Source organism: Peromyscus eremicus, chromosome X, assembly GCF_949786415.1.
Source record: "Peromyscus eremicus chromosome X, PerEre_H2_v1, whole genome shotgun sequence".
NCBI classification, from domain to species: Eukaryota; Metazoa; Chordata; class Mammalia; order Rodentia; family Cricetidae; genus Peromyscus; species Peromyscus eremicus.
In genome coordinates this window covers 43,974,993-44,047,081 of record NC_081439.1, presented here as the reverse complement: position 1 = coordinate 44,047,081, position 72,089 = coordinate 43,974,993, and positions in this window count along the sequence as shown.

Genomic DNA, 72,089 nt, shown 5'->3' with positions numbered 1-72,089 from the left:
TTGGTCAATATGTTTGGAAGTTTGACCTCAGCCTCTTACTAGTTGGTCATGTATATAAATGAATTATTGATTTATAGTAGCAGTTTTCAAAATGCCATCTGTGACCCCTTTGAGGAGGGTAAAATTACCCTTTCACAGGGGTTGGCCAAGACCATCAGAAAACACAGATATTTATATTTTGATTCATAACAGTAGTAAAATTACAATTTTGAAGTAAGAATGAAAATAATTTTATGGTTTGGGGTCAACACAACATGAACTTTATTAAAGAGTTTGCAGCATTAGGAAGGTTGATATCCACTAGTTTATAGAGACCTTATCTCTGATGGCTATGAACAAGAGAAAATATGGTTTCCTAACCTTTTCTCTTTGCATAATTTGTCTGGTATATATAAAAATCAGTCATGAATTTCATGCTTACTAGCAAGTGGATATATGATGAGGTCTGTATAATATTCCTGTCTTCATGCTTGATTAAGTTGGTAAATAACTTGTAGTCAGTTCTTGTTTTGGACCAGCAACTCCAAAATAATGACATGAAGACTTCTTATTAAGTATGAAAGCTTGGCCTTAGCTTAAGCTTGTTCCTAATAAGCTCTTAAAATTTAAATTAACCCATTTCCGTTAATCTACATTCTGCCACATGGCGCATTGCCTCTGCTCAGTACCTTGCATCTCACACCCTTCCTATCTGGCTGGCAAATCTCCACCTCTCTGATTCTTTCCCCAAGTTCCTCTTGCTCCCCAGAAATCCTGCCTATCCTCTCCTGCCTGACTATTGGCTGTTCAGCTCTTTATTAAACCAATCAGTCAGTGTCTTGGCAAAGACATATCTTCACAGTATAGAAAAAGATTATCTCAAAACATTTTTAAATTTTTTTTGTCTACATAAAAAGAAAAGGTTTCAACTCTAGCACAGTAAAACTATATACAATGAGAACAATTATCAGGTAAAAAAAATACATTCACAGTGTCTAGTCCATTTGTATTAGGCAAATTTGGAGAAAGTACTCTATTATCTATCCTATCTTGGTGAGTCTACAGTTTTATACCTAAACCACTTTATATTATAACTTTATTACCAATTAAATAATAACATTTTAACCTTAAAACATTTTCTTAAGCGACTTAAGCTTTATGTCTCTCAACCTAATAAACTTTACATCTCTTTTGTAAGTTACTTTCTTAAAATTTGGTAACAAAGAAAAATATAAAACTATAAATATCTAGTTTTCAACCCCATGAGAGAACTGAAAAGGATAAAATATTATCTGAGTAAACAGGAAGCATAGAGCATACAACTTACAAACCTACAGAAATGACAGAGACAGCTGGCTGCCAGGACAGTCACCTGAGGTTCCTCTGCAATGTTGGGCGTCCATCTTTAGCCTACAGGCCCAGAATATCTGACAGACATTTCTGTGAAGCTTAAATTTTGAAGGACTTGCCTACCTTTTCTTGGCAAAGCTTGTCAGTCGACTTCTTTTGTGACCTGCTGTGCAATTTTGACAGCATATTTTCAACAGTTGAGGCAAGGACAGTTTCTTGCCCAGTGACTAGTGTTGCCACATTGAAAGCAAACTCCATATGGATGTTCTTTGATGCCCATCATCTCCTCTGAAGGAGATTGTTGTTTCCAGGAATATCTCACTGTCATGTAAAGCCTTATGTTATTAAATCATCTAAATGCCATATTCTGTAGATCTCTGAAGTTTTTGACGACCACTTGCCTATCTTAAAGATATCTGTTTGATCTTGAAAACATACCTAACATGACTAAAAGTTTGATTATTATAAATGACTAACTACTAACCTTCATTTCTTAATTATCCTAAATAGTTTGTAATAAAAGCTTTCAAGGACTAGAACTTTAAATTACATTTTAAATGAGCTGCATAGGTACAATACCAAAACAAGAGATGGCATATATATAGTATGTTATAATAAAAATAACCTTAAATTTGTATCAATATACAAAAATCTATACCAATATAAAATATTTGGGACTAGTACTTGCTTTTTAGTTTAAAAGTAGATTGAGTAGTCTATCCTGTAATTCCTATATCCTTCCTTTATTTTTTACTTTTTTTCACTAGATAAGAGTGAAAGAGGAAAGAAAAAGAGAGAGAGAGAGAGAGAGAGAGAGAGAGAGAGAGAGAGAGAAAGAAAGAAAGAAAGAAAGAAAGGAAGAAAGGAAGAAAGAAAAGAATCCCTTATTCCAACCTCCATTGTATAGTTTCTGCTCTGACCATGACCAATAACAACTTGCAACTAACACCTCCTAAACAATCACAAACATCTACAACCCATCAAACAACCAAAACTCACCCACCCCACCTCTTGAGAATTCAGGCACCATGTTCTTAAAATTACTTCCTCTTGTCTGAGGATGATGGCATCTTTAGGAGATGCTGAAAAAATTGGGATAATGGTCAAGTCCTGGGAGAGGTAGGTGCATGTGTGATGGGAAAATGCAGGGTTTATCTGAAGTCCTGGAGGAAGTAGTCTGTGAGGCTGGAGTGTAGGCAGATTTTTCTTTCCCTCTTGCCAGCTCCCAAATCATGACACAGAGACTTCTTATTAGTTATGAAAGCTCAGCCAATAGCTTAGGCTTATTGGTAACTAGCTCTTATAACTTAGATTAACCCATTTCTACTAATTTACTTTCTGCCTCATGGCTTTATTACCTCATCTTCATAGTGCCCATCCTGCTCACTCTGCATCTTATGGCATCTTTGCCTTCTTCTTCCCAGAATTCTCCCTGCCCCAAAAAGCCTGTGTAGCTATTGGCCATTCATCTTTTTATTAAAATAATCAGAGTGACACATATTCACAGTATACAAAAAGATTATTCCACAATGTTTCTCTACTTTTGTCTATTAAAATATAAAGGTTTTAACCCTGACATAATAAAACTATATACAATTAGAACAATTATAATGTGCTATCTAAACAGAAAGGAAAGGTATTAACTTTAACAAATGAAACTATATAAAAGATGAACAGTTGTCAAGTAAGAATTACATTTACAATGTCCAGCCTATTTGTATTTGGCAAATTTATAGTAAATACTCCATTATCTAGCCTCTCTTGATGAATCCAACAAAGTTTTGTACTAATTTATCTTCTATCATAACTATGAAAAACTATGATTTTCTAGTCTTCAACTCCATCAAAGAACCCAGAAGGATATATTACCTTAGAAAACAGGAAGTGCAGAACAAGCAACTTCCAAAATTAAAGGAAATGACAGAAACAGCTGGCTGCTTGGACAGTCACTCAAGTTTCCTTTGCAGTGTTAAGGCATCCATCTTGGGTCGCCAGGCCTAGGATATATGACAGACTTTTTTGTGAAGCAGGAATGTTTGAAGATATGACTTATGTGGTCTTGGCAAGTTTGGCAGTCACATTTCTTTGTGTACTGCTGGTCTAGTTTGGACAGCATTCTTTCAGCAGTCAATGTAATGACAGTTTTATGCCAAATGGCTAGCTTTTTCCACAAAGAAAACAAACTCCATATGGAGGTTTGATGCCCATCACCCTTTTCTGAAGTAGATTGGTACTGCCAGGAACAGGCATGTCTCTCTGTTATGAAAAGTTTTATGGTATTAAAACATTTTAAATGTCATATTCTGTAGGTCTTTGAAGTATTTAGAATCCATCTATCTATCTAAACTTTATCTCTGTATGACTTTGAAAACATACCTGACATGACTATAAGTTTGATAGTTACAGCTGACTAATAACCTATATTTATATTTATTATCCTAAAGAGCTTTCAAAGACTAAAATTTAACATTACATTTTAAAATGTGCTGCATAGAAACAATTCCTTAAACAATAATATATATAATAAAATAACATTAAATTTGTATCAATATAATAAATTCTATACCAATGTAAAATATTTGAGACTAGTGGTTATTTAAGAGTAGACTCAATAATCTACCCTTTTATCTCATTGTTTTTGTACTATATCACCCTTTTTTTTCCTTTAGAAAGACATCATTGAAATTAACTCCTTTATTTAGCATTTTTCTTGACCGTGACCAATAACAACTTGTAACCAGTCCCCAGAAGTGATGACAAATATCTATAACCCATCAAATCACCAAATGCCATCCATCTGACCTCTTGGGAATGTGGGTGTTGTGTTCTCTAGACTGTTTTCTGTTGTCTGGGGGGGGGTGTTCAGGAATCTTTAAGAGATCCTAATATAATTGGAATAGTCCAGTCTGGGGAGAGTTAGCCGTATTATTTGTTGTCCAGTCTCTGTGCAGTGGGAAAGTACAAGGCTTATCTGAAGTACTGGCTGGAGTAGTCTTTCTTAGTCAGCAGCCTTGATGCTGTTTCTGGAGGCAGAACTTTGAGAAAACTGCAACAGACTTACTTTGAGATGCTGGATCACTTGGACCACCCATTTTCATTGGAGCCAACAAGTTTTATCATGTCTCATCCAGTCTCACACCTGTTCTCTTGACAAGGGAACAGCATATACATCAGTGCTGTTCCTATGTTGAGGAATCAGGATATATGTGACCTGTCTTATAGTATTTCTTGTTTTTATTTTTTCCTTCATGTCTCTAACAAAGATTTTTAGAAAGTCTCTCACAGTCAAATCTTTTTTAAAATTTATTTATTTTTCTTTTTTTAAAATTTTTATAATTTAATTTAATTTTACATATCAGCCACGGATTCCCCTGTCCTCCCTCCTCCCACCCTCACAGTCAAAACTTATTTTCAAATTTTGAAGAAATTCACAGCTTTTCGTTTCCTGTAGAAACAAAGGCATAACATCTCCCCTAAAGCAACATATTTCCTGACTTCCATTCTGAAGTTAAGACATCCTTAAAATATATAGGATGGTTTAATTCAGAAGTTTCCATAACGAAATGTCTCTTAATAGCTGTTTTTCATTAACATTTAAAAATTTTAAGTTAATAAAGCACTATATAGGGTCAATATGCCCTGTGTTATGGTATTCTCCATCCTTATGTGACTTGTTCTTTTTATATTAGTTTACTTTCTCTTTAAAGACTTTTATTATTTTTAAAGTATTTTTTCTATGACTGTCTGTATCCATTTTATTTTCTTTATTTAGCATCTAAGCACATTTTCAAGCATATTGTACCTGCTCAGAGATTTTTCTCAGTCTCGACCTGTTTCTCTGCATGTTGTGGCTCTGGGAAAATGTTGCTAAAATATTGCAAATCCCTTCTGTGTGTCTTCAAGCTCCTTTTGTATCTCTGCTTGGCACATAGTGTTGTTGGGTGGCTCCGTCCTCCTTAGGTCCATCCAACTGGTTCTGGGCTATAGCTGCTGTTTGCCCTTTTGTAAGAGCCTAGTCTCATGCCTGCAGGCACTGGCCAGGAGCCACAGCTTTGGAAAGTTGGTAGGCTCACCCTGCAGCAGGCCTTTCTCCTGCTGAGGAGCACACCAGCTATTCAAATGTTTAGGTGTTTAGCAATGCTTCTTAAAGGAACCTTGCCTCTGCATACCTTGAGCACCCAGGCCTGCCTATCTGACTCTGCATCCAGAACCCCTACAAGCCTTTGCAGGCCCTATGCTTAAATATATGTGCCACAGGTTGGGCACCAAATGTAGACAGACTTTCTTTGAACCATCAGCTCCCAAATAATGATATGGAGACTTCTTATTAAGTATGAGAGCTTAGGCTCATTCTCAACTAGCTCTTAAAACTTAAATCAACCCATTTATATTTATCTACATTCTGCCATGTGGCTTCTTACCTCTGTTTAGTATCATGCATCCCACCTCCTCTGTGTCTGGCTGGCGAATCTCCACCTGTCTGATTCTTCCTCAAAGTTCCTCTCTCTTCCTGGAAGTCCCATCTATCCTCCCCTGCATAGTTATTGGCCATTCAGCTCTTTATTAAACCAATCACAAGGGGTTTTGGCATAAACACATCTTCACAGTGTGCAAAAAGATTATCCCACAGAAGCAACTGGCCCAGATAATATGATTTATGGAAATGAAAATTAAGTTTTCTTAATTAAAGTAATACTCATCCCTCCTATGTATTCAGTATGTCTTATCAAGTATCAGATTTCCAGGGGTTGTCTCTTGGATAAGTGGTTGACTAGCGCTGTTAAAATTTCAGTTCTCTACTCAAAGAGACCTTTTGGCTTTCTCTTAATGTAACTTCAATATTACTATAATGTCATTTTAAGTATAATACAAACATAAACTTTGTATTCTACACTGATATATACTTCCAATTGTATGAGGTTTACTAATAGTATTAGTGGACATTATTTGCACTTAATGTTTGCTAAAATTCAGGAGGATAGTTGCAGCTCAAAGCCTCAGAATTTCTTTCTTCATGGAGATACCAACTTTAAAAAGTAAGGAACAAAATTGGCTTTGTTAAAATTCCTAAAAATTTCAAGATGTCACAACAATCTAGTTGATCCAAAGCCAATGAATTCATGAATACATTATGGTGTTTTGCATATGATCAAAGAAAAACTCTTACTATTGGTCTGTCCCTTTGAATGAAAGGAAGCTATGGAACATGTCTTTACTGTTCTAGATTTTGGAAGGAAGTGTTTTGAGTATGTTTTTGATCCACTTAACATAGAATATAAAGAAAACTATAGTTGAGATCCCATATCAGAAGAACTGACAATGAAGATGAGCACCTCTGTCTATTATAACATGGTACATACTTCAGAACTCTAGAAAGGTTCCAGAGGGAACACAAGATCATGGCTTCGTGATAAGAAATGGGGATTTTTTTTTCTCAAGAGACATTTCCTATGCCACATGCCAAGGTATGGTACATTTTCAGAAATATTGAAGAAGTCTCCAGAAAGTATGTTTGAGGCAATTGTTGAAGGTCTTTTTTCTGAACAAAGCAAGTTCTTTGATAATGGGAGAGTGAGAGAGCTGTTTTGGTTTTAAGTGGTCATATTGCTACAAGAACAACAAAAATCGACAGCTACAAAGAAATAATAATGAACAAAATAAATCTATAGGCACTGACCCTATAATAATGTGAGATAGTGAGGAACAGGATAAATAAGCATTGAAAAATGTTAAAGATGATCATTGAGGTAAAACAGAAAATTTCAATGGGAAAAGCATAAAGTGACTATAAATTCATGGCATTTAATGGGTAATATAAAAATACAATAACCTAAATTTTAGACATAGATTAAAACAAATGATTCTACACATGGCTGAAATTGATAGTTTATAAGTTTGTTAATGTCCATTTACAACCACAAAAAGATAACTATAGAAGACAATCCTGTGAAATGTTATAACACATGCCAAGGCTTCCTTACTGAATGATCAGAAATATAATCTTGGACATGCATCTATTTTATATGCGTGTGAGTCACAGTTGTATACTTTTCTGAAAAAAAATCTCTTCTATCAAAATCTGTTCAGTGTACTCTTTCATTGCAGATGAGTTTACTACTATTGAATAAATGGATATTTATAGTGAAAATATTTCTTCAAAGATAAATATTGAAAATACAGGAGAATATAACAAAATATAAATCATAAATATATAAGTAAACATTATATAGAATGAGCAGCTTGTACTAATGTAGCCATGAATTTGAGTCAGCAGACACGTGGGTATATATCGAAGGGGTTGGAGAAAGGAAATGAAAAGGAGAAAATGATATAATTATATTTTAATTTCAAAAAATAAAAATAAATAAACATTTCATAAAATGAAAAACTTTTTCTCTATTACTTAATAGGGTGCCTTTAGGTCTATGTAGTTATAACACACTTTAAATGTACCTATTATCAAAGAGAAACTGAAAGTATTCCATTTGAATTTAAATAAACAAGTGTAACCACATACTGGACAGATAAAAGAATAAAGCCTGGAGATAGTGCTAATCACAAAAGAAAAGACCTAGAGTCTAAGGTGCTTTTACTGTGTTTTTCTAGGATAATTTTTGTGTAATATATTCTTGAATTGAGTTTTTCTTAAAATTGTATTTTCACATATAATATTTTAATTAGAGAAAAAGATAAGTCACAATAAAAGCTTTATATAAATCTTTTTCTTGCATTATCAATGTTTCTAAAACCTTGAGTTTTGTAACTAATATCTAGATTAAAATAGTAAGTATTCCATGGTCTTATTTAGTATATTTAATTAAAATATAATTATATTATTCCTCTCTTCCCTTTCCTCCTTCTAACCCTTTCCATTTTACTCCCCTTTCTCAAATTAATAGCCTTTTTCTTTTTATTGTTACATATATATGTGAATATATGTGAGTACACACACACACACACACACACACACACACACACACAATCTACTGATTCCATTTTCATTGCTTGAGTGTATATAATTTCAGGGCTAACCACTTTTAATTAGTGTCTCCCAGAAACACACTCCCTAACTGGTTATACAGACATCTCATTCAAAAACCTTATAAGTGAAGTTCCTTTTTTATGTATGTGTATGTGTACATGTGTATGTGTATGTGTATGTGTATGTCTGTATTTGTTTCTGCTTGTGTGTGTGTGTGTGTGTGTGTGTGTGTGTGTGTTTGTGTGTGTGTGTGTGATTATGGAGACCAAGAGACAACTTCTAGTGTCATCCACAGGAATGCTATTTATCTGCTTTGAGGTAAGTATCAGACCAGACAGTCTCATGTCTCTGTCTCCTCAACATAGGAATCACAAATATGTGCTACTACAGCCTTCTTTCTCACATAGGGTCTGGTGATTAAATTCATGTTATCAGGCTTGTGAGGCAAGTACTCTACAGACTGATGTACCTACCCAGACCCTAGGGATTTTCATGCATATATGATTCTGGTAGTAGTCAACCCTGGGATTTCACATATGCTAGGCAATCTCTTTGCCACTGAAGTAGATTATCAGCAATATAGTAATAAAATTTTTTAGAATTTTCAACCATATGTAAGGGTTGAGATAAAATATTCATTGTGCAGCATACTGTAGTTTGGCTTTTTGTGCTTTTGACCTTCATCAAAATTGACATGTACTGCTCTGTCCCATTTGTATTTGTGGGTATATATGTACATATATACATGTGTTTATTTACTTTTCAAAGTCTACCTTGTTAATTATTAATAATTCTTGTATATCCAGGAAGGAATGTAGTGAAAAACCACATGAATAATATTATGATAATTATAATTACTTTCAGGGTTATTCAATAATTTATGTTGAATCAGTTATAAATTTTAATGTTCATATTTGTTTGTAACATAAATAATTTTCTGAACTCATGTTTTACTTTTCATCAGTTTAAAAATAAGTAAATAATGGACTTCTACCGAATAGGGCTACTAATTTTAATTTTAACTAATTTCCAGTAATACATTATAGAGGAAAAACAAAGAATATTAGCATTGATTAGGGATTTGAGGGTGAGTATTTCCAAATTAGGCTGGGAATTACTAGTAAGGTTTTAATCACAATCATGATGAAGTGATGTGGTGTGTTGTGTCTAAGGACCCTGTATAATTAGTTGTGTCATCCTAATGGGCCACACACTGTTGAAAACTAAGCAAAAAGTTAATATTTTTGTTTTTATTAACAAATTTTTTTATTCATTTACATACCAAAGATCCCCCTCTTCCCTTCTCCAACCCCTCCAGCCTCCCCCTCCCAACTCATCCTCCATTCCCTCCTACAATAAGGTAAGGCCACCCATGGGGAGGTACATTTAGTAGAGGCGGGTCACCCCTCCCCCCCGCCCCAGCCTCAAGGCTATGTGAGGTGTCCCATCATAGAAGTGGGCTCCAAAAAGCCTGCTCACGCAACAGGGATGGATTCTGATCCTACTGCCAGGGAACCCTTTAAGCAGATCAAGCTACACAACTGTCTCACCATGCAGAGGGCCTAGTCCAGTCTCATACAGGCTCCACAACTGTTGATCTAAATTTATGAGTTCCCACTAGTTTGGTTTGGTTGTCTCTGTAGATTTCCCCATCATGATCTTGATGCCCCCTTGCTCATACAATCTCTCTTCCCTCTCTTCGACTGGACTCCCAGAGCTTGGCCTGGTGTTTGGCCTTAATTTTATCTCAGAAAGCTCACTGGATAGGCAGTCAGCCTCTTAGCACAAGGTTAAGGTCCTCACTTCACTTTAGTATTAGTGAAGAACAAAGCAAAACAGTATGAGTAGAATATTTGCTACTGATTACATTTTACTGCTAGACCATGGCTGGGCTGGTGAAGAGGCAGAAGGCTGAGAAGCATAGACGACACTATATGTTAATTTTCTTAACACCATGAAAATATTTACACTTCCTATCATTTTTTCATGATGAATGGAAGAAATAGTTTTAGAACTATGGAAATAGACAGTTTTGGAGATATCACTGAAATGAATTGTAGGCATTCGTGTATGGGATAAGTTATGCAAAATCCTTTGTAAACTGCATTTTGTCATTTCCTCACTAGGGTATTTTCTCATGTTGTTTTAATTCTTTCCTCTTATTTAAAAATAATAGCATTAGATATTTCTATAGTATTCTGATCTCTTTAGAAACTGACTTCTTTTTTTTCCAGAAAATGAGTTTCAATTGTGGTTATTATGCTAACATTGAAAGAAAAGCAGAACTTAGAATAGTTAACAAACACAACTGGTTTTCTACTTATTTCTATCTTTTTACATTTATTTGTTTACTGTGTGTGTTTGTGTGTTTGTGTGTGTTTGTGTTTGTGTGTGTGTGTATGCATTTGCATGACCCATTGTGTGCATATGGAAGTGGAATTGAGAAAACAACTTGTAGAAGTCAATTTTTTTTCCTTCCCCATATGAGTTCAAGCTTAGATCTTCACATGTACCTGCTGAGCCACCTTGCAAGCCCTATATTATCTTGTAAAAATCAAAGTTAATACAGTGCAGTTTTTCTATTACCATAAAGTTATGATTCAGGTTAAAATTATCAGTTATTTCTATTAACTTCAACATTTTTCATCAGATAATAATTTTATTATGGAGGTTATGTCTAGTTCCTTTTATTTCAATGATTTTCAGGGTCATATACAATGATATTAAATTACTATGTTGCTATGATATCATTAAAACTCTACTAATAACACTGTACTTATATTTAATTTTGTTTCATATATATACTAGAATATAACTGTGACTTTATATTTGGAAAAGTCACACTATTCTTAGAAGACAGGGCAAAGCTATATACAAATGAAAATATACACTGAAAGTTGCCATACATAAAATTTAAGAAATAATTTGTTTGGTTGAGAGGTAAAACAGAAAATCATTAATGATACAAGTTATTAACATTAAAATATTTGTGGATGTGTGACACAGTATGTTCATGAAGAGCTTGGCATAACACATTTGCAAATAAAACATTTCCGTGTGAATTTGAAAGAGTAGACTAGAAATTACTAAGCTGATAATATTTCAAATGAAGCATGTATCTTTCCATCTTCTTTTTCTGAAGATCTATTTTTTTTACTCTTCTTTTCTCTCCAAAATCTTTCAAGTTATTAAGCAGACTGCCTAAGGGAGAAACCCTATCCAGAAAAAGTGTAATATCTTATTTAAGAGTTTTAGAACTTGGCTATAGTTTCTCCTACCATTCCTAATAGATTCACTCTCTTTGTTTCCCTTTCTAAAGGGCACATTGTAAGGAAGCTTTTCTACAGGGAATTTACAGTATCCAGAGATGCCTGGCTCTTTTTTCCCTCAGGCTAGACACATTTTTTTTTTTTTCTGAAAGGAGCTTCTTTATCAGCATCTATTGTATTCCTTTTCCACTGTTATAAATCCTCGATATTTTCTTAAACTGGACAGATTATGCTAGAAATCTGCTTCCAATACAATAGTACTACAGTACTTGAATTTAGATGTGAGTTTTTGTTATTTTTTTTTTTCTCGTAATCTCTTTAACCTGATAGTTGCTTGGAGAGAGCTTGCTTTCTTTGTTCGCATTGTTCATTTCTTAAGCTTTAGAGATACATAAGGTGAGACAGTCTAGATAAAAGAAAATCTTAAAGGGTTATGAAATCCTCCTTCAGGTTAGAACAAACACCTTACCTTAAATGTCTCTGCTACTTTACATACTTAGGGTCTTTAAGGCATGAATACTTCTCTACGGTAGAAATTGGAACTGACTTGAAAACCCCACACATTTTAGTATATATTTAATATTTTCTGACAATGCATTGATAGTGTGTTTTAATTTCATGGCAGTTAATTACCCCTAGTTTCCTAATAAAATATTTCTAATTGCATATTCATTTCTGGTCAATATTAAGTGAGATTGGGTTTCAAGAAAGATGTGGGTAATTATACAATAATTTATTTTATGAATATTTTAAATGTATTTTTAGAGAATGATGTATTACATTTAAATTTTCAGGCATTCAAATTACCAGAGAAAATTATAGATAACACATTCTATTATTTATTTTTTGCTCTATAGTGCAGCATGGGCTCATTTTTCTATTGAGCATTTTTTTTTAAACTGTATTATGGCCTTGCTTAAACAAGATGTATTTCCCAATTAGTTTAATAATTCAGAATCACTTAATTTATTATTACATTGAAAAGATGAAAAATGTTGCTGAATAATATTTGGTAAACTACTGAATATATTATGCATACTCATTATAGTAATTTGATGCTGTTTTTGAAAAAAGGGTCTCACTCTGTACCGTTCATGGTTTTGAAGTTTCTACATGCTGACCTTCTGAGTGCAGTCCCCCTTCACAGCATCTTGTATGCACTACCATACTTAGTCCATTTTAATTATTTTGTAATGAAGTTCTGTATGGAAAATATTAGCCAATGTCAAATTGTCTTGCATCACTGTAAGTCCAAGAGCTTTAGTCCCTCCACTGAGCAACAAACAATCATTTTGCCCTTAGTATAAGGCATTGTTGAAGTTGTTATGTGAATGGATGGTAATAATGTGCTTTTTAGTTTGTGTAAGTTGGGTATTCTTTTTCTGGAATGCTTGAGGACCAGAGGTGTTGGCCACTTCAGATTCTTTCATATTTTGGAATATTTGAAATAGTTTGTGAGTCACAGTTGAAAGGGCTATGGAATGGGTTCATATCCCACCCCCAAGACTCTGAACAAATTGTGTTGTGTACTTGTTACTTAACTGAAGCCTGTCATAAGAGGTCAGTTGCAGAACTGTCCAAATAACAGTCTAAGAAGTTTCATATTTTATATTTCAGAGTTGTGAATTGTAGGTGTTCAAACTGTAATGCATAAATAACAGTGAAAGCATTTGTTGAAGCTTATAATCTTTTTTGAAAATCAGAATTGGTTCTCTACTAGTAATATTCATTGATACTTTTCATGACTACGAAGCTATAGGTGACTTGTATGCAAAACCAATTAAAAAATTATTAACAAGCACTGATGACCAAGAGTTACAAGATGATCTTTGACCTAAAGGGGTATATATATATATATATATATATATATATATATATATATATATATATATTGGAAACATTAGGTTATGCTAATGCAAAAAATATTATTTGCAAATGACTACATTTTATGAGCAAATAATAAACATGAGGCCTGAAAATATAATTTCACTAAAAGGATAGTTACAGAATTATGCTTCAGAATACAACATGAGCCAATTGTAGCCGGATTATATTGAGAAAGAGGAATAGAATTGCAGGAGCCAGAAGAGTTGAGGGCACCAGGCGAACATGGCCTACAAAATAAACTAAGAAAGGCTCATAGGGGCTCCAGAGACTGAAGCTGCAATCACAGAGCCCTGCATGAGTCTTTGCTAGATCCTCCACATATGTGTTATGGTTGTTAGCTTAGTATTTTTATGGGACTTCTAACAGTGGGAGTGGGGTTGTCTTTGACTTTTTTACCTGCTCTTGGGACCTTTTTCCTCCTACTGGGTTGCCTTTCCTAGCCTTGATATGAGGCTTTGTGCCTACTCTTATTATATCTTATTATGCTGAATTGAGTTGATATCCCTGAGAGGTTTGCTCCTTTTTGAAGGGAACCAGAGGAGGAGTGGATCTGGGGGAGAAGAAAGGTGGTGGGAATTTGGGATGAAGGGAGGGAAGGAAAATAGAGGATGGGATGTATTGTATGAGATAATAATAATAATAATAATAATAATAATAATAATAATAAAGAAATGCCATCAGGAACTATGATAGGAATATTGCTTTTTTTAAATCATTGAAAATTGTTTTAAAATATTTGCTAGGTAATATTAAACAAAACAAAGAAGAATATTGCAATTACATACAGAACTATATAACCTGTAGAAGCAACACAAATATTAAGAAAGCTTAAGTAGACTATACCTAAATGTTATGCAGTGTAATTATTTTGATTGCACACACATAGTCATGCAAATAAGTGTGTTGAATTGTTAAACTGTATCACATTGTTATGAACATACATTTGCATGTGTTTCTAAAGTGGTATCTCCTTTGTCTTTGGAGGATATAACTGGAGTTGCTCAATTATAAACTATGTAACTTTGAGGAACTAACAGAACTAGTAATAGCTGTATTTTTCTTCCCAGTATTATTATAAGAAGATATTAATTTTTATGCATCATTGCCAGCTCTTGTGATTACGATTTTTACTAAAGTCACCTTAGTGGTATGAAAAGATATGCCATTGTGGTTTTAATTTTTCCTTTTTCTATTCTCTAGTAATACTAAACACGTTTTTATGTACTTAATGACTATTTGTGTGTTTTGTTTTTGAAGACTGGTTCATATCCCTTGGCCATTTTAAATTGTAATTGCATCCTTGTTGAATTCTCAAAGTTCTTTTTTTCCTTTGCTTTTAAAGTTATCTTGGTTAGTTCTTTGACAATTTGATCCCATATGTTTCGTATTCACCCTCTGTCCTCTAACTCTTCCGACATCCTCCTCTCTGCCCTAGCTATACAACTTTTTTGTGATTTAAAAATGTTTTTAAACTCAAGACTATTTTGTGCTGCCCAAATATTTTTAGGTGTGTCATTTTCCATTACTAGAGTATGGTTTACTTACCAGGTGATACAGTGTTAAAGAAATAGAATTTCCCTCTTTCAAAAGATATCAATTGCTAAAAGCTCCCCAGCTAAAGGAGGTGGACTTTGTGTCCACCTTGATTTGGGACTTGATATGGATTGAAGTATTTACACAGGTTTTGTACATACTATTGTAACTCCTGTGAGTAAATACATGCAGCTACACTTGTCTGTCCAAAAGACACTGTTTTCTTAAAATGTTCTACAATCAAATGTTCTTACACTCTTTCTGCACCTTCTTCTTCAATTATCTCCGAGCTGGAAGCATGTGTTCATACATGTTCTTTTTAGGATTGAGCACTCTGCAGAATTTTACTGTCTGTTCTTTGAGCAGGTGTGAGTTACTTGTCTTAATCACAGTCTACTACAAATAGTAGCTTTTCAGGTGAAGGTTAGAGATGCATTGATTTATGGCATAACAATAAGCCATTAGGGGTGTATTTAGTATTGTGTCCATTTATTAGAATAATAGTAGTAGGTTCTCTCCTAGAGTCAGTTATCTGTTGTCCTAGTTAAGGTTGTTGTTGCTGTGAAGAAACACCATGGCCACAGCTACTCTTTCAAGAAAAATATAATTGAGGTGACTGTAGCATGAATCTTAAATGGTCTTATTAATAATAAAAAAAAAACCTGGAGCCAGGTATTGGGGTGAATGCTGGAAGATCAGAGAAGCAGAACAAGCCACAGCCACTTCACCTTGCCAATTCCTCAGCTAATCCTGTTTCCTCAGACTGGAAGCCTCTGAGTCCTCATCCAGAATGAATCTCAGCTGAACTGTGCTGCTCAAAAGCCTAAAAGCTTAACCAGCCAAAAGCTTCTAGTTCCTGGTCCTCACGCCTTATATGCCTTTCTGCTTTCTGCCGTCACTTCCTGGGATTAAAGGCATGAGTCACTATGACTGTCTGTTTCAAGTGTGGCCTTGAACTCACAGAGATCCAGATGGATTTCTGCTTTAGGAATGCTAGGATTAAAGGTATATATGCCACCATTTTCTGGCCTCTATGTCTATCTAGTGACTGTTCTGTTCTCTGACCCCAGATATGTTTATTAGGGTGCACAGTATTTTGCAGAACACAATATCACCACATTGACTCACAGTTTCAGAGGTTCAGTCCATTAACATCATGGTGGGGAGAATGATGAAAAGCAGGCAGACTTGGTACTAGAGAAAGAGCTGAGAGTCCTACAGGTTTTTTGTTTTGTTTTGTTTTGTCTTTTTTTTTTGAGACAGGGTTTCTCTGTGTAGCTTTGTGTCTTTCCTGGAACTCACTCTGTAGCCCAGGCTAGCCTTGAACTCACAGAGATCCACCTGCCTCTGCCTCCCAAGTGCTAGGCATGAGCTACTACCACCCAGCAAGTCCTACATGTTGTAGGCAACAGGAAGTCAACTGAGACACTGGGTGGTATCCTGAGTATAGAGAACCTCAAAGCCCAGCCCCACAGTGACATAATTTCTCCATCAAGACTATACCCACTCCAACAAAGCCACACCTCCTAATAGTGCCACTCCCTGTGAAATTATAGGAGCCAATTACATTCAAACTACCATATCTGTCTAACTGTAGATCTTGGCTCAATAATGATACCATGTATGGGTTTCATCTTGTGGACTGTGCCTTAAATTCCAAACTATCCAGTCCAGTATTATACCAGTGGACATGCTTTGCCACACCACAATAGTCATTATTGTAATTCACAGGGTTCACAGTTGGGTGAGACGAATGATGGGTTTTCTCTTCCAGTAGTATGTATAGCATCATCTAGCACTATGAAAGCTAACCAGTAAGGATTTACATCAGATCAGTACCAGCTTGGTTTCTCCAAGTTGTATGACTTAAGTATGTGGTGTCTTCAGCAATAGGATCTTACAATCAAGTTGTGGAGGGTAAACAAGAGCACTGATAATAGCTGTAAGTTGGGGGCATCTTGAGGACCTTATTTGTCAACAATTTGGAAGAAGTTATCCTTTCCTGGAACCCAGCTTATTTGTTAGCCTTTTCTGTGTAGTAAGGGGTATTGTTGGCCCATTTTATCATAACTCTATTTTAACTTTTTTATGTGTATGTATAAGCATAATTTAGGAAATTTCTATAGTAATAAGTTTTTACTTGAGTTCAATTCTTTTATATTATTTATCCCTCTAAGTTTTTCTTTTCTACCCCATCCTACCCTTCCTTGCCCTATATTATCCCTTCCTGTTCCCTCTTAGCCCCTTATATTAGTACATTGTGTCTCCCTTCCTGGAAAGCCCCTCCCAATGGCCTGTAGTAATTTTCTGACCTATGTAAGTATTTCAAATCTTCACACATTCTGGAAATACTTACGTGATATTATTTGTAAATAATCTTTCCTCATTAAATAAAGAGCTTTCCCTTTCAAATCTCTGCATATTTTGGAAATCATTTTGTGGTATTATTTGTATGCATTTTTCCTCATTAAGTGAGTTTCCTATTTCATTGTCTATAAAGAGTCTTTTGAACACAAGACACAATTTTAGTGGAGATAGGAACTGCTTTTAATTTATCTACTTTTAATCCCTTTTGTGTTCAGTTTATATTAATATACTGTCTAACCCAAGGCCATATGCTTTCTATTATTTCATCCCAAGAGTGTCATAGTTATAGCTTTTACATTTAAATTTGTGGTTTGTTTTGAGGTAAAGTTTATGCATGGTGTGAAAAAGCGTTTCTATTTCATTCCTTTATAAGTAGATACTTAATGTTTTCAACTTGATGCATATTTTATAGTCCAGTGAAAAGGACTGATGCTTTTTGATCTTTGATGTTCATAAGTATCACCTAGAGTTCATGTTTAAAGTGTAGATTATAGTATCGTAGAGGAACTTCAGAATCTACCGCTTTAGCAAGTCCCCAGGTGATGTTAGTAGTGGCCCCAGGACATTTTGAATAGCAAGGAAATAGACAATTGCTGAACAAGTAATTCTAAGTGCATTCTAAGTATTCATTTACTTTTATTCACCTCTGTGAAAATTGGCTTTCTTTGCTATTCCCTGTGTGGAGGAGATTGTAGCTTCTATGCTACTTCTAGGATCACATCTCATTAGGTGCATCCATAAACAAGAAAATTGCTAGGTGATATTACTAAGCTTGACTTTTTAGTTCCCATCACAGATCAGGCCACTGGCTGCATTAGTTCTATTTGTTGACCCATCAGCTATAGCTAGGGTTTTAAAAAGCTCAGTGGGTGGGTAGCTGCTCCTGGAGAAGAGGCTAGAGGCTTTCTACAATTTTACAGTTGCTCTGCTGTCTAATGTCAAATAAAATTTGATCATCTTTTACCTTAAATTGAAGATGTCTAAAGGGGAAGTAAATTAGTAAGCCTCAGAAATCCTACAAATGAGTATTACTGTGTAGTGTTGGGCTAAGGAGTAGGAAATTGATTTTTTTTTTATTACCCACTCCTTGTGTTTCAAGTTCAGCACTTCTAGATAATGCGTAGTTTTAGTAAGGGCTGATATTGGAACATAGACAGTCCCAGTACAAAGACCATGGAGCAGGCAGCCATTGGCAAGAACCTGAGTTTTTGTGGGTGCTTTCTCACTTAGAAACTGAGAAAATTAGGTGCCCAGTAAAGACATTTTAATTATTTGGTTTCTGGAACAAACTATAGGTGCTGAATTTATGTTAGTTTTCCTCCCTTTCTCAGCCTTTCTAGAGAAAGAGATTTTCTGCAATTTACATATAAATGACCAAGTATAATAGGGCCACTAAATTAAGAATAAAACAAGAGCCCTCTAATGGAAAAAGAACATGATTTTTCTAAAAAATTAAGGCTAAAGATGGTTATTCTTAACTGGTTAAGAATTTAATTGTGATATTTCCTAAAACTTCCATGAAAATAATGATTAATCAAAGTGCATTTAATATTTAATATGCAACAACAAAAACATATTAGTTCTTTAAAGGAGAAAGCATACTGCCCATTATGTCAAAATAATACAGTAAATGGTTTGGAATAAATACCAAGAATAATAGAATGATACAGTTGGCAAAATATCAAATAATGAACACTTTTTCTATCATGCTTCTTAAATTTGAGCTTCTGTTCCCTATCCAACCCCCCATTTTAGGCATTTGTTACATCAAAGTGTCACTTCCAGGTCCCAGTGTTTATATTAGTGTCCTATTTCTTCTTTATCCAAAAAATCATAAACTTAATGGCTTAAAATCAAATGTATTATATTGAAATCTGGATATATAAAGTCCAAAAGATATCTAAATTATATGAAGTTGAGAAGTCAGAGGCTGAGTCACTCCTGCAGAAAATAGGAGGAATCTGCTTGCTTTTCTTCTCCCATTTCAAGAGATTATCTATATTCTCTGAATTGTGGTTCCCATACTCCATCACCAAAGGCAGCCACTCCAAGCTTTATCATTGCTACTATTATTTATGTTTAGCTCAATTTTTCTCCTTTTGTGGATTTTCTGATTAGATTGCCCAACGTGGCAAATCAAAAATATTTCCCCAATTTTGAAATTAACAGATTTTTCAGCTTCAGTTTTTATATGCTACCTTATTTTTCATTTGCTTGGAATATTAACATTAATAAATTTTACAGATTAGAAACTGGGGTCAACATTTTCTTTAAGGGTAACATTGTTCTTCCTAATACACTGAGCACATTTTATACTAACCTAAATGTACCATGTTCAATTCTTCTTGTATAAAGAATTGTTATAAGAAGCTTAAATGATAACACCAACTGATGTGTCAATGTGGGTAGTAAAAATTTCACAACCCCCCCCCACAGGTGAAGAACTACAGACAATTAATGGCTGCTGAGAGAGGCAGAATCAATTTTCTCTAGGGATAAGCCTCTTGAAACGTTATTCAATTCCAAGTGATCAGTCCCAAATGCTTATACATAAGAGCAACACTAAATGGGCACAGACTGTTGTATTTGTGTGTGTGTGTGTGTGTGTGTGTGTGTGTGTGTGTGTGTGAGTGTGTGTGTGTGTGAGTGTGTGTGTTTGTGTGTGTGATGAGTGTATAATAATAATAATAATAATAATAATAATAATAATAATTGATAAGAGGTCAAGAAATTGACAGGGAGTTGGGGAAATGAGAATGTGGAGTGGGGAAAATAAAGGGTCAAATGATGTAAATATAGCATTCAAATATGAATCTCACAAAAATATTTTGATTTAAGAAAACAATGTTAACTTGGACAGTTATTATTTATTATTTATGCACTTATCTATTGAGCAGCTAATGTAGTTACAGTGGGGATGGTTGGCTTATGTAGAATCAAATGAAAATGAACTTGTGAGGAGGGGTCTAAAGTCAACTTTACTACCAAACTGTGCACTAAGTTAATGATAATTGATATTTGATTTTAATTTTTTAAGGATACATGAACATTTCTTTTCAACATAATATGATAGAAATATTTCATGTTCTTCCCTTAAGAATATCTCTCCATTTTAACATTTTAATTAATATTCCTTTTATTTTTGAAACTATAATTATATTATTTTGCCTTTTGCTTTCTTTCCTCCAAACCCTCCCATAAGCCCCTCCTTGCTCTCTTTGAAATTCAGGGCCTTTTTTTCCATTGATTGTTGTTTCATGCATCTATGTATATGTGTGTGTGCATATATATATTTCTAAATATAATCTACTTGGTCAGTGTAGTGTTACTTTTAAGTATGTTTTCCATGGCTGACTATTTGGCACCGGATAACCACGTAGCATGCTCTTTCCTAGGGAAGACTACTTCTCCTACTCTCTGCATTCCTTATTTGCCCATTGTTCTTTGTGTAGAGTTCAGGCCTCTTTGGCTCTCCCCTCTAAATATTATCATGTCCATTGTTATTGTACTTGTTCAGCTTTTGTTTGAACAATTTTGTTATAAGATACGATACACATAATAAAGATAAATAAAAATGGTGATGATTATCCAGATATCATAATTCATTATGCAGAATCATACATGCTCAATCCCATACAGAGGTATTAAAAGTAAAAAAAATGGACACGTATGTTCAATTAACTAATAAGAGTTACTGCTTAAGTCCATTAGTCTAGTAGTATGGTCTCAGATATTCTGCTAATGATCTCTAACAACTGTTTTTTGAAAAATAATCAATTTATTTACTTGAACAAATATTTAGCAATTTCTCTTTTCTATCACAATATATGAAGGCAATTTATAAGAATGCATTAATTATCCAAAGGCTAAAGTATTTCATTTCATATTCATGGTTTGAAACATTTTTAGTATTTCTAAAGATTATCCTCAAGAATATATTGATAGAAAGCTAAAGTTCTTCTATGGCCAGGTATTATTTTGGATTTATGAATGTTTGACATGATCTGGGTCCATAAGTCCAATACAAAATCATGGATGCTTCCAAATTTACCAGGGCTTCCTGGAGCCTCTGGGGCCCAGTATTGATAATATATGCTGATACTATACTCTACATTGATTTTTGTTTTCTTAACTTTATTCTATTAAACATTCAATAAATCATGTTGATGTGTTGAAGAGTTTTATAAAATTTCTCTTCAAGTTTGAATTTATCTAGAATTTTTATGTAGAAATTTTTATTAACTATACTCTAGAGAATCTTAATTTTTTTAAGTAATGTATTTGACTATTTTTCTTTTGTGTTATACTTCTCATTGATCTCAAAAATAGAACTAATCAAATACTAGACTCCCTTCTTCATTTTTATCCTCCTTTACATGCATTTGTTTTTTTTATCATTCTGTTACTTTCTATACTTGAAATTATGGAAAATATACTTAGTTTTGTCACCAGCTAAGCTTGCCTATCTTTTCTCTACTTTTCTGAGTCCAAGTTTCCTCTTTCCCATTTTAATCAAGTAGAGGGATAGTAGTTAGCTGAGGTTTGGTAAAACAGTTTCTTCTAATAAGAAAAAGAACAGTATAAAATATTAATAGATCTACCAGGCTTTGATACTAAAAGCATTTCTCAAGAGTCAAGGTTCAGTAATAAGGAATTATATATATTCCAAGTATTATAAGTTTATCTATACAACTTACATATGTAAGCAAAATAATTGACACATAATAATAAGCTTGTAAGTGTTCTTTGTTATGAATTTTTACACATGTATAAAAGAACGAAATATTATGTATCTCAGTTATATGAATATATTAATGAAAGTGAAATAACTGAATGGAGCCAAACAGGATGTGGTTGGTATTGAGATAATAAACAACTACCATTAATAAAGGTTTTAATTTCAAATCAAAGGCATAAATCTATCATTAGAGATAATAACAGATTTTTGTGATAAATACTTAATAACCAGTGACTTAACTTTTAAATTTTCAATATTTTTATTTAACAAAATTTAAATATTCTGGGCATTGAATGATTTTATTTCCTTATTAGAGGGCCCTTAGCTCCAAATTGTCAGGTATGAATACATAATCAGTAGTAACTGCAGAATCCAATAAAATAAAAAGAGGTCATTGTCAGGATAAGGAGGTTGCGGAGCATTAGAGAGCAGAATAACAGGCTACAAGTCATCTTGTAAGAGAAATGGGAAAATGGTGATCCTTAGGGAGATGGACAGAGTTGAAAACAGAAGGTAGCGTGAGGGTAAAGGCGAATGTGTCAGGCAGTTTTAAAGTATGGGTTGTATTGTATGATGAACAAAGAAGATTAAATGAAGAAAACATCCTCTTTATTTCAAACACTTATTTAACTTGATTTGTCTACCAATTTTCAGGGACAACATCAGCCAGTACACATTATTAAATGAAATTAAAAGAAAATAAATCTCAGAGTTAAGTAATGTCTTCACCCATGACGTATCAAAAAAGCCTGGACCCACAGTTCCACAGCTGCTTATAAAATAATCACTTACAGGCTTATTATTATTTACAAACTGTACGACCTATGGCAGGCCTCTTGCTAGCTAGCACTTATATCTTAAATTAACCCATTTCTATTAATCTATGTATTGCCACGTGACCATGGCTTTACCTGCATCCCATTACTTTCTGCTTCTTAGGCAGCCAGCTTGCATCTCTTCCACATCTGTATTTCTTCTTTCGAGTCTCTCTCCTTGGATTTCCACCTTGTCTCTGAGCTGCCTTGCTATAAACCAGAACAGCTTATTTATTAACCAATCAGAGCAACACATATTCACAGTGTACAGAAAGACACCCCACAGCACTTCCCCTTTTCTGTCTAATCAAAAAAGAAGGTTTTAACTTTAGCATAGTAAAATTACACATAATAGAAAAGTTATCAAGTAAGAATTACAGTTACAATATTTAGTCTATTTGTATTTGGCAAAATTAAAGAAAATATTCCATAATCTATCCTATATTTGTGAGTCTAAAGTTTTATATCTAATTTGTCTTTTACCATAACCAAGGAAAATTATAATTATAACAATCTAGTCTTCAATTACATCAAAGACCCCAGAAGGATATAATATTACCTAAGTAAACAGGAAGAACATTGTAAGCAACTTCCAAAAATCTAGAATGACAGAGACAGCTGGCTTCCTGGACAGTCACCCAAAGTTCTTCTGTAACATTGGGGCATCCATATTTAGCCTTTAGGCTTAGAGTTTCTCAGTTGCTTCTCCCTGTGTACTGCAGAATGTCCTGCTCCTTTGTGAAGCAGCAACCTGAAGGACCATCTCACCTTATTTTGGCAAAATTTAGTGGTCATTTTTCCATGGGTCCTGAATGTCTATTTGATACAACATTTTGTCAAGCAGTCCAAGCAAGAACAGTTTCTTGCCCAAATGGTTAACTTTTGCCATAAGGAAAGCAAATCCATATGGAGTTTCATCAATGCCCATCATCTTCTTTGAAGTAAATTGGTGTTGCCAGGAACAGACATGTTTCACTGTCCAGAAAGTCTAAGTTTTTAAAATATTTTAAATGCCACATTCTGTAGGTCATTGAAGTGTTTGAAGATTACCTACCTAATTGAAATTTATCTATGTATACTTAGAAAACTTAACTAACATGACTATAAGTGTGGTTATCATATATGAATAATTATTAATTTGTATTTTTAATTATACATTACAATTTCAATTGAGCTGCACAAACATACTATCTTAAACAAGAGTAGAAATATACATATAGAACAAAATTAACTTTAAATTTGTATCAATAAACTAAAATCCATAGCAATATATAAAACATTTTAAACAAGTTGTTGATCTTTAAAAGTAGATTCAATAATCTACCCTTTTATCCTATCATATCTATACTATCCCCTTTTCTTTTTTAGAATGAGAATGCATTTATAATCAACCCTCTTTAAATAAAAATAAACATTTATAAACAATATTTTGGGAATTGGCGTATACATTCTTGTACTACTTCATGCTGGTTGGGGGCACTGGTAATTTTATGGGGATCCTGAGAAAATTAAGAATTATAGTTAAATCTTGGCTATAGTCTGTGATGATGGGTTGTCTCAGCCAGTTGCTTTGAAGCTGATTTTGGGGTTGGATCATTGAGCCTTGGTATCATCAGAGACCTTTCAGGGAATCTTGGTTGATCAAACCATATTAGCCTGCAAGCAATCCACAGGTTCTCATCTTCTGTGGAAACAAAAGCAGAATCCACAGGTTCTCATCTTCTGTGGAAACAAAAGCATAACCTCTTTTCCAAAGCAACTTATACTTAGACACAAATTTTGAAGTCAGGATACCATTAAAATATACATATTGATTTAACTGAGTAACTCCTACATTTGAATGTCTCTCTGCAGTTAAAATCCCAAAGACAGTATAATCTAGACTCTCTGTGTGATTTCCATCTTTAAGTGTCTTACTTTTTAATATTACTTTTACTGTCTCTTTAAAGACTTTACTTTTTATAACTATCTATTTCTTTATATAACTGTCTATCCTCCTTTGCCTCTTTCTTCTAAGCCTACGTACAATTTTACATATAATGTAAACCATTTAGAAGTTTATTACATCTGAATCTGTCCTTTTGTGAATCTATTGCTTTAAACTGCAGCATGGCTAGGACTGAAATGGCAGCCTTGGCTGTTGGCTCCACCCACCTTAGCTTCCCAATATGGTGGAGGTACCCAGGAGAGTCACACTTCCCCAGCCAACTCTGGGGTCTATGCTACTACCAGGTAGCATGCAGCTGATCCATAAATCTTTTTTATTTTGTATGAATAAAGTCTAAATCCACCTGTAGTGTGCTGCACAGCTTGGAGACACATCTGTGCACTGAGGCAAGAATCTGCCATGCTGTGTTCAAGCCCGAATGCTGCAGTGTCTCTGTACTATGGCCACTTTTTTTGTACCGCAGCCCGCATGAGACATGACGTAGGAAGCTGTTTTGGCTCCGTTTTAAAATCTCTTATTAAGTTATCAGGTTTTAGGTGGAAACTTGAGCCAACACGTTGGGCAGCCAAATGTAATCAGAAGGTTCCTTTTTCTGGCCTGGCCCTGTGGTCTAGCAGCCACTTATAAAATAACCACTCAGAAGCTTAATATTATTTACAAACTATATGGCCTATGGTATGCATTATTCTCGCTAGCTCTTATATTTTAAATTAACCCATTTCTATTAATGTATGTATTGCCATGTGACCATGGCTTTACCCTCATCCCATTACTTGCTGCTCCTTGGGCATCTGGCTTGCATCTCCTCTGCTTCTGCCTTTCTTCTTTCCTGTCTCTCTCCTTTGATTTCCCACCTGACTGTAAGCTACCTTGCCCTAGGACAAAGAGCTTATTTATTAACCAATCAGAGCAACACATTTTCACAGCATACAGAAAGACATCCCACAGCAAGGATCTGCTTAAATTTTCTTAGAAATTAATCTGATATTTTTAAAAATACTTTATGATAACTTAATCTGATAATTTTCTTGGACACTAACATTGGTGCAAAATATTTTCTCCAACCCATTATAAGTAGTTTATTCAAAATAACTTTTTCCTCTAAAGGCTTACTACATTTGTTTATCTAGAAACCATTTGTCTCTGTTTCTTTACTACTTGTCACTCTTTTAATTCTGAGCAATCATTCCAGAAAGTATGCCCATTCTATGTAAAAGTTTAAGGGACAAAGAAAAGAGATGCCTACTGGAAACCAGAAACCACTAACTCTCTTTGGATACTATGTTGTCCTGTAACTTGTATTAAATAAGTCTAGGATGCTAACATGGATGGCATAAAAGATTGGAAACACTTTCTGGGTGCATGAAGAGATACTTAAATGTTAAAATGTAAATTTCACTATACTTTTCCTTAGTTTTTGTTCTTTCTGAACAAAAGAGTGATTTGGCATCTGTGTTTTTAAGTTTCTTAAATGTAGCACAAATTCTAAATGTGCCTGAGTGTATTTAGCCTAAAATACGCAAAAAACATTCCTTGATTAGTTGATTGGACTTTAATGGATTAGACAATTACAATGTTTTAATGATGGGTTGAAAATAACCCTGGTTACCATAACAATTAATTTGAAAGTCTGATGGAATTATAGTGAGGAAAGAAAAAAAAAACAATTGGCCAAGATTACATCACAAATCTTCATAGTTAAATAAGTTGAAAAAGATACACTGGAGATTTATGCACTTGGTGTAGACACTAATACGAAGCCATTCCTCAGGAACAATTTAAGACACCTCTAGTTTTCATGCCAAAGTTTCATGTGCATGGGTGTAGAGTCATACACAGGGTCATAGGCAATCTAACATTAGCCAGACTTACCCAAAAGATAAATAATTCTCCCCTCTCCACCAGTCATCAACAGCTAATAGCTCCTTGGCTAGGAATGAGTTCTCAGTATCCACTTTCTCATTCATGCTATAATTTTTAACTGGTTTAATCTAGTACAGATCTTTAACCAGTAAGCACAGATGCTGTGGAAGTTCTTGTGCACCACAGCCATGTCACGTCTGAAAGTTTTCACTGCACTTGACACTATCATGTAGCTCATATATTCTTTCTCTTGCCACTCCCACAATTTTTTTCTGAGTCTTGGGGAGAAGCAGATAAACATAGATTTCCTCCCTATGGCTGAGCATTTGTAGTTGCTTATTTTCATCACTTTGACTAGTAATGGGTCTCTATATTAATGACTGCCCACTGTAAGAAGAGGCTTCTCTGACCAAGGTTGAAACAAACATCCATGAACATAAACATAAATATTTAGAAGGAGGTTTGATGACATGACCATTTAGAAAAGCAGGAAGAATTGGTCCTTCCTGGATTCTATGAACTTTCTATGTGTTTTGACAATATTCACAGTAGCAGGCTTGAATCAGCTCCTATGTAGCAAGCATCAAATACATTCAAGAGAGTGGGTGTTTGTTCTCATGTAGGGTGATTAAGACCATTATTGATCACTAATACTGATTAAGATCATTGATATATTTTTCTCTTCTAGTATTATGAAATCTAAGCCATTGAGTAGAGTTTCCTGGTCAGTTTAAGATTGATTCATCTGTGTTCTGCAACCAATGTGTGAGGTGTCTTTGGAAATAGGGCCACATAGTCTAGTTAGAATTGGAATACAAAAGCAATGCCAATAGCCTGTATTATTTGAGTGCTTTTGAGATTTATCTGACCAATAATTCATAGGGTGATAGCCTGTGCCTATCCTTTGAGATTTTTTATTTGATAAAACTTAGTTACAAAATGTCATTTTTATGTATTATAATTATTAGTACTTATCTGCAATTTGAAAGTATTGTACATATTTATATTTTGTAAGTTTGTGAATTACCCTTTCTAGATGCTGATGGAGAAAACAGTTATTTTAGTTAAATGGATATTCAAGAATTATAGAAATATGACATGCAAGCTGGAGACCTTAATTTCAGTACTTAATACACTATTTATAAAGCCATGGACATATGTACATATTAAAATAGCTTCTCTATTTTTGAGCGATTTACCATATGCACAATGAAAACAGGACAGTAGCTCTATGGCCCAGCACTTGCCTATCATGTACCAGGCCCTGGGATTAAAATACAGTTATTTTTATTTTCTTTTACAGACACACATACACAAACATGCACACAAATTAGAATAAAATTCATCAAATATTTATCCACATGTTTCCAACACTTGGTGTATTACTCATGGTTCTGCAAAGGAACAAAACTGATGAGAGAACTGATAGAAAATGGGAATCTATTAGAGTGGCTTCCAGGCTGTGATCTAAGCAATCCAACAATGGATGTCTCTTGACAGAAACGTCAAGGTTCTGGTAGTTGCTCAGCTGGATTTCTCAACAGTCACTATGTAGTGCTGGACTTCTAGGGAAATCCTGGAGAGCAGCTGGTCTTCAGTCTACATTAGAACGCTGAAGACGTAGGTTCTAATATTAGAAAAAGGATGGCTCAGCAGCAAGATTCATGAACGAAAAGCATCTTTCTTCCATGCCCTTTTATGTGGTCTACCACCAGAAGCTGTGACCAACATTTGGGGTAGGTCTTTCTACTCTAATCCAGATTTTGGGTGGGTCGTCCAATCTCAAATGATCCAATCTAGAAAACCTCTCACAGGCATGCCTAGCTGCTTAGATTTTAATTGATTCCAGAACTAGTCAAGATGACAACCAAGATTAGCTACCATACTTGGTGTAAAGATGTAAGGGTACAAGTCTATTGTTTTCATTCTTTACATTATATGTTTCTAAGATAAAACATTTTATGAGTTTGTGTTTTCCTAATAAATATTAAAAAATCATGTGAAGATAATTATATTTATCTTTACCATATAAATTCTTAAAATCACTATTTTACATATTAAGAACATTTGTGAATCAATAAAATGCTAGTTATTTCAATCACATCAAAGTATTAATAAAATTAATAAGTTACTACATATGCACGTATAGATATATTAAATCTATAAAGATAAATTTGATCTAGACCAATTAATAAATTTTGATGAATTCAGTAATTCACTCTTTCTTTACTCTTTTGCATATTTCTTGAGTCTTTTGAAATTGACATAAACAAACAAGAAGAAACTGCATATACTCTCAAGGATAAAGTCAACAACAAAGTCAAATATGTTTATTTAAAATTGTATTTCTAATCATTTTGTGCATCAGCAATGCCAATCTTGTTTCACATAAAACTTACAAATAGAATCTGAAAGGAAAAAGATCACAGTATGAAATGCATGTCCTTTTTTTAGTATTGTAAACATTAATTTAGTTCAGAAATCTACCTTTTTGCTTTGTGAAAAAGTTTCCAGTGCATGACCATTTCATTATGTAATTTCATTAGTGAGTACTTTTTCTCCCATTGAGTAAAATCCTTCTGTTCCATATTTGTTGACTTAAAAATTGTACATTGGGGAACCGAGGACAGTGATATGTCTCAGCAAGTAAAGACGCTTACAGATAGGCACTTATTTGCCAAGCCTGATGGCCCCAGTTTGATCTCAGAACTACATAGTGAAAGGAGATAATAGATAATCACATTTTTCTCTGATATCCACACCTGTTTGCATACATGCTCACTCTAAATAAATTATTGTCAAGAATATGAATGCAATTCAGACATTTAAAAAATATATTTCCATTTGTTAATTTGGATATCATTTTTCTTCTTTGGCTTTTTGTTGTGGAATGTATTGATTAAATTTTTAAATATTATCCAGGATTGCATACAAGAATCAGTCTCACTAGTTTGTCATTTATATTTACCATATTTCTTCTGATGGATTTGGCTTGCTAATCGTTTGTTGAAAATTTTTGCACATGCACATATATTTATGTGGTATATCCACATATTATGTGTTTGCAATACTTTCAGTTTGTTGCTGAACTCTTAGGGGTAGGAAATATTCATTTTTCTTTTGTTTTCCAAACAAAATTAAAAAAAAAATTTTTTCTTACTTGGGTAGAATTATCCAATAAAAATCAATAGCGCTTTATGCCTTTACATTTTCAAGCTCATTAGTGATTCAAGAATTTACTTAATCAGTTTGAAACTATTCTATCCATGGGCTGGATACGAATATGTCTTTAAAGAAATTAATTAATTTTAAGTAACTTACCAAATTATTGGGGATAATTAACATATTGCTGTTATTACTTCTATTCATGGGACCAATATTACATTTAATGTTGTCTTAATTTTTGATTACATTTCTAAGTATTACATTCATTTTATTGCTTTTCTGAAGACTAGCTTTTTATCATGTTTGATATTTTCTAGACTTCTTTTTCATGTATGTGTCCTAATGTCATTGAATTTCCTTAAGCATTCCATTTTTCTCATCTCACTGATTTTGATTACTTCTATTGTCATTTATACATAGTTACATATTTTTAAATTCTCTTGACAAATATTTGGTATATTTTATTTAGAAGTAGATTATTTTAAATTTTCCAATAATTAGAGATTTTCAAACTACCTTTTTGTTACACGTTTTTACTTTTATATCTATGTATTTTGAAAACATATGCCGTATGTTTCCATTTTGTTATTCAATAATATGTATTTTATAGAACAGAATATTTCTGTTCTTAGGGGATATTCCATGTAGTCTTGAGAAGGATGTGTATTCTGCTATTGTTGAATACAGTAATCTATAAATGTCAACTATGTCAAGTTACTAGACAGTGCTGTTCAGGTCAAGTATATTCTTAGTGATTTTCTGCCTGCTTGACCTATCCATTATTGATAGATGTAAGTTAAAATCTCTGACTTTAGCAGTAATTTTGTCTTTTTAACCTTTGTTGTCATCTCTTTTTATCTCATACATTTTAACACAATCTTATTAAGTATGTACATATTTATGATTATTATTCCTATTTAGATAGTTTATATTTTATTATACCTCTATTCATTGATCTGTCATCTACTTTATCTGAAATTTATATAACTATGCCCGCTTTAAAATTTAATATCTGTAGGTTACATCACAATAATTTTTATAATCAATAATTAATCTGTAATTTGACTATCATTTTTCCATTGATAAAATGTGCTTTCTTTTATTTACATTATCGGCCCCTGTCTTTTACATTTTTGACAATTATTAGTTTGTGTGTGTGCATCTGTACACGTAAGGATGTACAGCTGTGCCACGTTTGGGAACAGAGGATAATTAGTAAGAGATCAGACTGAGGTTCTCAGCCTTGGTAGAAGATGCCTTTACCCACTGAGCCATTATGCCCTTCCAGTTTATTTCTAATTGCTGTATTTGGTCAAAAACATATTAAGAAAACATTAATACAATTAGATTAGTAACTATCATATATGTAAATGGTTTATATTCATTGTGCTGATTCGTTGGAAAAAGGAAACAAACATCTTTGTATTTATAATTCTCAAATTATAAATTAATATTTATAGGGAGGTATAAGTGTATATTTCTGGAAGTAGTGGTCTTGAACATCATACCCACTTTTCTTTTCACAGAAGCCCTGGCCTTCAAGAAGCATACACATTTATCTGTATAATACTGATTCTTGGAACGTTTAAACCACCCTATATCAATTTAGTAATTTAGTAAATTATAGATTTGGAATATTTTTTTATCATTTTTCCGTTTTGAACATTTCAGTGTTGCAAGCAATGTATTTAACTTGACCCCAATCTACACTCCAGATTATTCTAACATTATTAGAAGCTATTGAATTCCTGAAAAAAATTGTCACCCAAAGATGTTTATGTGAAATAATCAGTGATGCTTTTTCTCCATTCATGAATACTTTTTATGAAATATGATCATTTTATGTTTAGAATTAAAAGTATTTTATTGAACCATATTCACATTTTATGATAAGTATATTGGTGATGGATTTCAGTTTTCAGCATACACTTCCCTGGATAAGTGAAAAATTGACTTATTTTCTTTTGCAAATTTGCAAGCTCATCAATTCATTTTTCCACAAAATGGCAACAGAAGTTTCATGACAAATTCTTAAAACTAATGTACCAACCAAAAACACTATATAAAATCTTTCTAAATTATTGTTCTTTCCATAACATGTGAAATTTTGTTTTCAACTTGCAATTACCTATCACAGTTGCAGTGTTGTGTTTGACCAAGCTAACTGGACTAGCCACAAGGAACAATTCCTTTATTTTAAATGGATAAATAAAACACTCCCAAGGATCTGCTCCTTCTATGAAGTCTGAGAATGTGTGCATTAAGTAATAGTCATTGTAATGTAAAATGCAGATTGGTATTATTTGATTATTCAACTTGAAGAATTGTCCTTCTTTATATTCCAAATCCAAACTCTTTCAAGGAGCTTTTTTGATATAAGAATCATTGACCTTTTTACTTTGTTCAATCCAATATGCAAACATATCCCTGACATTTGTTAAAATTTTAACAGTAACAACAAATCTTTTGATAGAATTAGTAAATGTGAACCTAGGAATTTGTTTCAGTATTCTTATTTTATGAGTCAGTAAATATTTACTTGTTTTCCATTATATTTACACAAAAATGAGCAAGCAGAGCTATATACTACAATACAATGTCTCAGAGGCTGGAACATGTTTCTGAAAAGCACAACTATCAGCCCTATTAGATCAAAGAGCTAACTTTACCAAAGAAAAGAAGATATGATTTTCATTTAAAAATCAAATAGAAAGAGAGAGGGGGGAGAAAGAGGGTGTGAGGGAGAGATATATATAGAGAGATGGAGGGAGGAAGGAAGGAAGGAAGGAAGTAACAGAGGAAGGAAGGAAGGAAGGAAGGAAGGAAGGAAGGAAGGAAGGAAGGAAGGAAGGAAGGAAGGAAGAAAAAAGAGTTGGAAGAGATTCTGGAATCAGCTTTCCCACACTACATTTGTTTTTCTAGAACTGGTTGAGTATGGCAATTGTAAGACAGATGAGTAATGTAGATAACAGTGACTGCTTAAGTGTTCCTATGAGTAACCCTAATTCATCACTGTCTAACGGTTAATAGATTTAGAGTGGCTGCATTAAAAGAACAAGTGCAGGATTTTTTAAAAAGAGTGTAATTTGTCTTGTTTTTGTCATGTTGGCAATGGAAAAGAGTTTTATTTTGATAAAGGTTGCGGAATTTACTGGGAGGAGATATCTGATGGCATTAAAAGGTGTTTTTCAGAGCAATTTCAGATACCAAAATTACACATTGAGGCTCACTCTCTTGACACAGTTGTATACCAAATATTTTATAGAGGTAGTATAGAATACTAATGGGTTATTATTTTTAACAAATAAAATGAATTCATAATCCAGATTGAATGAATGTTATACCAGAATTTGATCACAAATATTTGAAATATAATAGAAAATGTCTCTTTAAAAAATAACCTCATGACCTATCAAGCATCCAATTCTTGGTCATCCCAAGTGTTTGGTGACTCTCCCTGGGAGGCCTGCTCTTTTCTGAAGGGAAACGGAGAACTGGATCTGGTGGAGAGGAAGGTGTACTGTTGGACTAAGAGAAGTGGATTCTGCTCTCAGGATGTGTTGTATGAGGGAAGAAAAAATTAAAAAAAAACACGAGTCCTTAATATTTCCATTACAAAATTAGCCAAGTTTACAATTTAGGATAATAACATATAGTGGCATCTCAAGCCATCTGTAGCTTGTGGACTTAAATGGAATTTGGAGAAAATTATTTATTTTACAAATAAACTATTTTTTTCTGGAAATTATTTGGTCCATATAACAGTGCCTCATTATTGTTACCATTATAATTAAAACAAAATATGTACAAATTTTTGGTATAGAAAAACCACAGACTTTGCATGCATCACTAATTGGTTTAAATTAAACTAAAGAGTCAGTGCTTTCTATATTTTGCGCCATTTACTCTCTTTCAAAATGATCTACTCCCTGTATCTACAACTCATCTTTACATTTTAGCTAAAAGATGGGAAGTATTAGTGGGTTCTTAAATAAGTCATGGCATAAATTGGCCCTTTGCCAAGCTTGATGACCTGAATTCACTCCCTTTGGATACTACATAACAAAAGAGAAAAAACAACCTCAGCAAGTTGTTCTCTGAGGTATATATGTAGAGACATATATAACTAGCATGGGCATGTACATACATGTACACAAAATAAATAAATGCAAAATATATTTTGAAACTTGAACTTTTATTTTAGAATCTTTATTGTTCTAAATTTGAAACCTGTGTTATTAATCATTAAAGGGCTCAAGAACAGATTTACATTCGCAACATTTTGAATATTTATTTTGTAAACAGGATAATAAAGGGTTTCCACTAAAATATTCTTAGTTCTATTTGTTTGAATTTATTCAGTTGTTCCATGAGGCAGTATTTATGATTATTTTATTTAAAATAGATTTCTCATTGGTTTATCTACATATTCACTTTAATTTTGGTGACAGATACTTTAAAACTTAAAAAATAAATTTACAAGATGATATCCAGTAGCATGGATTTCTTTCTTTTCTAATGTGGATTTCTAATGAGCCATGTAATGATCCAAGAAGTTGAGCAAAGAAACTTAGCAATTGAAATATATGGATAGCTCCTTAGAAATACATTAAAATCATAGGTTGTATGTATTGACATTAGAGTGGAAAGCTTAAACCAGAAGGGTGTACATGCAATTCTTTAATCTATCTGAAAATTATTGAATTGCAGCTATGGAAACTTGGTTCTAAGGAACACATGCTGACTATTTCTAGTTCTAAATTGCACTTACAATTTTAGATTGCACCTCATAATTTCATGCTGAACAGTTGCTTGTAAAAGCTATTTCTGTTTCAATATAAGGAAGTGTTATTCTCCCAATCAGAAGCAAGCTATTCCTTTAATGACTGTTTTGTATCCTGTATCATCGTGACAACAAGGAGAATATAGAACAAAAGAAATACTTAGGGGGAAAGGTAAGGGCAGTATCTGCAGTGGTACAGATAAATGGAGATGTTTGTTTCTTTTAAATAGCTCATGGGGAAATCTGATGAGGCAGCTCTGTCTGCTTAAAGTTCTAATCTATATATATGTAATGTAAGTTTTGTGTCTATAAAGTAGTGGTATCAAATGATTTGCTAATTTTCTGCTAAGAAAAACTGAATTATAGACATTTTGTCAATATTTACAGTGTTAATATCATCGTTATTTTAAGAATATACTCTGATATATACTACTGAGAACTTGTACCATATTACTAATTCTTTTGACACATAAAACTGGAAAATAGTAAAAGACGAAAGATTTATACAATCTGAAGAGAAACTAGTATTCTATGAGCAAGGGGCATCAAGATCATGATGGGGAAGCCCCCAGAGACAACCAAACCAAGCTAGTAGGAATTCATAAACTTTAGACCAACAGCTGTGGAGCCTGCACGGGACTGGACTAGGACCTCTGCATAAGGAAGACAGTTGTGTAGTTTGGTCTGTTTAAGGGCCTCTGGTAGTGGGATCAGGATCTATCCCTGGTGCATGTACTGGCTTTTTGGAGCCCATTACCTGTGGTGGGACACCTTGCACAGCCTTGATGCAGGGGAAGGGGCTTGGACCTCAACTGAATGTACCAGGCTCTGCTGACACCCCATGGGAGTCCTTACCTTTTCAGAGGAGGGGATGAGGAGTGGGCTTGGGGGGAAGTCTAGGGGGGGGAGTAGTGGAAGGAGAGATGAGATGGGGAATCTATGATTAGTATGTAAAATGAATAAAAAATTTCTTAACAAAAAATCTGGAAAATAAACAAAAATAGTTTGGAAAGTATTTTGAATGAGATCGAAACTAGACTAGCCAAACACCAAGGTTCTTTCATTTCTTTATATGTTTTTCTCATCCTTAATGCAAAATTCCAGGGATGACAGAGTTCTAGGATGACCTAGGCATTGTCTTATATGATTCACACAGATGACATAAACATGTCCCTTACTCTGATAAAATTAACTATTAGAAATTAACATATAGCTGGGCAGTGGTGGTGCATGCCTTTAATCCCAGCACTTGGGAGGCAGAGGCAGGCAGATCTTTTTGAGATCAATGCCAGCCTGGACTACAGAGTGAGTTCAAGGAAAGGCACAAAGCTACACAGAGAAACCCTGTCTTGAAAAACCAAAAAAAAAGAAAAAGAAAGAAAAAGAAATTAATATAGGAGATGAATATATGCTACGCATATCAAAGAATCATAAATTGTTTGAAAGATGTCAAACACTCATCGCATAGCCATCTACTATTGGGTAAATTTAGACAATCTCAATTTCATTATTGTAAATGATTTCCCCAGAAGTTAGTCTTAAACCATACCTCCAACTTTATAATTTATTTCTCATAACAAAAGGGACATCTGAGAATGAAAATATAAAATAAGTTTCTTCAAAATTGTTACATGTTATTTCATACCTAAAACTTCAACATTGGGACTTCATAATCCTCTTAGTTACTAGTGGGGTCAAAATGCCTATGCTTTTGATAGCATGTGCTACTCATTAAATACATTGAAACTATAAAACCCTGATAAATACTAAGCAGATTTAACCAAAATGAACCAAATGAGATTGTTATAAATATTTACAGTACTAGTCATAATTTATGTGTTCTATGAGGATACATTCATCATGAACTTTACAAGAATAAATTAACCACTGGACGCAGACATTGTTTGCTTATTTTAAATTGTTAGAAAATTAACATATGAAATATAAAAACATTAAAATCTATGCTTTGAATTGAAAAAAGGTAAATTATTCTTTTTTTCACCATTTTCAACAGAATTTGGGAGTCTATAGATCTTGGACAACATAAATGTAATAGGCAACTGGCAGCATCCAAAGTGTCATAAGCTTTTCTTTGTAATTTGGCTGCAATGCTAACAATAGTTTTGAGAACACGTGGCTGAAAATAAAAAATTGTTTGAATGTTTGTAACATCTAGACACTGTTAAAAATTCATTCCATATGTGGGTAAATTGATTTCCCCAGAAACACTGGAAGTAAATTGTTATATTTTCCTTATATGATTGCTAAGGTACCACAATTTGCCAACAAAACTTGATCCCAGCAAAAAAGGTTTCCAAAGGCTGTGTTCATTTCTGTCAAACCATGCCTTTTGGCATTTGTTTTTCATCTGTAAATGAGATTACTAGATTATCTAATTTATACATTTTTGAAATTAAATGGGACACTAGATGAAAAATGATTTATAATAAATTGGCATCTTGTAAATACTCAATGATTTTTGCATATCTTAGAAAGGTTAACATGAATTTTTCAACTGAGAACAAGAATGATAATAAATACTTCACTAACTTCTGAACAGTGTGAAGGAAAAATAGTTAGCTGTTAATTTGAAGCAGCTAATCAGGAACCAAGTGAAATAAGCTACTTATCTATAAAATGAAAACATTAAACTAAGAACTATTTGAGAGCATGAGCTGTTTTACAAAAGGTGATTGTGAATGTGAATAACACCAAATTTCTTCCCTACTGATAGTTGCTATTAAATTGGATTGAGTTCCTACTTTTAATCAGATTAATGCATAAAGCTTAGAATAATCATAGAAAGTAGAAACAAATGCTATAAGCACCTTGGTTATTGATCCTCCCAGAAATATTGTGTTAACAATGCTACAAAACTCGTTGTTTTTTTTTTTTTAAATGAGATCTTGGGTTTCTATTCTCTTTACTTGAATAACTGTTTGAAACTTTACACATTAGCAGTCTGAAACTGTGCACTTAAATTTAATGTTCCAAATATCAGCGTCAGCCAGAGGCCTTACTTCATCTAGGCTTATGGTAATCAGGAAGTGGTATTCTTTAAATTCAGAGTGGGGAATACCTTTGGCACATCAACCCAAGATAGTTGCTCATGTTCTAGTTCTGCAATAAGTGTGCCACTCAAACTTTTTAGGAAGCACCTGCAGAGCTTTGCATTGGGGTTTGTAATTCTTTTGGCCAGAGATATGAACAAAGCTGTTTGTGTTTCCAGTAAAACAAGATGTCATGCACCATGGATTGACAGAGCATACTTGAATTAGTCATGTTTTAAAGAAGAGATGATGCTTTATCTAGGGGAGTTTCATACATTGTAAGGATTTTTAAAGGTGAATTTGAGCCAGAAAACCATATCTGTATCTTCTCTTTCCTAGATTTTTTAAGTTATCATCTATTTCTTCTTTTTATTATATTTTTATTATTTAAACAATTTTTATATTTAAATATATTATGAGCATATTCTCCACCCCCAAATCATTTCATATCCCCTCCCCATCCTTACCCACCCAACTTTAAGTTCTTTTTTAATTAAGAAATTTTTTATTCATTTTACATAACAATCACTGAACCTCTCTTCCCCCTTCCATCCCTCCTGCCTTCCCCCCCAACCCAACCCCATTCCCTCCTACAAGAAAGTAAGGCCTCCCATGGGGAGTCAGCAGAGCCTGATACATTCATTAGAAGCAGGTCCAAATACCTCCCCCTGCCTCAAGGCTGTGCCAGGTGTCCCACAATAGGTAGTGATCTCAAGAAAGCCAGCTCATGCATCAGGAATGGATCCTGATCCTAATGTCAGCTGGCCGCTTAAACAGATCAAGCTCCATAACTGTCTTGCTTATGCAGAGAGCCTAGTCCAGTCCCATGGAGGCTCCACAGGTGTTCGTCTAAATCTCAGAATATTGGGAATCAATCTTCCTCAAGACCCAGCTATACCACTCTTGGGCATACACCCAAGGAATGCTCAATCATACCACAACAACACATGCTCAACTATGTTCATAGGAGTATTATTCATAATAGCCCGAACCTGGAAACAACCTAGATGCTCCTCAACCGAAGAATGAATTAAGAAAACATAGTACATATACACAATGGAGTATACTCTGAAGTAAAAAAAAAAACGAACAAAAAAAATAAAAACAAAAAAAAAACCCTTTAAGTTCTTTCTCAAAAAAAAAAACAAAAACTAATACAACAACCCCCACTACCAAACAACCAAGAAAGCACAACAAAACAACCCAAATCCCCCAAATAACAACAACAACAAAACCCTCACTAAATTGTAACCAAGTAAAAAGCACACAAAAAACTATGGAGTCCATTATACGTTAGTCAACTATTCCTGAACATGAGACCTACCCTGGAGTGGCTAATATACTCAATGTCACTCTATTGGAGAAAACTGATTTCCCCTCTCCCAGCAAGTATAAATGACCATTCAGCTGTTAACTTTTACCTTAGTGGCTAAGTTTTCATTCATTCATCTCCTAATTCATTTATTAAAAATAGAACCAACTAAAATACAATAAGATAAAACAAAAACTATCATATCGATTTGGAAAGGACAAATCAACAGAAGGAAAAGGTCCCATGAGAAGGCACAAGATTCAGAGACTCATGCATTTGAACACTCAGGAAATACATAAAAACACTAAACTGGAAGCCAAAATATTTATGCAGAGGATCAAGGATCTGATACAGACTTGTGCATGCCCTGTCCATGCTACTTCAGTCTCTGTGGGTTTAAATGAGCTTTGCTCATGTTGATTTAGCAGGTCTCATTTTCTTAGTGTCCTCCATCAACTCTGGTCCTTAAAACACTCTCTGCCCTCACTTTCACATGGTTCCCTAATCTCTAATGGAAGGGATTTGGTGGAGACATTCCATTTAGGGCTGAGTGTTCTGAGTTCTCTCACTCTTTTGTAATGTCCAGCTGTGGGTTCCCACAGCGATATTTACATATTATTACTTACACCTGTAAGGTTGTTTTCCCTAAATGTACTGAGTGTTCTGATCAATCAGGTACAACCCCATTAATCATTAAATCACAGCAAACAAGATTTGAATTTGGGATTTGTTTGTTTTCCCTTCTGAAAAACTCCTCATAGATCTGTCTTTGAAGACCATCATTGTTTTCCTATCATGGAATAGTATTGTTTCAACTTTGAAGCAGGAGTTCGAGATCATAACCTCATCTGAATGCATTTTTGCATAAACAGGTTGCCTTCTCTACCCAAGAAACTATACATTATTTGTGAGATACGCTTTGCTTCTTGAAACAGAAAAAGCAAAACAATGTTTCATATATACGCACCCACACACACACACACACACAGAGAGAGAGAGAGAGAGAGAGAGAGAGAGAGAGAGAGAGAGAGAGAGAAACTCCATAAATTCAACATTATTTAAAGACTTAGAAAAGGAAATTATAGCACCACATTTCCCACCACTATATTTTTTGTACCACACTCCAGAGATTCTTGTCTGCCTTACCTTGGAGTAAAGTTGAATCTTTCATTTGTGTTATGGTGCATGATTTCCATGATTTGCAGCATTTGGACCCAATATTCTTATATTTGAGTTTAATTTTAATATATACTTAATGCCAACTTGAAATTTCATGAGACCACATAACTATCTTTACAGCAATGGTGGGCTCTAATAACAGTTCATGCAGAGTGATTCTTAGTACAAAAGAAGATAAAGTTGCATAATTCACTAATGTTAGGCAGTTTTCAAACACTAAGGGAATACATGTTTATCCAGCACCTGTGTTGCAAGTCATTGCCAAAGTGTTTCCACATGGACATGTGAAAAGTGAAATCCTATGGACTATCTATACTTTCTTCAAATTGGGACAGGAAATGTATAACTACATTTTAAAGACTGAAAATACACAGTTTTGTGCCATAAAGTGCATTTGCATTGTTGTGAACCCAATGGCTCTATTCATCTCTTAAATTGAGTTACTGTTTATAAGATGTACAGTTTTCATCCAGATTATTACTCTAGAGTTTGTTTAACATGTCCAGTTAAATGTATATTCATACAAAACACAGATTACCTTCTAAAAGAGAAAGAACTGGATTCCATCTGTCCAAGAGCACCAAAAATATTGACTTTAAAAGCTATGACTTCCATTTTGGTGCTGTTCCTTGTGACTTGCTTTTTATTTGAATATTTTCTTTAAACATATTGACAGTCAATTTGACAAGCTGTCAGTCTGGCAAATGTCACATTTTCCATTAGTAACTTCCTTCTTTCAACAAACAGTATTAGTCACCTTATCTTATAATATTAAACATCTCCTTTTACTATTAAAATAAAAAATTTTAAAATAAAATCATTTTGATAGAGAAATTATATCGAAACAAAACTTAGAGGACCAAAAAGATTACCTTGGTTATGTAAGTGACAGAAATAATTAAGGATATTCAGAAATAAACAAATGTGAATATGTTAACAATAAATGGGCATTAACAATTTTTGAGGGATTTATGTAACAGTCTAAGTATTGTGATGCACGTTTGTTTTTTTGTAATTTTCAAGATACTTTATAGAACTCAGGCATTATGGTCCCTCATTGGAACAACTCTTTTTACTAACTGAATGCCTGATAACATGTATTCTACAACTACACTTTAAATAGGATCTTAGAATGAAAAATGGAATGACAAGTGTGAGAATATAAAAGATCCATCTTTTATGTGTGTATCAAGTAAAGGCCTCCATGCTTTTAGAACTGAGGTTTGAATAGATGATTGCTATATAATGGCTAAGGTTAAAGCATCTCTGGTAATAATAATGGTCGTGAGTTGGAAAGTCAGCAAAAGGAAAATTAGTGGGGCTGATGCCTAGTACAAAAGGAGAAATGGGTCGTATGAAGTAATGGATACATAGGTTGTGGCATAGAATCATTATAACCTTTGTGAGTGGTGTCATTAAGGCTTTTGAATTTTTAAGTGCAATAAAAAGCCAGAGAAATAATTTAAGCAAGAAATTAACATATTTTCCCAAGTTTTGGTTATAGAAAATTAATGAACAGGAAGTCAAAAATGTTTAAGGGGAGAAAATTAAACCATTCTTGCTGAAGTCCATAAATATATATTTACTCTCTTTTAGTGTAACTGGGATGAAAGGTACTAAAAGAACACTACATGTGCTCAATAACTGAGAAAATGATATGCTTGTCTATGGGGACATTAACAATACTTGAACATCTGTTAATGTCTGCTATCCTTAGGAAATTTATTTCATCAAGCATACCCTGTTTCAACCCTTATTAACTTATTTCATAAAGGATTATATATCTGACTGTGATCCCTTCACTCAGTGCTCCTCTGCTCATTACATGAGTGTGAGACAACCCACTGCTCTCTGCAGTCAGAGCTTATAAATGTGACATTAAAGACATTAATGGTATCTGAAAAATGCCTCCTCTGCCATAAAATTATTGTCATATCCTTAGAAAGATGCTCCCTATAAATTGAATTTCAGAGAGTAACTGCTCAAATATATGCAGAAACAAAAATAGAATTGAAAAGACAGAGATGCTTTTTTTTCAATACATGAACTTGGGAATAAAATTTGCTTGAATTTTTGCTCTGCCACTTATTATCCATTTGCACTTGAATAAAGCATTTGCCCTTTATCATCCTGAAACAGGAATAATGACAAGTAGCTCATTAAATTGTTGTTTATGTAAAGCAATTCATGGAAAAGGCTATGACTTACATATATTAAATATTCAATAGGTAATGGATATGTAATATAAGTAAAATGGATGCTGTGGTTATCAGATATGCTCAAAAAGAATACAATAGCAATTATTTTTTTAAAATACAAAATCTAAATTACTACTTGAATATAATAGGTCAAATATGTTTATTTGGATTTCGATTTACAAAAATGCACTATGCTTCAATATAATTCTATTTGTTTAATTAGTTTTGTGTATTTGTATGCACAGCCACTTAGGTCTGTCTATTATATTACTGAATTGGCACACAATAAATTGCACCAACCAGACTTAAAGTGTAAGAAGAAAAGATGTTAAAGTTAATCTAATTCTGACTCTATCTTTGAGAATCCAATACATAACATCAGAGAGGGATTTTTTTTTTGCCTCTTTACTTCTTGTGTCTAATATTATTTATACAACTTTTCTCAGAATCAGCCTTTTCACTCAATTATCTTATGATAATATCAGGTCTTGGCAAACCTCAACGACTTCAGGCCAGAGAAGTGGATCAATGTATAAAGGCATTTGTATCCTAAATCTGAAGACCTAGTTACATCTCTGGAAACCACATGGAGTTGAAGGAAAAACTGACTATACATAAAGTTGTTAGTTGATCTTCATTCATGAACTGTGCCATAACCCCAACAACAATCATAATAAAAATAATAATAGCAGCATTAAAACTCACAGCTTCCTGAACAACTGTAGTTTATAATGCGCTTCCAGTTTCAGCGATCAAAATTGAGCACTTTGTTAAGGTGTGATGTTCCCTTTTTTGCTGCACAATGGACAGTTGCTTTAAATGTGTCCTTTGACCTATGCTACTGCCAGTGATAACAGTTTCAATTATGTGTGTTTGCAGTGCTGTTGCCTCTCATAAGGAAGTAAAGTGACTGTCTTTTAAACCTAAGTCTGTGTAATAAGTAGTACTTTCTCACCTCAAATTAAAAATTTCTACAATATCACCATTTCTTGCAGCAGCTTATCAGTAATAAGGAAAAAGTCCTAGTAGAGTTGCAGCTTTAGGAATTTGGGACTGTTATGAGTCCAGGTCAAGCTTTCATCTTCTTCTAGATCTAGCAGAACTTAGACGCAAAGTGCTAATGGTGAAATCATGATCAAAATACTTGATTTACTAATATCTGGCCGTCAGACACTATGTACCAGGATACAAGGCTATCTGTTAACAATTACTATATCAAGATCAACTTGTTCAGCCTTCCAAATTATTGAATACCAATGTTCCTGCAGTAGTGATGATAAAACATGAACATTGAACAGGCATTCCTCTGTGGATCACTTTTCACATAAAACCATTTCCTATGTATGCTAGTGGATGAGAAATCACCAGACCTGATTATTACTTTGTGAGTAGCCATCTCAGGCAAGCGATAAATTCTAGCTCTCTGCGTGTTAAACTCTAGCACATAAACATTGGGATGCTACTCTGCAGTTGGGGACAGGTTAGAAAATGAAGAAGGAGAAGCAAGAAAAGCAGGAGAAGTAGGAGGAGGAGGGGGGAGGGCAGACTTCATAAAGCTTTTATGGGTTTCTAAGACCAAAGCTTATTACAAAATGATTTGGTTAAAAGGCTGATTCTGAAAGAAATTGAAATGATACTAGATATGCAAAAGAAAAGAAGGCAAAACATTCTTTGATATTATGTACAGCACCTCCAAAACAAAGCATTCTAATTAATTTTTCTTCACAATTTACATGTTGGCAGTAAAATTTATTATTTTTTCTACCTGAATAACAATTATATAGATTACTCAAGTAACAAACAAAACACCAGTAGAGCCAGTTTCAAAAGTATGTGGATTTGAGTCAGAATAATTTCAGTGTAAATGTGAATACTTATAGTTCTTTAATTAGATTGTACACTATTTGAATAATAACTTTAATGGAAATAGCTCTTATAATTCATGATATATTAATTATAAGATTAAACCCAATTTTGAAAATGCAAAAACGTATTTTATATATGTGATATATAGCATATACATGAACAAAGCGAATGTAGTGGTTTATGTTGACTTTCAGTTAGATTAGATTAAAGATTGCCCAAGTGATTAGTAAACCATGACTCTGGATGTGTTTGCAAGAGTGTTTTCAGAGAAAATTTCATCATAATTGCTCCGACCTGATAAGTGGATTATTCATTGGGAAGTGGTTAAAGGTAGCAGGTAGGACTGAGTCAGAGGATGTAGTTCACTAGATATAAGCTCTTTGGTGCTAGCCAGTTCAATGCCTCTCTTGTTCTAACCTCCTAGTCACTGTTATTTCTCTTCTGTCTCTTCAATAGAATATTTTTGTTGCTGAAATTTAAAACATTTTTGATGTAAGAAGTTTATAAATTATTTCTGAGTTGTAAGTACTTTATTTCAGAATAGGATCAGTCTCAATATTCTCTTTACATTAATAAAATGTAGTTTTGTAAGGGATTGATCATTCTAAACCATCCTGACTTTTTGCCCTTTAAAGTTTTTAGTATCACTCTCTATTACATCTACATTTAAAACTTTGAAACATATAGAAGACAAACATAAAAGAAACTAACTTATTCTTGATTAACTAAATTGATATTATCTGTTGCTTACAAAAGAAGACTATATTGTGGATTCTCCCTGAAATTTGTATTTGCAAAGTTTGATCTAGTATTATCCTCTGGAATTTAAATTTATGACATTTAAATAACATAAATTTTAGTTAAACATTAACATGCTTTGTGGAGTTATTATGTACTTTTTAAACATTCCATGGTAAATGTGACCTATAAATTTGTTAAATTAAATAGTGGAGAGTAAATTTGCTTTGACTTCTGCAGAAACATTTAGATTATCCCCGTAGGAAAAAAAATAGCAGGTTGACAATGTAATATTTATTTTCAACTTTTACTTCAACTTATATGCTATCTAAATTCCAATAATAAAAATAACGTTGATTATTGAAGTTCTTCTAGTGCTACATGTAAAATTTTTACAGTTCAGTTTTGTATGTGAAGTTTGCATTGCTATCTGAATAGTGAGTGTTTGTGAATTGATAGAGCTACTGAAATATTTATGGATTAAAGGTTCTCAGGTTTGCAACATACACTGAAATACAATGGAGTGATCAGTAGATGGCTGTATACATGGTGCATGTATGATAATGCAAGTATGGTGAGATGTTAGTTATGGAATCTAGAGGATGTGAATATGAGTTTTCACTGTATAATTCTTCCATGCTTTCTGATCTATGAGAGTTTCTTATAATACAGTGGGTTAGACATTTCAGCTGATGTGAAAAGAAGCCTTAATACATGTTTGAATTATAATTCCATAATGTACTAATTATACCATCAATTACATGTTCCATTACAATTTTTGTCTTCACAAAAATATAGTGAGTTTTGTTGTCTGTAAGGTATGTAATAATATTTGAATTAAATAGGAATAATGGGGTTCATGATGCTAGAAATTTAACCATAATTTTAAGATATTGTGTCATAAGCCAAGTGTGGTGGTGCACATCTTTAATTCTAGCATTTGAGAGGCAGAAGCAGGCAGCCCTCTGTTAGTTCTCTGTCAGCATGTCTACATAGTGAGTTCCAGGACAGATAGGGTTACATAATGAGACCATGTCTGGAAAAACAAAACAAAACAAACAAAAAACAAAACAAAATAAAACAAAAAGAACAACCCCCCCCAAAACCAAAACAACAAAAGACACATTGCCATGAACTATGGTTTAAAGATACATTATTTATTTACATTTTGCAATGGATTGAATGTTTACTCGCCATTAGTAAATAATTTTGTTAATATTTTAGAGACTTTGGAAATATTAAGTAATATTTTCAATTAGAATAAAGTCCAATTTTAGAGTCTTTAATTTTCTGTTGAACACGGGATAAATAAATATGAGAACTGTGGAATGCATTAAGTCTTCTTACAAATATTCTACATATCTTTTGATATCTGTAGATATAACAAAATCATGACATATATGTAGTTATATTTACATGATACTTACATGTACTATATCAAACATTTTAAATAGTATTGTGAATAATTTTTTTATTTATTTTTAATTTTAGTGGTACTGAATTGTTTTCGTGTATGCTTTTCATTCACAAATATTAACATTTAAATTACTAATATATGTCAGTTTTCAAAACATATTATTACAATGGATTTCTATTTAACCAATGTGATGATGAATCAGATAAACAACCTAGGTATTCTTTTTAAATGCTGATAGAGAAAATAAGATTGATATCAACATACAGTATAGCTCTAAGTAGCAGTTTCTGCATGGGCTTTTGTGTACATGTGTGTATGCACATATATGTATGTGAGTATGGAGGCTTAATACCAATTTCAGATGACTTCCTCAATCACTTGATGGTTTGAATGAGAATTTCCCCCATAGGCACCTATCACTATAAACATTCACTGGAGACAGGGACACTATAGGTTTCCTTACAAGTACCTGAAGGCCCCAGGTCACCAGAATGATAAACCTACCTTTTCTGCTTCGTCCATACTGTATCACTTTCTACAAAACTTCCAATGAATTCATCCTTGAACTAGGGTCCTAGAAAACAGAAGTGATCCTTTAATTTATAAAAAGTAATGTTAATGTGGCTTTTACCTGAAACAATGTACTACAAATAAGTAGGTACATTATGCCAACATAAGGGTTTTAAAATAAAGTATGCACAAAACAATAGAAAGGTAAATTTCATTTATAGTCTTGGAATATTCAAATGATAGGGAAAATAACTTTACCATTAAAAAAGAAAGGGGTTTTGAAATTCCTTAGGTAGATCATTTCATTTTCTAGTTTTGTATTTTTTTTACAGTGGGATTTCCTTACCTCTTGTTTGTAAGAACAAATTTGCTAAGGAATAATAATGCCATGTCAGTTTCTAATAGACCAACTGAGAGAAGGATTTAAAACCTTTTTTTATACCTTGTAGAAAAACTTAACACATTGTATGTGAATTAGAAACAAAAATATACTTTAATGTTTATACAAATATTAAAAGTATTTTACTGTTCCAATAAATGCTGTAATATCTAAATTAATAGTTGGAAGAACTAATATTAAATATTAATTTTAATACTAAAGATGAAGAAAATTAATATATTTAACTGCATTTAAAATTCCATAATGAAAAGCTAATTTCACAAAATTAGCTACATATTTATAACTTGAACAGGTAGGTCATTTGTGGTACATGATATTACCACCTACCAGATTTTCTATTTTTGCTGACTATTCTTATGTTAATTATTGTTTCCATTTCTCAGCAAGTATGAACTTTATTGTTCAAATATATGAGGGAGTAGAGAATCAAGCTGTAATGTGCATTTATGTTTTACATTTTGAAAATCAATAAGTGTTGATTTTTTTGTTTCAATATTGTTGTATATATAAACCTTTAAAGTAATTATCAATCATACTAGACATCTTGGAATGACTAAGCAATAGCTAAGAATCAACACAATTATACCTTGGAGATTTTTGAACATTCTAAATCTGTGCTTTTCAAATAATTAATTTCCACTGATAGGAGATAGTTAGTCCACATTTAAACATTCACAATAGTAGCCGTGAGCTATTTGTATATGTCAAAATTTGTTTGTTTTACATTTTAGTTGACAGTTATATCTACTTATGTGGTGTAGCATGATGTTTCAGTACATGTGTGTAAAGAGGAATGATCAAATACAGTTAATTAAAATGCCCATTACCCTCCAAAAGTTACCATTTCTTTGCAATGAGAAGAAAATAAATATTTTTAACAACAATAAGAATAAGGTCTTTGATATTTATCTCAGACTGGCCTCAAAATCATATCTGTCTTCCTGCCTCAACTTCTCTAATGCTAAGATTACAGATGTGTGTCATGTTGCCTGCCATTTATGCACATCTATTTTCAATCATGCATTGTTCTCTTTTTAATTAAGAATTTCAGACATGAATATAAGTCATTTTGAACAAACCCGCCCTGATTTTTCACTTCCAGCACTTCACCTATTTCTTCCAACATTTCACACTCCAAACGATGTGTTCTTTCTTTGTCAATACCTGTTGAGTGTGCTTAGTACAGCCTGTAAGTGCATGTGTGTGTTGGACTGGACTATTTGTCTAGTGGAACAAGTGTAGCTTCTAAGTATTGCTGGCCCTGAGAAAACTGACTTTCCCACCCAGAGCAGCCATCAGTGGTCAAATCTATGCAGGACTTCATGGAGTGCTTCTCCCATCATGCTGGGATATTGCCTGGCTTGATCTTTTGCCAGTCATAGCCACTGAGGTTCATATGTGCAAACGTGTTATAGTGACTGGAAAATCCTGTTTAACTACAGACATCTATGCCTTCTAGTTCTTACAGTCTCTCTGTCCCTCATATGATAATATTTTTGCCTTTAGAGGAGAGGCTTTGATATAGATACACTGTCTAGAGCTGAACACTTCAAAGTTTCTTATTTCTCTTCATGTCAATTCATTGTGGGTCTGTGAATTGATTTTCATCTACTGCAAAATGAAGTTTCTACAGTGATGGTTGATAGATGTACTAATCTTTGGGTATAAAGACTAGAACTTAGGGGGTAAATTGGCATTATATCTATTTAGCAGGATGATAGTATGATGTGCTCTATGATCTAGCAAGTCATAGGTTTTGAGCTCAATTTAGAGCACCACACACAAATCCGTCTTATGTAGTGGGCTTTAAAAACAGCCAGAAAGTGTGAGATACTCTCATAACAATCGGGACACTAATACATCATTAGGCATATCGTGCCAGGACAGTCATTACTCTAGCTCACAGGTTCACAGCTGGGTAAAACTGTCAATGACTTTTCTCTCTTGCAAGCATGTGTAGAACTTCCTAACACTATGAAAGCTAGATAACAACGATGAAGTTTCAAGGTCAGTACCACCTGAATTTCTTCATGTCCTGTGGCTCAAGTAGATGGTGTCTTCATAATACTGAGTTCTAACGAGTAACCTAGAACCAGGGCAGCAGCTTGTAATTTGAAGGGAAGTCTCTATGGGGGCCCACTGACTAGAAGAGGTAATGCATACCTAGCACTGTATTTTTTATTTGGTAGCCTATGGTATATTGGTGAGGTATTGTCTTTCTGTTATAGAATAAATAGTTTAACCCCCCCCCCCAGAGGCTCTCAAAATCTTCCATTCCCCTCTTTTTCAATTATACTGGAACCTTGTGGTAAAGGAATATGATGTAGGTATCCCATTTAGAGCTAAGGACTTGATAGTCTCTTCTCTGTATATGTATGATTTATGGCTCTTTGCATTGATCTTCACCTACTGTATAAAAGAAGCTTCTGATAAGGGTTGAGAAATGCACTAATCTATGAGTATACAAACGAGCAATAAGAACTTTTCATCCCTCTTCCTATTTAACACTTACAGTCTCATTCCCCCACATTCACACCACCGGTGTTCCATCCCCCTAACCTTGAAGTACCACAAGGCCAATTACTAGTTTCATGCCTTCTATGAATAATCCATTTTAAGCAACATATCCAATGTTTCAAATCTTACAGCTCCATATGGGAGAGAAAAAGCAACATTTGTCTTTTTAACCCCAGGTTACCTAATTTAGAATGGTTATTTCCAGCTTAAACCATTTATCAGCAAATTTTATAGTTTCACTTATCTTTATAGTTAAATAACTTTCAATTGTGTTTTTCTTGCTAAAATGTTATAAGATGGGTTTTGTATGTGACTTTTATGATTAGTCTTTGTAATTTTTATATTCAGTACTATGCTTTTCATTCTTGTGTCACTGTGATTATTGGAACTAGTTTCATGCCTTCTATGGATAATCCAATTTAAGCATCATATCCAAAGTTTCAAATTTTGCAGCTCCATATGAGAGAGGAAATGATACATTTGTTTTTCTGATCCCAAGTTACCTACATACAGACTGAGAAAAGGTTCATTTCAGTTCATGTTTTTGAAGGCTTCAACACATAATTGGTTGACCTTGTTGCTTTGGGTTTGTGGTAAGGCAGCACATCATGTCAAACATGTACAGCAGAGCAAAACTACTTATCTGATTGCTAGGCATCAAAGTGGGAAGAAAGGAAGAACTGAAGGAAGATGTTTTGAGTCCCACTCTCACCTCTGAAACCCAACTCTGGGACATAAAGACCTTCAAGCCATCCACATCTTTAAGATATTCCATTGCCTGCCAGAAGCAGCAAGATGAGGATCAAGTATTTACTATCTAAGCCTCCAGGAAAACTACATATTGGCATTTTCATTTCTGTGAAACCACTTTAATAGATTGTCAATTCATTTTAATTTATAACTAAGGAGTAACTTTCTAGTTCTAAAATAAAAACTGAAAACTCTTCAATGTGTAGTAGAGACTTGACTATGACATTCCTTCTGTAAAAGCAATTTAAAATATCTGAATTTCTAAAGAAATATTTATGACTTAAACTATCACATAATTTGATATTGTGATGAGGTGGAATTTGTGACAATATGTGTATGTGTGTGTGAACAAGTGAGAAATACTGCAAAGTTAATGTTACTGTTCAGATTCGTGTTTAAAGTTGGTTCATATGAAATCAATTAAATGAATGGCTTTCCTTACGCCATCTTTCCATAATAATTAGTTTTACAAACTCTCGTAACTGATGTGCTGGTTAGTTTTCTGTCAACTTGAAACTGTTTCCATCATATTGGCCTGTAGGCAAATTGGTAGGGCATTTTCTTGATCAATGGTTGATGTAATAGGACCTAAATATATTTGGCCGTGTCATCCCTGGGTCCATACACAGATAGTATAAGAGCACAATTAGTTAACTATGGAGAACAAGTCAGTAAACAACATTCTTCTGTGATCTCTTTAGTCCCTACCTCCAGATTCCTGCTTTTAGTTCCTGCCTTCCCTTCTCTTCAGTGGGATATATAAGCCAGATAAATCTTTCATCCTGAAGTTACTTTCATTCATGGTGTTTCTCACAACAATACAAAGCACACTGGGACACTTGATACTTTATTCCTCTTCTATCATTTTAACAAGTCTTATACTGTAAGGCAGTTTAAAAAGTAAACACTTTTTACTCTAAAACAAATGCTACTTGTTTATTTTCAATTCATCTTGATAAAAAGTGCTATATATGAAGATATTTAGTTATTCCAGCACCATTTGTTGAAGATGCTTTCTTTTTTACATTGTACAGTTTAATTTAAGGACTTGCTGGGCAGTGGTGGAGGCAGAGGCAGGCAGATCTCTATGAGTTTGAGGCCAGCCTGGGCTACAGAGTGAGTTCCAGAAAAGGCACAAAACTACACAGAGAAACCCTGTCTGAAAGAACCAAAAAAAAAAAAAAAGAATTTAAGGACTTCACATTACAAATAAAATATTTTATTTTTTATTTTAATGTTTAATAACTACAGTTCATACTGTGTATAAAGACTTCACTTTTAAATTAATTAAAACACTTTCTACAAATTACATTATTAAAATTATGAAGTAAAAAGTACAACTGTAGCAATATTTTATTAGCTGTCATTAATTAGTATTTAACTACCATTTCAAGTTAGTTATAATTAGTTAGCTAATGATGTATGTCTTATTAAATCAAACATGGAAATTATATTTGAAAAAGTATTATATAATTAATTTGAAATTATTAAAATGTAATTGAATTATTATTTAGTATCTAATGTTTTATTACCTATCAAAAATAATAGCCACATAAAATTATTTTTCCAATATTTTTATCTGTACTGTACTTAAATAAAGTTGACTTTGCATATATAGTTATATGCATTTATACAAGATAGGCTCTGCCTAATGATAGTTACTTTTTTCATATAGAAAGACCTGTGGTTATATATATATATATATATATATATATATATATATATATATATACACTTTGTACACATTAAAGGAAATGTTCTAATGAATATTGTACATCATTAGTTACCTGCCGCCCCCAAATCAATGGATTTCAATATCATTTACAAAACCTTCATATAGTGATGTTTTCCCATCTCATTTCGAAGGAATCACTCATCTTTAAAATAGTTCTATAATTTTCTTCTAATTTAATAATGAAAATTGAATTTAACCTTTGCCTTTATCTTTGCTGATTCAGTGAAAACAAAAGTGTTTTCTGTTTTGATTGCTGCTTTAGAGAAGTAACATTGCTTTAGTTCTGGTTAATCTTAGATGTTGGCAATAAAGAAACAATTAACCCAAATATAAAGTAGCATAGAGAAAGTAAAACGTCTTCATGGATCCCTTGAGAAGGAACTATTTAGCTTTTACTGTTTCTAATTTTTACCAATGAGTATATAAGTGTTTTTATACACCAGTGAGTATATAAGTGTTTTTACACTTTGTTTTGCAATTCAGTTTATTTTTATTACTAGCAGGTAAGGATTTAAGAGGAGAAAAGGAATTCTTAATATAAATTATCTAAATTAATTCTCCATGCAATTTTAAATGTTCCATGTGAACTTATCATTAATTTGTTACTTTTATTTTAATTATTTTTTTATTCTTTAGCATTTTTGTATATTTAGACAATTTTTAAAATTCCAAAAATTATCACAAATTCTGAACTTAATACTGGCTGTCTTTTTTTTACCCCATGGCATCCTCATCCTCTATTAGAAATGGGCAAATATTTATAGTAGGTGACTTAATTTCAAACTTATACCATAAATGCTATTCTACACTAATTGATGCCTTTTGGACATCAGTTTTTGTAAAAGTTAAAAAAGATGATTTGAGAAGGTGAAATATTCTAAGTCTAAATAAGTCAATGTTAAATAATATTGACGTTCTTATATACTAGTTTATATGTCTAAATATAAACTAACCCTGTGTGCTCGGCTTTGTGAGCTTTCAGACTGTAAGATTACCACACTCCATAGTTAGCATTAGAAATCGTTCAGAGCAATACAAAGCAGGAACATAACATGCCTGCAAGATACAATTATGTATTCTTCTACAATGGAAATATACTCAACCGTCTATTCAAGAATAATGATATTAGACCATAAAGAGTACAACTCAGTGGTCCACATTGGCCACATTTCTTAAAAGCCTCATTTCATATACAAAGATCAATATTTCCTAAAAATGGTCCACAGTTAGTTTCCAATTTTTGAAGACATAATATTCATGGAATATTATGCATGCAGTCCAAAAGTACTGCATCCTCAGAAACTATATAAAGCTATATATAAAACTATATAAAGCTATATAAACTATATAAAGCTGTCTCATGATATCAAGGCAGTATAATGTTGGTATAAACATAAAAATATAAATTTATTAATGAAATCAACAATCAGGAAATAAATCTTATTTTTGTTAAATTGATTTTCACTAAGGTCAATAATGAAAACAAATATAACATTTAGTCATCTGTAATGTTATTTCTTATTCTATTTAATTATTATTCAGAAGTCTCCTTGTACATCAAGAAGAACAGAAAATTGTACTCTGACATAAATATACCAAACTATTATTTGTCATGATGGGGAAATATATCCTGTGTGTATATAAGGTAAAATGCATCATTTGTTTCAGGTCATTAGGCTCTGACACAGACCAGTAGTTATCTTTCTGCTACTTGAATAACTACAAATCCTATAGTTAGTAAATAAAGAGTAATGAAGCAAAAATATAAAGTGGGCTATATAACTGCTGTTATGGACAGTATTGCTACTTACTATACCATAAACACTAAAATTAGTGACAGAGTCAAGAAGAGAGAGCATCTTTTCTGCCCCTATAATCTTTTTTATGACATTTTATATTTTGTATTTTGGCTAATGTGTATACTGAAAACAAGGACTTAGAAATAAGGCAATCATTTTATTTCTGAGCAACATTTCCATGTCCTTGTACAGTTACTGCACCTATGTGCTATTCTCTATTATATTACATGAATTTATTTTTCATTTATTTGATATTTTTTTGAGTCAGGGTCTAGCTAACTATATAATACCTTGCCGGCCTGTAACTTCCTATGTAGATCTGCCTGCCTCTGCCTCTGCCCCCCAAGTACTGGGATTAAAAGTGCGTGCCATCACACTCAGCTAGGACATGGGTTTTATAAAAGTTATGGTTATCACTCTCACACAAATTCCTGAGGCCATAAATGACAATTATGACTCTTTACAAATTTAAATATATATGACACTTGTACATTTACCATAACTGATATTGAAAATATTATTGTATAATTAATTAGTTACAGTCTTCGTGATCCCTTTACAATAACATAGAATTAAATCTTTCCATCCATGTATCTTGGCTTCAGAAAATTTTAGTATGTTCAAATGCATTGTTAGATAGAGAATGATAAAGCAAAAATGTTATTCACAGGGTTATCTAATAGTGACAGAATAGAGATAAATGTGCTGATTGATCATCACGTCATATCTATGGTTTAGCTGTTCACTTAGATTGCATTTTGGCTTTTGTCTAACAAACTGAAAGCAGTGAGAGTGGCATTACATATAGGCACACACTTGGCAAATAGAGTACCCTTTATATTAATATGTGAACACAGACCTAACAGGAAAAGATAAATACGCTCACTGAACATGAAGAAAATTACATTCATATAAGTACCTCATATTACCTTTTCCTCAGCTGTGCTGAAAATATAAAGCAGGTTGGAATGTTCATTTTATGTGGCTCTTAAGTTCCTGTCCTCATAAAAGTAAAATGAGAAACAGTAAATTATGGTGAAGTTTAGTAATCAGAGCAAAGAAGACAGATATTTATGACAAAAAAAGTGAGTAGCATTAAGCCAAAAGATTTTGAAATTCACTTGAATTGATTTTTCTTAACCAGTATAAATAAAAATGATTTGTCAATAAAAGCCTATTCCTAGTTTCTATCTTTTTGTTATTCTTTTCACAAGTATCTCATTTCATATGAACAATTTAGACTATGATCTTGTCACATAAAACACTTTGTACCTTGCAATATCAGAAGTGCTTTCTAGAAGTACAAAACGTCATTATCTGCAATTGTAGACAAATATGATGTAGTTGGCCCACATGTGTTATAAATCTTTTAGGAAACAAATAACCATTTGATTATATTTTCACTTCCTTGGGGAAATGAAGATTCTTAAAGTAATGTAAACTCTCTTCCAGTCGGATTTGATTGTGTTGAATGCTCTTGATTAGCCTTTTCTCAGCCATTTGTAGGAGGAGGTAAATATCTGTACTTTTTCAAGGAAGTCCTAATCATTTATATGAACAAATATTTGTAGAGAATGAGAGTTATAATGGCATGGTCAATCAAGGTGTCCCAAAAGTTTTATAAACACCTTACTTCATGAACAAATGGAGTTTCACATGAAAGAAAAGTGGTTTTTCCTTAACCAGGGAAAAATGAACCAACACATCATTTACTTTTTTTATTTTTGTGGTCTTCTTTTAAGTTTCATTTTCCTTTGCATTATAAATTCAAAAGATCTTATGGGACAAACTCAACAAATGTGTAATATCTAAATAGCTTTAGTAGTCTTTAACAGACAGTAATTGTATCCCATTCTAGTACACAAATACATCAGTAGGAAACATTAGCCAATGAACAGTCTTGCATGTGTCTTAGACTGAGGAATTTATAATTATCTGTAGTACAATATTATAAGGTGTGTTACTTTTGTTCATATTGCATCTGTGAAGCTGTGTTACTGTGTCTGTGTAAAACACCTGATGGTGTAATAAAGAACTGAACAGCCAATAGCAAGGCAGGAGAAAGGATAGGCAAGTGTGTGTGAGTTTGGGAATTTGTATGCTATCGTGCCCATGTGGAGGTTATAGGACAACTTTTAGGACCTGGTTGTCTCCTTTTACAAAGTTTTTGAGGTCTGGACTTTTCTGTTGTTTATGCTACATCTTGCACACCAAGGATTAGGTGGTTCATCACTTGCTGTAGGAGCACTTTGATTATAAATGTGTGTAGCTCGAGTTTTCCTGCCTGGCCCACACTCAGGACAAATCTCTCTCACCTGCCAGTCCCACAGCCGCTCAGACACGACCAAGTAAACAGAGACTTATATTGCTTACAAACTGTGTGGCCATGGCAGGCTTCTTGCTAACTGTTCTTACAGCTTAAATTAATCCATTTCCATTAATCTATACCTTGCCACATGACTTGTAGCTTACCGGCATCTTCACATGCTGTTTGTCATCGAGGCAGCTGGCAGTGTCTCTCTAACTCAGCCTTCCACTTCCCAGCTTTATTCTCCTCCTTGTCCCGCCTACACTTCCTGCCTAGCCAATGGCCAATCAGTGTTTTATTTATTGACTATTCAGCAACACATTTGCCATACAGAACATCCCACAGCAAATGTGTGCTACTGCATCTGTTTTTTCACCTGGGTTCTGCAAACTGAAATCATGCTATCATGCTTGTACAACAAACGTTTATCCATTCACCTCTCTCACTGGCCTTGATTTGTCTTTCTTGTTACAAATTTCCTGTAAGATGTTTACGTAGAGTTGAGAAAATTCATGAGTTTTAAGATCTCTGTGAGTCAGAAGATTAAAAACTTAAGACAGTTTCTGCACCATTTCAATAGAACTTCCTTTTAGCAGCATCTCAACTGATCCCTATCAAGCAGGCTGGAAAGAGAAAGATGCTCTGTACTCAGTGGAAATGACCTTGCTTCATCATCAGTATAATCTCAGAAGACATGGAAATGAAACACTTTAACATAACTTCTATTAGTTTTTCTTCAAAGACAGACAACTTGTTTAAATGCATGTTTATAATATTATTCACAGTATTATTTTAGCTCTACCAAACCTTTCAGATCTATGTCATATGTTTTCTGCTTATGCACAATAATATGTTTACATCACTGACACAGTGTTGCTAGAGAATTTCTCTCCAGCTCCCGCAACACAGTCCTTTTCAAAAATATTTAATATATTATAACTTCTTTAGGGGAACTCCCATGCCTTATGAGCATATTTTTGTGCAAAGGCCATCAGCTTGTGTCAATAAATCCTTAATAAATCCAATTAGAGTACTGTTGACTCTCTACAGTCTCAGAAAATAAATATTTTAGTCTAAAATTTGGCTGATTGTCATGTATAAAAAGGAAGAAATTTCTTCCTGAAGATGTTGAGTAATCTCTGAACATAACACTTGGATGAGAATAGGACAACAGAGAATGATTTCATCTAGTGAGATGAAGTCTCGCAAATCCAATTCATAAGGAATTATCATGACAAAATATTTGCCTGTTCTGCACTAGAAATTATTGAGTAGTCTGGGCACGTATTTTGGGAGAATTTTCTACAAAGAATTTTAATCATTTAATTTGTGAGTGGTCTACTTGATTCGTATTTTTTATGCTGAAGCATGTTATAGGGCCTGGAGAGATGACTCAGGGATTAATAAAGTTTATCATTTTGCAGTGTACCAAAATTCCCTTCCCAGCATCCATCCTGGGTGGCTCACAACCGCCCTTAACAGCAGCTCTGGATCCAGGAGCATTCAGTCCCTCTGGGACATGCAGGCACCAGCACTCACATGCACATATCCACATATAGAAACACAGATAAACACACGTACTCATAATTAAAAATAATAAGTTAAAATAAAAACTGAAATACAAAATATAATTTATGTTATATTCAAATATTTTATAAGAGGATGAATATGTTATCAACAACATAAATATGTGTGTGGAACAAAGTTCTGTTATCTTATATTTTCCCATTATTTATTTATGTTTTGAGATTATAATATAATCACATAATTTTCCCTTTCCCTCCAAACTCTCCCCTGCTTCCTTTTAAGTTCCTGCCCTCCTTTTTCATTATTTGTTGTTACATACATTCATGCATAGCTATGTACCTATCTATTCCTAAATCTATAAATACAACCTTCTCAGAGTGTAAAATGGTACTTATATGAGTGTTTTCAGGGACTGAATGACCGATTGCTGTGTTTTCCTCTGAGAAAGACTCCTTCTTCCAACTCTCAGCATTCCTTAGTTGCCTATACTTCTTTGGGCCTTGCCTGCTTCCCTCTTTTTACATTGGTGTGTCTATTGTTGTCATCCTTGCTCAGCTCATGTTTAGAGAGTCATGCTAGTGATCATCTTCGAGTGTAGTAGCCATTACTGGGAGACACAATCTCAAAGAAAACTCCCTGTTCCTCTGACTGCTACAGTCTTTCTGCTACCTTGACAGTATAACATGAGTTTTAAGTACAACAGCAGTACTGGAGAAGTAGCCAATGGCACTGGGATTCACAACGGCATTTAGATTGGGTGTTGTTTTTTGAATTGGGGTACTACACTTATTTGTAGGTATAATGACAAATATTTAGAATGTAATTAGGGATTCTGCTGCTTTTGTAAAGTGGTGATTGGAGGTTTCTTCCAAGGGTCTCTCAGACAAGCCTGGACAACAACTCAGAAGAGTCTTCTTTTGCCAGGTCTTGGGGGTATTTGTTGGATGGTCATTTTGCTTTTGGATGGATCATTGTCAGCCCAGATGGGAAATTTTCACTTAAACAATCTATGTGTATTTATTTATAGACTTATGTGTATTATAGGTAATTTTTAGGCAGAGTGTCAGTGTATCATTAGATATGATTATTTTTATGCATTTTCCCTGTTATTTTACTCTTGTCTGTCCTTCTACATTTATCTCTCTCCCTTCTCTAATTAGATCCCCCCATTTTCCCCCTTCCACCATCATCAAGTCGGTTGTACCCAACTGGTCCTCTCCATATTCTTCTTCAACTTTCTCACTCCAATGGTCTATTTTTACTTTCCTGGTTTCTGCAGTTACTCCAGGCTATTTACACACATCTGAAGATATGGAGCTAGAACTACCTACGAGAGAAGATTTTATATTATTTTCTTCTAGGTCTGGAGTACCTCATTCAATATGGTCAATTCTAGTTCCACCCATTTGCCTAAAAAGTTCATGATTTCATTTTCGTTACAGCTGAATAGTGTCCCATAGTGTATATGTACCATATTTTCATTATCCATTCATTGGATTCATTGGATAATGAAAATATGGTACATATAATACTTTATAGGTTGTTATAATACTTTTAGGTTGTTTCCATTTCCCAGTTATTGTGAATAGAGCAGTGATAAACATGACTATCTGTATAACATGTAATTATATAATATCATATATAAAATATTGTATGACTATGAATATATATTATAAATATAAATATGTATATAGAACAAAATTCTATTCCCTGCACATTTCTTGTTTCTAACCAAGACGTTTCTAAAATTACCAAAATAATGTCACAGAAGCCCATTATTAATATTCAAGTAGTAGCTCTGGCTTGTTCAGTAAATCAAACTAATTTTACATATAATTAAAACATGTTAAATATGTATATGACATGTACTGTTAATATGTGACTTTCATATCTTATTAAAATAAGGATGGTGGCCATAATAAAGTTTAGTATAGATTTGTACATATAGTATCTTTAGATAAAATAAATTTTATTTTTTTTTTTGTTTTTTTTTTTTTTTGAGACAAGGTTTCTCTGTGTAGTTTTGGTGACTGTCCTGGATCTTGCTTTGTAGACCAGGCTGGCCTCGAACTCACAGAGATCCTCCTGGCTCTGCCTCCTGAGTGCTGGCATTAAAGGCGTGTACCACCACTGCCCAGCGATAAAATAAAATTAAAGATCAAACAAAACCAAGTAAGGAGGATAACACATAAGATTTGACTGCATAGCATTGATTTAGATGTTGGGAAAGGAAGAATTACCTTTTATCTCTTAGCCAGTTGAAATTCTACATCCCTTCATGACGGTTATATAACATAGTATGTAATGGAGTATGAAAATGGGACGGGACTAGGCCCTCTGCATGGCCAGACAATTGTGTAGCTTGATCTGCTTGGGGGGGGGCTGGTGGTAGAATCAGAATCCATCCCTGGTACATGAGGGGGCTTTTTGGAGCCCACTACCTATGATGGAACACCTTGTGCAGCCTTGAGTCAGTGGGAAGGGCTTGGTCTTGCATCTACTGGATGTGCATCCCATGAGAGGCCTTGTCTTCTTGTGGGGGAGAGTGGAGGGTGGTTTGAGAAGGGAGGCTGGGGGCGCAGGAAGAGAGGAGAGGGAGATCTTTGATTGGTGTGTAAAATGAATGAAAAAAATTTCCTTAATAAAAAAAGAAAAAGAAAAGAAAGTGAAGGTAGACAAAAGGAATTTTAAAAAATGGTTGATATTTAGAACAGTATTTACCTTATTCAAAGAAATGGGATCTGTGTTGAAAGGTCAATTGATTGGAACTGAAATTTGGCAGGGTTGAAAAGACACACAAGTGAAACTAAGGAGACAATGAGAGTCTTATTTTCAAGAATGTGAACTTGGTAGTGAAAAATATTCTAAATTACTGACCAGGACAATAAAATTTAGAAACTGAAAGTAATACAACTGTAATATATATGGATTCTTAAAAGGATACAAGCCATTGTGCAAGTAATTTTTAGGGTAAACAGCTATTGGTATTATGCTAACTGCTATGATTAATTATATCTTAGAGAAATTGATGTAATATATGTTACTACACTGAAATGAACTATAAGGTTGGCATGGGAAGTATGGGAAGATAATTTTCCCTCTTACAAAAATTCATTATGACTCTCAGACGTCATATTTTAAAAATTAACTGTGTTCTTGATTGTCTAGAGTTTACAAATAGTAAATCTATGTATGTGTAATATGAAAACATTTTTCACATCAGTAATCAACTTCTTTGATTTTGTTTTGATTCTAATTCTATGAAATATTTAACTAAAAGAGTAAGTATAGCCAATGATAAAAATCTGTATTAAATATTTAACAAGTTTGAAATTATGTTTGAAAACTAAAGACAAAGTGAAAATTAACTACATTGAATTTTGGCTACATTTTTTTCATGGAAATATTCATTTAATATTTGGTATAGAATGATAATTTTACTACTAAAGGAAATAATATTTTGATGATCATTTTAAATTACCTCAATTAATGAAGCCTGTGCATACCATTTTAATTACCAGTTAACCAATCATATTTGAAATCTGTGAATGACTAGAATTTTTGCCATGTCTCTATATATCAGTGTACAGACACACACACACACACACACACACACACACACACACGCACAGGCACACACGTGCACAGATAACCACATACATATAAACTTTTAGAGAGATCTCTTTTTATTGAATGTGTATTAGTTACTTAGTATAATCTGTATGCTCACCAAAGATCTAAGATTTTGAAAGTATTAGTAATTATATATTACTGGAATATGCATACTCTATTAACTATGTCCAGATATTAAAATCTGTATACTTATAAATAACTTGGGAAAGAAATTATAGAAAACCATGTATTATTGATTGGAGGGTGTTTAGTTATAACTGAATTTTAATATAAACAATAGTAGTCAATATTTGAGACAATGTCAGATATATGGTTCGTGTAATAATCAAATGGAGGCTATAAAATACTAGATCAGAAATAAGATCAAATCTTGATTTACTTTATGAGGTAGACATAGTACAATTCATAAAGACTAACTTGCTTAATACATCTCTAATGCGTTTTCTGATATTATTTTCATAAGTACATGCAAATTTAATTATTTATTTTATGTTATGTAAAGTAAAATTCTCTTTGCATGTTAAATGTCATAAAAGAAGGCAGTCAGCTGTAGTAGTTTCAAGTTGTTCATTCATATGATAGTCAGGTACTGTCGCTCATTAAGTATATGCATTTTGAGAAATTACTTATTTTGATATTCATGCTTTACTTTCCTTGTGTTTATCTAAGCAATAACACATGCAAACAAAGTTTAAAATATTTTTCCAGGCAGCACATTGTATCTCGTAATCCTTCAGGCTAGCCAAAATTATTGAAAGAATGAATTTATCCTTCAGAGTCTAGTTCAAGAGCACGAGTTATCTAATAGATTTTCCCATTTCATCCCAAACAAATTTATTGGGCTCTTGCTATGTTCAAGGCATTATACTAGATTAGGGACATAAAAGTGAGTAAGAGAGGGTTTCCACTCTCAATTTCTTACAATTTAGTATGCCCTATGAAGGCAGTGTTCATACATTTAGATTATCAGTAGTATGTGATTTAGTAAAGAACATGGACATGATAACACTTAGTGAAAAGTACATTACTATTTGCTTATATTTATCACAGTGTCTTTTTCCTCTGAAAGAGTTCAATGACTTTTTAACAATGCCAATTCTATTATCCACTTAACAATTTTGGACACTAAAAACTTGAAAGTTGGAAACGTGAATTCTATTAAGCACTCACAGTTTTTTAATAAACTTGTGTCTGGAACTTCAGCCAAATTACCATGAATCAGAAGCAAGGTGATCAAACAGTTGCGTTTTTCTCTATGCCAAGCATAGTGGGATACTCTTATTTATTTAAGTTTCGCTTTTTGTGCTCTTTAATGTATTTTAAACTGAAAAGAAATTTGGATAATCAAAGGACGAGGGTCCCATAGCAATTGTAAATGGTGGTTGTATACGTATGCATACACATATATACAGGAGGAACACATGCATTCAACAGGGAAATAGCTGTTTCTCAGTATCCATGGAGTGTCAATTTAAGTAACTCCTGTTGAGACCCACATCTACAGATCAAGTCCACTTTATAAAATGGAAGATTGTTGGCATTAAATCTGCACATATCCTGCCTCCCATACACTTGATGCAAATTTTGTGTAGTGATAAGGCCACATTGCTTAGTAAGTAACAACAGGAAGAATCAGTTCAGTCAGTGCTTGGTTGAATTCTAGGTTGCAGTTCCCATGGCTATAGAACACCAACTATAGTTACATGCATACATGAAATAATAAAACTCACAGCAAAATGTCCTCAGAAAATAGTGGAAAAATTATTTTTGGTATGAAGGTTAGTGAAAACATCATGAGGAAGGTACCATTTGTGCTAGAAAATTAAGGATGAAGATGGTTTTAGAAATGAGTAAATGAGTGAAGTGACTTTCTAGAACAAGGGAAGAAAATCGCTGGAAAATTTCAATATCATTGAAAGTTTTCTCATGATATAACCTTTAAAGAGCAAGCACTAACTGACATCCAGAATTGGCTTATTGCTAATTGCAAAGGATCATTAATCAGAAGAAATATTACTTTTGCAAACTAACAATCTATGATATAGGCTTATCAAAAAGTGTAAAATTTATGTCTGTTTATGATCAAATAGAAATTATATTATAGATCATTATCTCCTTAATCAATAATTGGATTTACTCTCTCACTTGTTTCATTTTTCCCAAAATTTAATAGAAGCCCCACAGTTGGCCACATAAAATCTATAATGCTAATGTCATTTAAAGCCCCTCAGTTGTGAGGTTATGAGAATTCCCCTTTCCTCACATCTTTTGTTCGTCTCAGTCTGATTTGAGCCCAAAGTTCCTTCCCCAGACCTCAGAAAACAGTGCTAACTGTATCCCATACAGATGGAGAGTCATAAGATACATTTACATTTCCTATTCTCAGAGAGATGTAGTGTTGAATTCTGACACTTTTTGATGGGGAACACTAGTCATGACACTATAGATTAATTTCCTACCTGTGGAATGGTAATTAATGAGAAAATCAATGGCATTTCCAGAATTGGAAATACTTTTGCAAAAGCAGTTATGACACCAAGCACAATAGTCATGCAATATGCATTCATTCCATGTTTAAATGGAAGTTATGAATAGAAGAATAATGATTGATAATATTTTATCACAAAAACTTAGTCTCTAATAGACTTAACTTACATAAATTGATCTTTTTTGATAGATGGAATGTTTTATCATCTCCAAAAAGGTAAAAAGAAACATATCCATTGAATTTGGTCTATAATATGTACTTGTCTTTCATGAATCTTAAAACTAAACAAAACAAGCAGCAATCTAATCAAAACAAAACAAAACTAATGAAAAAAACCTATTAGGCAGAGTATTTTTCTTTATTCAACATGAATAAATCTCTTTTATTTTTATTTACTGTGTGTATATAAAGATACTTTGATTAACAATTGAGTTGTTGTTAGGCTATGTAGCCTCATGTGGATCAAATCTGGCTTAAAACCTAATTTTATAAATTTGTATTGTAATACAGCCACAGCATTGGTCAACGTATTGCCTGCAGCTCACTTCACACTACAGCAATTTGATAGAGACATTATTATATGCAAACGTAAAATATGCTTACTATCTCGATATTTATAGACTCAAGGAGAGATTGAATTATACCAAGTGAAGTACTAGTATTAACTTTAAGTACTGTTATAAAAATGTAGTCACATTTAAATTGTGTATAGTTATACTATCTCAGACATATGGATTATCTGAAAATTTTACTCAGTCATTAATGCTAGATAATTGCTCATAACCAAAGAAATGTGAATGATGTAATATAGTGGATTCTAATATGCATTATTTTAGAATTTCAGAAATGTAACATTTAGAAATTTAGATTAATATAAAGATGAAGGAAGACTAGCAGATCAGAAAACCAGAATTTGAATTTCATTTCTGCTCCATTTTTAACTGCAAAGCCAAACTTTAATTATTGTTTGTGAATGAAAGTCTTGTAGGAATATAATTTCTAAAATTGTTCTACCTCTGAGATTGTTGCTGATAAGTGTGCATATTTGTACAACTTAAACATGTTCAATCTCATTGTCACTTTCACACAATATTAATACAAGAAACTTTGAATAAACTGGAAAAAATAAAGAAATTGAGACAACAGTGCATCAAAATACCTGTGAAAAACAAGTAAAGTTGGAAATTGTTAAGAAGATCAAAATGATGCATGCATAAGCATTCTGTCCTCATGTACCATATATTCATGTATTTTTGCTTTGTATACCTTTTAGTATTAACTCGTTTTATTAAAGTGTGCTGTGTTTTCATATAATGCACATGAACACTAAATATCTATGGAAATATATTAATTGTTTGAACTATATAAATGATCTTTAAATGTTCTTTATTATGGAGAAATACTAGTCGGATTCTAACAATGTTTCTTATTATTTTTAACATAGTTGCAAATGATTTTCTTATTTTGGAAATATCAATTGAGGCTTCTGGATGGCTGTAAAGGCCTGCTTCTTTTTATCATTTAAGGTACTTAAAGACAGTAGTTTCTTGGTAGGTATAACGAATTGGTTCCTAGACAGTCTTTATCCATTACAGATCTTTAAATCTGTAAACGTTTAGGCACCTCATAAAAGATACTATTGTATTTATGTATAAAATAAACACACTCTTCTATATACTTTTAATCTCCAGATTATTTATGATACCTAATTAACTTTAAATTAGATGTTAGTTAATGTATTCATTAGGGCTAATGACAATATTAGTACATATTCAGTATTTATAATTTTTTAAATATTTTATTTTATAACTGCATTTCATTGAATCTAGAGTTATGGAATCCATAGATACAGAGAGATGACTGATATTGACTCAATAATAATATGTCTCTGAAACATGACTTGAGTAGTTTCTATTGAGTAGCTGAGAGGTTTTTTTTTAACTAAATGATATAAGACTATTGCAAATTTAGCTATGAAGTCTGTGCTATTTTTCTTATTAAATTGTTTTTCTTCTTTCTTCCTTTAATAATTTGCAGTCATTTTGTTTTAGGTTCATTTTCAGTTCTTTAAAGTACTTGACATATTTTAGAGTTTTCATCTAATAAGGTATCTGTTCAAATATGTTAGGTTTAAATCACTTCAAATTACTAACAGTCAACTGATTTGACATGTAAGAATGACAATTTCTTATCTTTTAATCTTGAATTGTTTCACACCTGATATTATATTTTTTCTTCCTTTGTAAAAAATTATTTATTTATTTTACATCCTGGCCACAGTTTCCCTTCCCTCCTCTTCTCCCAGTTCCTCCCCTCCCCTTTCTTCAGCCTCCGTACCCACTCCTCCTCTGGTTCTATTCAGAAAAGGGCAGGTCTTCCATGGGCTAATACCACATTTTTAATTTTCATTAACTGTTCCTGAGTTTGAAACACTTTTTAAAAATTAATATATTATTTTTAATAAATATTAATACTGATTTCATAATTTTGTAATTTTGTATGGCTATATAGCCATTATTTGCGTATATTTCACAAATTTCTACTGTCTTTTAAATGAATTCCAATTTTTCTATAACAGCATCTTTACTTCATTGATTTTATTAATATATCACTTACATTGCGTCTACCTCTGATAGCTTTTTCATAGAGCATGACTGCTATTTCTAAATTGGTAAAGACTATATGTAGTTAGCATTTACAACTCGGTCTTTTGAAATATGTAAGCATCCTTGAATTGTCAAATAGATCCAATTAGCATATGCATCAGTTCACATGCTTACCATAGTTTGTGATCAGAACACTTGACTGCTATTCCTTTGGAAATGTTCTAGAAGCCAGTGTATTGCTGTTCAATATTCTCTTAAACTTGTTCTCTCACACTAAAGCAAATTCTATATCCTTTTGCTAATGTCTCCCCAAGGCCTTCAAAATCCTGACCCTTGTAGGCACCAAACTCCTATTTGCTTCTATGAAATTGACTTTGGTATAACGTGAATTTCATTGGAATCATTCCTAAGGTTTTAAATATATGGTTATATGTGCATATTTTTCATTTACTATGTGTATATTTAAAAGCATGAACATATGTCAACTTTTAAGTCATAATCTTTCTTACTAAATTATGTAGACTTAATTGAAAATGCTATGGGATAGTTATATTTGTATTTTAGAAATAACAACAAGGACCTGTGTCACAGAAGAGACCATTAACATTACTAAGATTATGAGGGCAGATTGTAACAGTGGCTTCTAAAAATCTGTGATTTATAATTAGAGGGAAATAAAAATGTTTACTGTCATTCTTCCAAATAAGGTGTAAATATTTTCAGCTCTGGTAAAATTAACCAATTCTTGCATCTGATGTTTGTAGAAATAGACAACAATCAACATATTTAGCTAAAACAGAATTCATGATAATTTTTGAAATGTAAATTTAAGAGGAATATTAAACAATAATTCTAATATTTATGGAAGATGAAAATAGTTTGAAGGGATGTGTGTAGGTTATATACAAATACCACAACACTTTATATAAGATATTTGACCATCTAAGATTTTTCTGAATAACTGGGGCAAGACTGCAACCAATTTCCATTGACTATCCTGAGGGACAATTCTGATTGTACAATTGTTTTGCTTTAATAATAGATAAATGTAACTATTGATTATGTATTTGTTAAAATTAAAACATTTAAGTGCAGTAGCATTTGATTAAAATTAATGAAATATGCCTTCCAGCATTTTCTTTCATGCAACAAGGGATCAGGCCATTTCACCTCTGGAAACCTCCATCTGGAGACCACTGTCCTAGATAAAGATTATTAAATGTGCATGTTTAGGACTTCCTACTGCTTTTGGAAGTTAAATAGTTGATTTCAACTAGTTATATTTCACCATTACAGAATGTGTTTAGGACGTTGGTGTTTTAATTTTTTTTCTGTATCATATTTGTCAATCTCCTTCTGTTTCTGCTTTCTAAAATGCTTTAATTAGACCTATGAAATGACTCAGTACGTAAAGGGTGCTTGCCAATAATCCTGACACAGCTGAGTTAAATCCCAAAATCCACAGGGCAGAGGTGGCACATGCATTTAATCCTAGCACTCCAGAGGCAGAGCCAGGCGGATCTCTGTGAGTGTGAGGCCGGCCTGGTCTACAGAGTGAGATCTAGGACAGGCACCAAAACAACACAGAGAAACCCTGTTTCAAAAAACAAAACCAATCAAAAATCCCAAGAATTCATTGTAGAAGGTATAAACCAACTTACACAAGTTGTTCTGTGACCTTTGCATGTGTGAAGACACACACAAAGTAATGAAATATTTTGAAATTTTAATCATGATAAAAAATGCATGATTTGCCGGCGTTGGTGGCGCACGCCTTTAATCCTCGCACTCGGGAGGCAGAGCCAGGTGGATCTCTGTGAGTTCGAGGCCAGCCTGGGCTACCAAGTGAGTCCCAGGAAAGGCGCAAAGCTACACAGAGAAACCCTGTCTCGAAAAACCAAAAAAAAAAAAAAAAAAAAAAAAATGCATGATTTAAAATGTGTCAACCATTCTTATGTAGACAGGAATTCATTTCCTATATATTTATATTCTTGAGTTTCTTCTTAACAACCGACATTTTTAAATTAGGTGCTGAAGAAGTATAATCAAATCATTCCTAGATATCAATGAATCAGAAAAGCAAATTTTAAATTATTTTCTCTAAAATTCAAAGCTTGTGCAAGGGGGCATGTTCTTTATAAATTAACATTGTAAAGCCAGGAGGTGGTGGCACACGCATTTAATCCCAGCACTCAGGAGGCAAAGACAGGGGGATCTCTGTGAGTTCAAGGCCGGACTGGTCTACAAAGCGAGTTCCAGACCAGGCTCTAAAGCTACAGAGAAAATTTTTCTTGAATAACCAATCAATCAATCAATCAATCAATAAAATAAAATAAAATTGTAAAAATAGTTATGTGGCAACATAAAGTACAAAAGTCTAACTGCACTTCACCTTGTTTCACTTATCCTACTCTTTCTTAAGCAGATTTATTCCTTTAATAACTTAGATTTTGTATGTAGATTTTTAGACAGTTTTCTCTATATATCCGTGCCTACAGAATATATATGCATAGATTTGTATAAATTATACTTCATAATTTTCATGTCTTGTTATTGTGACTTGGTTATACATCAAGGAAACATTTTCATAAATGCATATTTAAATGTAACATCATTTAAAGTAAACATTTTCAATATTTTAATGCCATTTTAAACTTTATGAATAAATAATAGTATTTAAGGATTGATTAATGGAGAATGGTATAAAGGAAGAAATGCAACAATACTCCGCTACTTCAGTCACCACAATTACTTTCTACTCAGAAAAAAAATCCACATTAGACCTTGCTTTAGTAACATAAGTTACCAGGACATATGCTGAAGTATATGTCACTATTTGTTTGTTCAGTAGTGTGCTGTGAAAGTTTATTTCCTGTATAAATCATGTCAATTTATACTGTATATAAAATTTTTCTTTACTTAGGGCATGTCAGTTTTCCAAGTGATAATCATAGTAACTATTTATTTCCCCACTGTTGGGTTATATATTCATTTTTAAAGAAGCATCCTACACTGAATTTCTCCTTCTTAAATTTGTTTTTAGAATAAGGTCTTCCTCTGTCGCTTAGACTTCCCCCAACTCATGGCAACTTCTCAAATGCTGGGATTTCAAGCAGAAGCCACACCACCCACCTTCTTGTTTTTTCGTATCTTTGCATATTCATTGTAATAGCTTTGACATATATTCCTTAGTCAAGTTTCATGGGCAAATAGCATGTTTATTTCATTCCCAGACATTTCCAAGTGATTCCACTGTTGGACAGTTTTACATACCACAAAGCAGCTTCTTTTCTCTTGAAGTATGTTTATACTTCTAAATTTTATGTTAATATTTTAATATTTCACCACTGTCAACACCTCAAATTGTTGCACTTTTACTAAATATAGATCTTTTCTCACATTGTAATAGTGTAGCCAAATAAGTCAGATAAAAATTACACAACTTTTATTTTTCTCTAAATTTCGGGACATGGAATTATTATTTTTATGAAGAAAATTTTGGTGTTATCTTTATTTGTGTCTCTCTGAGCCTCTGTCTCTCAGTCTCTGTCTCTGTGTCTCTCTCTGTTTCTATCTGTGTCTCTCTGTCTCTCTGTCTCTGTCTCTGTCTCTGTCTCTCTGTCTCTCTCTCTCGTGTGTGTGTATGTGTGTGTGTGTTGCATTTTCTTTTTTACTATTCCTAAAAAGTTCAAATTTCGTTGGTTTCTAGCAAAACACATGAAAGTTTATTTACCTTGTTCTTGGTTTCATAATCTGACCATTTGGGTAGAATCATAAACATGTACTTTTAAAGAGCTGCACATTCTCATATAGCTCAGGTGAACATATTTCACATAGGTTCACAAATTCAAACCTCATTATGGATGGATAAAGAAGTAATATTCAATGCTTTTTCCTTCTGTATTTATTTATTTATCATTTCCCAGAACTTAAGCTGATAAAAAACTTTAACATTCTCTTTTTAATAACACATATAACGGATTTTGACCTGAAATGATAATATAATTATCATTTACATGAATAAATTTTTGTTGTACTTATTAATATGAAATAGCACCTGCATTTCAAGCTGCAGAAATTCAGGCAGATTACACTTTGACCACATATTTTATGGCATCTTCAGTTTGAAAAAGGAAAATGAGCCCTTTTCTTTCTAAGTCTGAAGATCTGAAAAAAAAAAAAAGAACCTTTGCATTAGGGAATTTTCTTAACTGAACAAAGTGTTCTTTCGTATTTCAGTTCTGTCTTTTACATAGTAAGGAAAACTACCCTTAGGAATTTTTTTGTAGTCTCTAATGATAACTTCAAAACTTCACAATTCATTGAACTGGGATAATACCACAGAGAGTTGCCTTTGATTTTATTTTCAATCCTTTCATTCTCTACCTATAGGATTGACATTGATTTCAGCGTAACTCTCAATTTGGCTCAGGTAGTAATATTTGCTTATCAGAGAAGTGAGCATTAATGTAGTAAAAAATGAAGCAATCTATGTACTCTCAGTAGTTGTGTCTTCGTATTATTTAATTTTTTATTAGCTGTGAAATTATTTAGTAAAACTGTGTATCATAAAGAACTCTGGTAAAAACGGTTGTATCTGGATGAATAATATAAAAGTAACCTTTACTCCTAACACTATATTCATTGATTTTATGAATATTTACTTTGTGCCTCTTACAGTAGAGCACTATACAGAGCATGTATTCAAAAATCCTCGTGTACAGGATTGTGTAGAGCTGCATAATGACCCAGATATTAAACGAATATGCACATAATTGAGATAACTTGCTTTTGTTTTCAAACACATATCCTTCTAGGTCCCAATTCAGAGCAAAGCACTTATTTTACGATTAGACTTCTAATGTCACTTCTCAGTAGTTAGAATTAGCAGCTTATGCTTTTTTCTGCTTTTCTGGAGAAAGCAGTGAATATGCTTTAGAAAACCTGATGAGTCATTTATGAACGGTAGTCACTACTCCTACTCTACTTATTTGCTGCTTTTCTTTAAATTGCTTATCTTTCCTATCGGCCAAGAGTATTTAGTAAGAAAGTTGTGATTTAGAACTTGTAAGTTGATATAAGGATAAAAGCCAAATAAAACCAGACTTAAGTCTAAATTCCAAATTTGAAATTGAACAACTCTGAGGCTGATAAAAGATAAAAGCCTAAGATGTTCCTGGCCGTTAGTAAATCACTCTACAGAACCTTCAATGATGACTTGAATGATGTGTTATGGGACCAAGTATGATAGAATGAAGCCACCAAATGACACATGTCAATGAAATCTCATCTTAATAAAGATACTTCAGACAATTTTAATGTCTATGGAGGCAAACAAATATTGAAGAATCAGACAGAAATGTTGAGTCTAGGGGAG